The 72,089-nt window shown below is 49.3% G+C and overlaps 2 long non-coding RNA genes across 4 annotated transcripts; both read right to left on the reverse strand.

The window, feature by feature from the left end:
* Window positions 1-13,144: 13,144 nt before the first annotated feature.
* LOC144122207 (uncharacterized) lies at window positions 13,145-32,719 on the reverse strand. Of its 3 annotated transcripts, none has more exons than XR_013312854.1 (7): window positions 32,397-32,719; window positions 31,249-31,372; window positions 29,816-29,934; window positions 26,530-26,689; window positions 19,138-19,228; window positions 17,722-17,880; window positions 13,145-13,340 (listed from the first exon to the last, which is right to left on the reverse strand). It is a non-coding gene; the product is annotated as an uncharacterized LOC144122207 (long non-coding RNA). The 3 variants fall into 3 exon arrangements; XR_013312853.1 differs by having other exon boundaries at window positions 19,138-19,295; XR_013312855.1 differs by having other exon boundaries at window positions 26,519-26,689.
* A 17,065-nt stretch (window positions 32,720-49,784) lies between these two features.
* LOC144119488 (uncharacterized) lies at window positions 49,785-51,257 on the reverse strand. Its single transcript, XR_013312388.1, has 3 exons — window positions 51,017-51,257; window positions 50,621-50,852; window positions 49,785-50,299 (listed from the first exon to the last, which is right to left on the reverse strand). It is a non-coding gene; the product is annotated as an uncharacterized LOC144119488 (long non-coding RNA).
* Between the last annotated feature and the right edge of the window lie 20,832 nt (window positions 51,258-72,089).

Below are 72,089 nucleotides of genomic sequence, written 5' to 3' on the forward strand. Positions count from 1 at the left end.
TTCGACCCCGCTCCGTCTCAGTTGCCGTACGGTGTTTCTACACCATTCGGAAGGTTCCGAATGGCGACAACCACTCCGTTAGAGATGGCTGATGAATGATTGCGGACCTCGTTAGCACACCGTCCGTTCTAGCTGGTGTTGCTTCGGTGTTCATGATATCATGTGCACCGTTTTACCGGTGTTCTCGCCTGGCGATGCGCTGTTTGCAAGCGGACGAACACGCATAAACCTCCCATCTCGTGTCATCGTGTTTGTGTGTGTACCCACCAGAGATAAAATGGGTACAAGCTTTCTCCTCATCTGGTGCTCGGCTTCTTTAGCGTGAAATGCTTTGGGAAATGGGTATTTGACCCCACCTTGAGAAATGGAAAATACCTTGTGCCATGGCGCTCTTTGGCCGTACATGCCCGTGCGCCATAAAAACCCATAATCATCATCAATCATCATGGTGTGATCTATATATTGTTGCCGACAAACGTAGTGCGACTCAAAATGCGCTTTTTAATCGAACGGCCAAGTAGACCAGCAGCGCGCACCTGAGCAGAAGCGTCGTCTTTCTCGCTCCCTCACAAACCAAGTCATGCGCTCGCAGAATGTAAGCAGTGTGGCATTGCCCCATCACTTCAAGAGAGCATCGCCTTGATGCTTCCGGCAAGGGGGAAAAGAGTACGGAGGCATCGAAAGTGTGAACGCGCGTGTGGCGTCGGCACTGGATAGATATAAAGAGGAGGAGAGAAAGGCAGGGATGTTAACCAGAAAGGGGTTCCGGTTGGCTACCCTGCACTGGGGAAGAGGGATTAGGGGACTAAAAGTTGAAGAGAGAAGGAAAAAAGGCATAACACACACACACGCACAACGCTGTCACAGTTTGTCGCTCAATCCAGTCGCTCTCAAGTAGGTAGAGTGTCTTGTATGCCTTGAGGGCAGTCGACTGCTGTGGCCACGGACCGAGGATCTTTTTCTCTGTTAATGGGCGAGGATCGAGGCGGTCCAGGGCACAACACAGTGTATGTCTTGCACTCGCAAATGCAGGGCACTCACAGAGAAGTTGAGCGATGGTCTCCTCACAACCACAGCTCTCACAGGCAGGGCTGTCGGCCATCCCCATCCGGAAAGCATAGTAATAGGTAAATGCAACACCGATCCATAAACGGCATAACATTGTTGCGTCGCGGCGTTCTAAGTTACGTGGAAGACGAAGGCGCAGTTCAGGGTCCAGTGCCTTGAGGCGGAGGTTGCAAAACTCTCCCGTGTTCCACGCTGAAAGTGTGAGCTCCAGCGCCAAAGGCCGAAGCCCACACGCAGCGTCAGGTCTCGATATTGGGATCCTCACTGGAAGTCCATCGTTGTGAGCAGAACGCGCAGCCGCATCGGCCTGGTGATTACCGTTAATACCACAGTGTCCTGGCAGCCATTGAAAAATGATGTCATGACCTTTGGAAACGGTGCCGTGGTACAGTAGACGGATCTCAGCAACAATTTGCTCCTGCGACCCGCGGCGTAGCGCAGCATGCAGGGCTTGAAGGGCTGCTTTAGAGTCGGTGAAAACTGTCCAGTCATGTGGAGGTTCTTGACTGATGAACTCTACCGCAGCCCGTAAGGTTGCGAGTTCCGCACCAGCTGAAGATGTTGGATAGGTCGTCTTCACTTTCATGAAGATGGATCTGGCCGGTATCACCACCGACCCGTCGCGTCGGCACTAAATGTGAACCCCAGCAGGCGCTCGATGCCTCGGTGCCTCCGGCAAAGGGGGAAAACAGTATGGAGGCATCGAAAGTGTGAACGCGCGTGTGGCGTCGGCACTGAATGTGAGCCCCGGCAGGCGCTAACAGCCGTAATACGGTTTTATGCGCGACACGCGGACGACTTGAGATTCGGGCGGTCGAGAAGAGCGCAAAATGCCTTGCGGGAACACTTCGTAGTTCATCTCGCTGAGTTGACGGAGCACCTCGTAGGGGCCGAAGTAGCAGCGCAGAAGCTTTTCAGAGCGCCCGCACAAACGTATAGGGCTCCATACCCAAACGTGCTCGCCGGGTTTGTAAAGCACCTCCCTGTAGCGGAGGCTGTAACGCCGGGCGCCAGTTGTCTGCTGGTGGCGAATCCGTCGTCTAGCAAGGTGGCTAGCGGCTTCTGCATCACGAATGAATTCGTCAGCGCCGGTGACAGACGGAGGGGCACAATCTGGAAGCAGCATGGTCAGGGCGTCACGGCCATACACCAAACGGAACGTAGTGAAGCACGTTGTTTCTTGGAGGGCGGTGTTGTACGCGAACGTGATGCAAAAGAGTATTTCGCCCCAGTTGTGATAGTCAGCGTCGACATACATAGACATCATATCTGTTCAGCCTTTGAGTCAGCCCATTCGTTTGCGGATGGTAAGCAGTCGTTTTCTATGACTGGTGCCACTGAGACGCAGAACCTCATGAGTGAGAGCCGACGTAAACGCGGTTCCCCGGTTAGTTAATGCAAACGCGGGGCCGCCGTAGCGAAGAAAAATGTGGTGAACAAAGAACTGTGCAATTTCAGCCGCGGTGCCACGTTGAAGAGTCTTAATTTCACAGTAGCGGCTGAGGTAGTCCGTGGCAACAACAATATACCGGTTACCCATGGAGGACACTGGAAATGGGCCCGGTCAGTCCATGCTAACTTGCTGAAATTGGATTTGCGGTGGATCAATTGGCTTCAGAAGGCCGGCCGGTTTTGTCGGCAGTATATTCTGTCGTTGGCACTCAAGACAGGTTCTAATGTATCGTTGGACAACCTCAGCTAGCCGAGGCCAGTAGTACTTGTGGCGGAGGCGTCCCAATGTTCCGGGAAAACCGAGGGGGCCAGGAGAAAGGTCGTCGTGGTATGCATCGAGAACTTCCTAACGAAGCGCGGTTGAGACAACGAGGAGATAAGCAATTTCGGTCAGGTCATAGTTTTTCTTGTAGAGTACTCCACCTCTTAAGCAAAGGGAAGAAAGTCCGCGCTAGAAGTGTCGGGACAGAGACGGAGCGGTTCCTCGGAGGTACTGGATTAGAGGAAGCAGTTCGCAGTCGGCCCTCTGGTGGTGGGCAAGGTCGGATGTGCTGACAGCGCCGAGGACAGCAGAATCGTCGTCGGACTCATCCGGTGGGCACGGAAGAGGAGCTCGATAGAGACAGTCAGCATCGCTATGTTTCTGACCCGAATTACACACGATGGTTACGTCTAACTCTTGCAACAGAAAGCTGCGCCGTGCAAGTCGCCCCTATGGATACTTAAGGTTCGCCATGAGCGCTCACGATATGGCCAAAAAATTTCAGCTCCCTAAATGCGAAGTGGCACTTTTCAGGCTTGAGAGACAGGCCCGCGGAACGAATTGCCTCGAAAATAGTGCGCAAACACTTTAAATGCTCATCGAACGTTTCAGAAAAAATCACGACGTCGTCGAGGTACACAAGGCAAGACTGCCACTTCAGGTAAGACAGCACGGTGTCCGTCATGCGCTGAAATGTTGCAGGGGCTGAACAGAATCCGAAAGAAAGCACTATAATGTCGTACAATCGGTCAGGAGTAACGAAGGCGGTCTTTTCTTGGCCACGTTCGTCGACCTCGATTTGCCAATAACCGCTACGCAAGTCTAGTTACTAAAGGTAGGTGGCATGGCGGAGGTGCTCTAAGGAGTCATCAATGCGCGGCAGCGGATAGACATCCTTTTTGGTAACGTTGTTGAGACGTCTTCAATCTACGCAGAACCGTAGGCTCCCGGATTTTTTGCGACGAGAACAACAGGTGAGGCCCAGGGGCTCGTCGATTGTTGTACGATATTCTCGTGGAGCATTTCGACAACTTGGCGGCGGATGGCATTACGTTCTTTCGACCAAACCCGATAAGGAGGCTGACATAGCGGTCTTTGGTCACTATCGACGATAATGCGGTGCTTGGTTACCGGCATATGGCGAACCTTGGAAGTTGCCGCGAAACAGTCGGGGAAAGAGGCAACAAGACTGTCCACGCGCCATTTCTATTTGGTCAGAAGGTCCGGGTTCCCGTCGGTCTTAATGGCTGTTGCTGTGCCCTCTCTCTTCGTTCCGGGGTATGTTGTGGATAAGGCACATTGGCCGGCATGCTCGCCAAGTTCTTCAAAATGGGCAATCACTGTTTCTTCGAAAAATGCTGGGGTTGGCAAATAAACTTGGTCACTAAGAGCTAGATGCGCCCGTGAACAAGGTCGACAAGGGCGCGAGCAACGCAAACTTGCCAGCACAGTATCAGCAATATGTTCCCTTTGGCAATGCCCCGATTACCGAAGCTGGTATCACACTTCTCCGACAGAAACTTGCTTGCTCTCGGCGGTATCGTTATGTGGTCGTCTGAGACGTATAGTACTGCTCTGCGCGGCTCGGGAGCTGAATCAACGGCTCGCTGTGTCGAAAATGATACCAACTGCTCCTGCAGGCTGATGACCGCCCCATATTCTTTAAGAAAGTCCATGCCAAGAACCAGTTCTTTGGAGAACTCTCGTAGCACGGCAAAGGAGCCAATGAAAGTGGCACCGCGGATATGTATGCGGCAGGTGCCGACGCCAATCGGCGTTACCACATGACAACCAGCAGTGCGTTGGTGCGGCCCAGACCAAGGTGTTAGGACCTTTCGAAGGGTCATGGCTAGCTGGCTGTTCATAGTAGAAAAGTCGGCTCCGGTATCCACGAGGGCTGTCACACCATAGCTGTCGGCGGAAACTAAAATTTCAGCGGAGGAAACCATTCTTTTACAACTCGTCGGTGAGGTCTTCGGTGACGTCACCGTTGAGGTCATCGTTGAGGTGTCGGTGTTGTCGATGTGCGCGTCGGTCGATGGGGAAGCCGACGAGATCGTTTTTGAGTTCAGCGGGTGAGGTCTTCGGCGTTCGGGTCGTCGCATCAAACCGTCGGATGGAGGCTGTTCACTCGCTGCGGCAGCGGCAGTCGTACCCGCGGAGGACGCAGTCTTCAGTTTTCCCGACGGGGAGATGTGCCTCTGAATTGGCCACAGGATGATGCGAGATTAGGCGACTAGGCGTCTTAGAGACGGCGACCTAGACTGGCGTCACGGCATTGTCAAGGACAGCACGTGATCGGCCAGGTACTGCTCAATGTCCCACGGTCTCTCACCATACCGCGCTCGCTGTGCCCTGGCGAAAATCCTCTTAAGCCCATCCTCGTGTATGGGCAGTTGCTAATGACATGACCTGGCTCCCCGCAGTGGTAGCATAGTGGCCGATTGTTGGGTGTGCGCCACACGTCCGCTTTTCGAACAGGGCGCGGGTCATGCAGCTCGACGGGGGGAACGTACCCCTGCGTTGGTTCGGCAGCAGTGCGGAATGCATGCGGCACTGGCGCAGGTCTCCGTAGGGCTTCCCTGCAGCTCAAGATGTACGGCTCCGGTTGTGGTGTCCGTAGGGCTTCGCTGTAGCCGATGACGTACGGCTCCGGCTGTGGGGCCAATGGTGGCTGCACCGCTCGCCGAATTTCGTCACGGACGGCATCGGCTACAGCTGCAACACTTGCAGGTGGAGCATCTAAGCAGAAGTTGCGCAGTTCTTCGCGGACCACACGGTGCACAAGCTCCCGAAGCACCTAGTTCCCGGCGACTGGCAGTGACGCACAGTAGTTAGTGGCCGCAACACTTCCCGGACGACCGTACTGCGCACTGCGTTCCTGCAAGGAACGTTCCATACCTGTGGCTTCTTCGGAGAAGCCAGGGACTGTTCTTGGAGGGTCACATATGAGGCCAGCGAAGAGGTGCTCCTTCACACCAAGTATGAAATGGCGTACCTTCGTAGCCTCGGTCATGGCAGGATCAGCCCGATTGAAGAGACGTGCCATATCTTCAATAAACGTGGCGACGCTTTCGTTCACCTGATGTGACCTAGAGCGAAGGGCGATTTAGGCGTTTTCTTTGCGTGCGCTTGTGCTGAAGGTGGCGAGCAGCTCACGGCGGAACGCTTCCCAGTTTTTAAAGGGAGCCTCATGGTTCACGACCGATGCCTTTGCCGAGTCTTCAACGCGAAATACACGTTTCGTAGCTTTCGGTCGTCGTCCCAGTGGCCGCACGGTCAAAGCTTGCCAACCAGTCATCGACATCCTCGAACCCATCGCCGTGGAAGGTTGGCGGCGAGCGAGTTGTAAGGACTACAACCAGTGGGGCAGTGCCGGAAGGCTGACATGTCTGACTGTCAGTAGCGGACGTAATGATACGCACCGACGTCGTCAGTGACACCCAGGTTTCAGGCCTCGCAGGCGGCGGCCCGCTTTGTGGATGGGTGTTGTTTCCAAACGTCGCGGATGAGCGTCAGCATTGTCCTCGGGTTGAGCGTTGAGGTCCAGCGGCTCCACCAAAATGTCGCCGACAAACGTAGCGCGACTCTAAAGGGGCTTTTTAATCGAATGGCCAAGTAGACCAGGAGCGCGCACCTGAGCAGAAGCGCCGTCTTCCTCGCTCACTCACGAGCCAAGTCATGCCTCTCGGCCGCATGGCGGCGCTCACAGAATATGAGCAGTGTGCCAATATGCTGATCGGACTATTTAGTCTCTACAACAGCCGTATGATGGGCCGCCACGTCGAATCAACGTGGCCATCGAAATCTTTGTTCTGTTAGCAGTGCGCTTTTGTGCGGGGAGTATATGCTGCCCTGGAAAAGCCGCCTTCTTGGCTCCCTTTTTTTTATTCGAGAAGAGTGCCATAAGGCATAAGTTGGAAAAAAAGGAATGGGGAAGGAATGCACGGGATAGAAAGTTAAAAGAAGGAGTGAAGACCCTTATGTAGGTTGAAGTAGCACTGTGGATTGGGCTAGCTGGTTTCTATCCATAATGCGGACAAGATTCGCAGCATTAATAAAACGCACACAGAAGACCAGGAACAGCACTGTCCTGTCTTGTTTGTTCCTGGTATTTTGTGTGCGTTTTGTTTATGCTGGGAATCTTGTCTGCATTACCTATCTAGATGCATGTTTGTCCCTCCCAGACTTTTCATATTTGGGAAAGTGGGGACGTGCGTGGGTATGGCTAGCTCGTATTAAGAAGCCTGGTGTTTTGTAGCATAAGCATACTCAGATTTTGCTTTTCGGCACTATTTACATGCATTAAAGAAAAAAAAACGCGGCAGTACCACAGCGCTCTGGAACACCGGCTAGCGAAGCCGATCGGTTCGCGCCGCCGCGGTTTCGAATTCAAGTCGCGGCAATATTTGTTTGCTTTATTTTTATTTATTGATTTCACTTGGCACACACCCAGAAACATCGCAAGTTACTTGACACAAACCGACAACGATCGCATGAACTTGCTCGGAATTTACGCACCGGAATAGTGCTTTAGAGCTAATGGATAGGTGATGGATGGAGCTTTCAGTTGCAACGTAAGACGTGATTAGCCTTTTTCCGCAGTGGAGCCCTCTGTGCAGGGCACGTTGTAAACTGTTCGATGGCACGTTCGATCATCAGAGTTTGAAATATGATGGCCCAGAAAGAATTTAGTCACGCAAATTATAAACACGCTGGTAATATTTTGCTCCACAGCCGAGATGTAGCACCTCAATCAAAATCACAAATGCATGGAAAAAGAACGGGCTTTGCCAAAGTTGATTACCTGCTTGCCCCAACTGATTATCAATAAGGTGGTAATGATGTCGGAAGGCGTCGTTACTGATGCCTACACCAACGCCGTGAGAATGGCACCAGAAAGTGGAGGTGAGTAGGGACCTCGCATGGCCCCCCTACGAGGATTGCCTCGGCCTGTGCGTAACCATTATCGCGTGTCAATAAGCGCTGATGTTTCACAGCTTTCGGTGGTAAACACGCTTCGCAATGAGCTGTTTTAAACGTGGAAAGCGGCGGACAAAGGAATAGTTGAAAAGAAGGCGTGGGGCGGACTGCTGCCGTGTGCTACTCTGCGCGGTTAGACATGGGGCAGGAACTGGGTGCAAGATGTATTGACAAATATTGGGTTAAAAAGGGTTTGACTTTCTGATGCAAGCTGCGCACTAGTAAGCAGACTTACAGCATCTAGTTAAATGCTTTGCGGCGGAAATACTGGAGCAAGGACCCGAAGGCTTACAAGGATTTATACTATCCCAGCCCTGAGTAAGAGCTTTCTAAGACCGATCGGTAAAGCGCCTGACGTTCCCGTTCATGTTAGTGTTTGAGTCGATGCCCTCTCATATATATAAATTGAACATCCAGTAATTAAACGTAAGCATGCATTTTCAGAAACTGTTTTTTTTTTATCACGGAGAAGAAGCCATCTCCTATTGATAAACAATATCCGTATTTCCACAGAGACATGGCCCACACAAACATGGTCCACACATACATGTGTGCACGCTTGGTGTTTGGGGACATGTGCAGTTCCCATTGTTTGCGATATCTTCAATATCACATTCGTACACGAAGTCACAAAATGTTACTCTCGGCTGCTGCTTAACTGGCGGGCATTGAAATCTGCTCGAGTAATGCACTCCGCCACATGTGCTGTTCATCCGCGTAGGGCTGCTTGTCTCGAACCATTCCCCACTAGCCAGTGAAGCAGCCCTGAGGATGGATGTCTCACTACCAACTGCGGAATGTGTTTCTTCATCAGTTGTAGACGTTGAAAACGGGTGGCTATCCGTTTCCCCAAACCTGCGCCGTTTAGGAGCTCTTTCTGCAGCTGCGTCGAGAAGGCCGTCTGTGAGAACAGTTTTTGCGCGTCTCATTGCTTTGGTGGCGAAGTTTCTAACGGCAATCCCTGGGCCAGCCACTCGTCCACTCTGCAGAGACTTGTCCTCGATACGTTCTGTTGCTGTGCACGTTTGGTTGGAAGTGCTCTCATTCGTGCCAGTAGAGTAACCGGTCGACTCCAGTCGAAACGTAGTTTCGCTCTCTGCCGACATGTGCTTAATTGCGTAAAATAAATCAATGCCCTCGTCTTCATAGATATTTATAAGCCGTTCCCTCCAAGGTTTGCTCAACAAGGACAAGCAGTGCTTGCTTTCTAGTCGCTTCTGCAGCTTCTTGCCGTCGGGAGTTTGCGCAGCACCCGTGGCTCTCGGTGTTGATGAGTAACATACGTTCGCGCCGTCTGTAAAAAGATCCTCATGCTGTATGCCTTGAATGCCGTTGGCTTTAGAATTTTTGTCATCACCTTCAATAGTGGTGCCGCCACGGGGCGCGAAAAAGTACTGGGACACCACCAGTGTCACAGGAAGAATTAAGGCAGAAAGTACAACTCCCACGGTGAAAGACAGGGTCATGCCAAGGTGGTTGTTCAAGAATTTATCACAGAAAACGCTCATGGCTTTCTTTAAGACATTGTACACGGCTCTGCAGTTACCTGCCGTTGCCGCTCGTAGCGTCGTCTTCGTCATAAGTGGAAGCACTCGTCCTTTTGGCGCCTCGCGTTCGCTTATTAGCGCTGGGTACGGCGGCTTGGTTCTGTTGGGAGCCCCCAGGTAAGCAATGGATGCTCGTTCCCCCGTGCACTGAGTAAATACAGCTTCTGGCGTCAATGACCTGAACAGCAGCCCGCGATTAGAGTAGGGCCACACCATCTCCGTCAGTGTGTCGAGGTGAGAGAATCTCTTTTGGTGGTAAGGTGAGCACACGTAGCAGTGTCCCAGAACTCCCATCGTCGTCGTCGTCACCAAGAGTACAGTTGCCAGTACAAGAAACAGCATGACGACCACAGCGATCGTCAAGAAGAGCACACCCGTGTACTTGTACGCTTCAGTGGCAATCCCGTGTAAATTTACGCAGTTACGTATGCCCGTGCTTATGCCGAAACCTAGCAGCCCAATTACGACGCAGAGCAGGACCATGACGATTGGGGCTGCCACCAGATCCGTGACTGCTGCACTGCGCCAAAGTGTGGTGCGACGTTCGAACTGGTAGAATTTAATCTCTACATCGTTCACACTTTGGAGCGTTCGGCTCAGCTGAAGCTGTAGGTTTTCGGCAATGATATCGCTTGTGTTGGGGACAGGGGCTCCGGGCATGGGCATCCAGGTTGAGGTATTTTTGCAGAGGGGCAGTTTGTTTGCAAGTTCAGCGAGGCAGTTGACGGACGCAATGCGAGCCACTGCCTCGTCTGTCATGACCCCGTAAACGAAGTCAAGAACACTTTTCGCTACTCCGTTGTCGTCATCGGACAGCTCGACCATGAGTTCTTCGACGGTCTGGTTCAGGTATCGCCGCAGCTCAGACATCATCGCGGCGAACGCAGGTAGCACGTTGGGCGCGGCGTCGGCGAGGGCGACGTGTGATGCCAACACCGTAGCCAGGTCACCCAGCAGCAGCACGGTGAGGAGCCCTAACAACACGCAGCAGGCGAGGCAGTGGTGCGGCGCCGTGGCTCTTCTGAGGAGCGGGACGTGACCGCCAGTGACGCACGCAGTGACTGCGACCGGAGCAGCGACTGCGAGCACGGACACACCGGCTAGCACAATGCACACAAGGGCGGAGCGCAGCCTCGGGTGCCTCTTGTACACGAGGTCGAGGACGCCGGCTGTTCCGTAGCAGTGCGGAAGGTCCAGCAGAAAAGCGCGTAACTCCTCATCAATACCAACCTCACCCAGGAATTCTGCGGCATGGCTGGCGACACTGCGCCACCTGAAGAGAAACCCATTGTGAGTGGCGAAGAGAGGCATTGCGAAGACCATTCGTCTTGGAGGCGAGTTCAAGGCTGTCGTTTCGGATGCCAACAGAATATGAACTGAACGTAAGGCGCCGATAGATTGTCAGGCTTGATGTCCTTATTGCTAAAAACAAGAAATGGCGCATACCCGCATTGCGAAGCACATAGCATGTCACACACTTCGTTTTCCTCCTTGCCTCGAAGCGCCGAGGTTGAAACTGCGGGCGCCCTCTACAGGCAACTTTTTAGGACCGGAATCTAGCTTCTTGTTGTTTTCATAAAAACGCGAACACAATCTGACTTTAAAAAAAAATTTGAACTTCCATTTACATTCGGCAGTAACGATGATCACTATTTTAAGTGCTCAGAACTTGTCTTGAGTCGTCTATTTGGCTTCAGTATGGAGCTTACAGCCCTCGTACAGAAGGGGCTGTTAGTAGACGAAGCTTGCTGAGGTGCTTAAGATTCGCGGTCAGCACCTGGCGCAAGCCTAGAGAAGCTGAGCAGCGCTTCAAGGAGTGTAACTTATTCTCTTCAATAAACGTTTACTCACTCACTCACCTCCTTCAACAATCCCGTTTTTCCCCCACCCTCCGCACTTTGTTAATTCTCTCTTGGGACAGACTGCAACTCATACTCAATGGACTGAAAGCTGTGGCGTACATATGAAGGGCGCTGCCTTTTGTGGCTAAACCGAATTCCAAAAAATAAATCCGCACTCCTTTATTCGCTTGTTATCGGTGTAAGCCGAGAGGTCCAACCGCTAGTTCGTAATTCAAAACTGATTTCTGTGAACCTTGCCTCACGGAGCACAGAACCAAACAGCGAAGACTGACCTGGCCGATCTCTTGCATGAAGAAACTTTTCAAGGAGGCGCTAATCAGTGACGACAGGACGACACATTAAAGACAGTGTTTTTTTTTTTGCCGTGTCGTCCTTTCGCCATGTGGTCTTCCTTTTAGTACTTTAAAATACTCACCAACTATAGCACATCACCGAGTTTTGCAAATCACCGGCGGCTTCCGGGAAATAAAAAACTTGAAGGTACACTTAAGCTCACCTGCCTGTGGTCCCCTTTGCGTATCATTTCGTAGGCACGGACACTGCTGTTTCTTTCACAATCAGAAAACAGTTAATCTATCCTTAATAACACAGTGTAATAGCAATAGAGATTCCCCCAGCGCAAGAAGTCATTCTCTGTCGCCTATGTTCCGCTTGCACAGGGGTATTTTATAACCTGCCCTTTCTCTTTCTCTTACTTTGTTGGCCGAAAAATGTTAGTGATCGATTAGGATTAGGGATTGTTGGTTTAATGATTACTCTGGTGAAACCAAGAATAATCGTACTTCGAGTTATTGACCAATTCGCTCTCGCCCTGCCATATGCTAGCCGTCACGGTTAGTTCAGCTGGTTGAGCGACAGCCCAAGCGAACTGCGGGTTCTGCATTAAAACCCGGGATGGGACGAATTTTTCTTGAACTACGAAGTTTCTGTGGAAGCTGTACAGCTTTTCTCTGTAGCCGTATGGCTGCGCTTGAGTGAATGCAAATGTGTAATAATTCCTCACCTTGTTGGTTTTTGAATGACAAATAGGAATAGTTGTTTGGCATTCTCCTCGTCAAATAGCCAGTAAGCCGACATCAATACATTGGCCTGACTGGCACAGAAGCCAGTAAACCAACACCAATAGATTATTGGCACTGTGTTGGAGAAACAAGAAAGTATGCCGGCTTCAATAGGATACATTGAACTGCAAAGAATCCTGACGGGTAAGGCCATGATGTTATTTGCTGTTCTTATACACTACTCATTTAGCTCCTTGCTGTGCTTTGTAGTATACTTCACTTTACTTTGTTTTTTACTGAGACCGTTGCGCTTTCATGCGACTGTAAATTGCTGCAACTGCTTTCGAATTTGTTTAAACTACGTTACCTTGCATTATAGGGCCTCCCTTAACGGTTTTAATCCCTGAGATCTCCTACCCCCAGTAGCACAAATGGGGCTCTGAATTGTGGGCCCAGCACGGGCTGCCCATAGGGGCACGATGTGGGATATGTGCGGGATTTGCAACTCGGCATTAGGGGGGACCCTCAAGGGCAGCCCCACAAAGCTCTGCGCTGGATCCCTTGAGGCTGGACCATTCCGGGCCCCCGTGGGCTAGCCCGTACTGGGCCCACGTGGGCTAGCCCGTACTGGGCCCACGCAGGCTAGCCCATACTGGGCCCACGTGGGCTAGCCCGTACTGGGCCCACGTGTACTAGCCCGTACTGGGCCCACGCAGGCTAGCCCATACTGGGCCCACGTGGGCTAGCCCGTACTGGGCCCCTAACGGCTAGCCCTTTCTGGTCCCAGTGGGCTTCATAGGTGATAACTTGAGGGAAGTCAACAGACGTAACCCATATAGAACCGATAGCTGTATGCCTTTGGGCCCACTGACCCACTTAGACTTAAGGCCCACCTTGCCAACCCAGAGAGGGTTTCTTCACTTCATCAGTATTTTCTGTGTGCATGTTACAACTGAAAAACAATGCAAGTAAGAATGCTTCTTATTTATTGATTTGTTTTTGCAAGACATTTTGGGCAATCTTGCTTACAAAGACCCAATTACCGGGGTGAAGGGTCCAAACCCTTCATTCGTGCTTTCCAACCGCTATCCCAGTCTCTCGCCCCCTGCAGGAACGCAACCACTCTGTTGTTGATGCCTTCCATGGTGGCTGTTGGGATTCTGCGCTGCACAGCAGATGTAAATGTGAACAAATAAACACACATATCAAACTGATATACATTATGGTGGATAAAAATCACTTTGCACAGCATTACAGTCACATCTTCCAGGAAAGGCTTCATAACTGTATGCAATGCTACAATGTGCAATGCTTGAAATATCAGCAAATTTCTTTTGCTATTAATATCCGTAACCATAATAACCATAAATATCCATAATAAGAATAACCAAAAGGTGCATGAGCCATTAAAGGACTATAGACACCTGAATTTATTGTGCTTTTTTCTGTCAAACGATGCGTTAGATAATAAAATACATAGATTACCAGGTGGTATTTACCTTCAACCCCGCTAAATAATTTATAATTGAATTTCTTCCCTCATGCTGTCTTGGTTCCATTGACCGAACGCCGACTGCCGTCAAGTTTATGTTTTGGTCCCATGATGCGACAAGAAAAACTAATACAATCATTGATATGTAGCTTTAATTCACTACGACATTTAATCCAGACTCTTCCAAGACCTGGAATGACAAAAAATGACCTGTCAGCAATAATATAACCAATTTTTTATTCCTCATGTGATATTAGCATCAACTACACGTCACAGTCGTTCGACTGATGGAGCCGAAACAGTGTCAAGAAGAAATTAAATTGTAGAAAAGCTGCAGATTGCACTAGTTGGTTTGATGCATAGTGGTGGTTAAAAAAGCGCAAACATACACGGACCATGTAAGAGACGAGACACACAAACCAGCGCTGAACTTACAACAGATTTTTTATTAGGAAGAAGCACGTCATATACACACACGAAAAAACAGCGTACATGGGGAGTGTCAACAAGACTCCTAGTGCTAGTAGAAGGAAAAAACAGCTTTAAAAGCACGTGTTTATGTGCAGAACCACTACCCACTATGTAAAATAGTGATTTCTCGAAGCGATAATGTAACAGATGGCGTACTCACGCACCCATTACTTTTCAGATATATGAAACGCCTCAGCTACTTCTTTTGTGCGCTGGTCAGAACGAGTGAACAAGACATCAGTATCGTCAAAGAACGGCGTACAATTGCACGTGAAAGAATGCTTAGCTAGGTTAGTTTCTTTAATTAGCATGCTCCATGAGCTGCACGTTAACACGGCGGCCAGTCTGGCTTATGTAGGTAAGGCCACAGGACAGGGATTTGATACACTATGCCAGTCTTGCAGGGAACATATCTATTTTCATGATTTATGTTGCAAGCATTTCTTCTGCGCCCTTCATGCCTTCTTTGAACCGCCGCCCCCCCTCTTTCTAGCTTGTTAGGTGCAGAGAACAGAACCTTTATTCCATGCTTGCTTCCCAGTGTTTTAATCCAGTGCGACAGTGTGTGGACATATGGCATAACCAGTACCTTTCTTCTCCCTTCCTCCGAATCCTTTTCCAGCCCCGAGGTACTTGCAGACGATTTCAGCTCACGGAGGACTTTGTCTGCACTCGAAACGAGAACTAAGTCCGGGAAACCAGCTTCCCTACATCTGTCTGCCTGGGCTAAGAGACTAGGCATCATTTTATAAGATTTCTTTACTGCTATGCCTAAGCATCCTGTAATGATGCCACATTTTACAAGCTTTGAATGAAAAGACCTGTAATTCAAAAGAGGCTTTTCACTCCTAGTGGAATACTGCCAACAGACATGGTTGGGTTCGAAAGACAATTTTAAATCATGAAATTGCAAGACTGTTTCTTGAGGGACTTCATGTGTGAACCTCAGCCCTGACCCATTACGTGCAAAATCATCAAGAACATTTGACACAAATTCGGGATTCACGGACCTAGCCAGTACCAGGTAATCGTCCACATAACGGAAAATGCGTATCCAATAACCAGATAGATCACGCTCAACTTTAATATCAACCCGTCTTAGATAAATGTTACTGAGAGTGGGAGCTACCTTGGCACCTATGCACACATCCGATTTTTGCATATAAAGTCGACAATCCTTCTCAACAAGCGTGTTACTCGGGTAGTAAGATAACCAACCGTTCCAGAAAGGAACCTGTTGTGATTCCACACTCATTAATTGTTGTCCTCCGTAATACATTGCTGAACATACTGGATTAGTTCAAAGTGTGGAAGAGAATAAAACAAATCAACCACATCTGCGTTTAAACCGTCACATAGTGCCCGGCTCTCATTTCGGAGGAAATCAGCTACTGCCTCAGAATTAGGTACGAGAAACCGATCCTTTACGCGAAGTGACGACAAATGGTTGCGAAGATAGGTAGACACAAACAACTGGCAAGAATTGTGCTCAGAGACGCTTCTCCGGAAAGAAACGTTAGGCTTGTCCATCTTAGCAGTAAACAAAATTTCTAGTACAGTGTTCAGCTTCCTTCCCTTTCTTTGCTACACCTTCTAACTTAAAACCTCCGAAGTAGTCGCCGCCTTCTCTGAACACTCGGTGCTAGAAATTTTCTTTAGTACTAAGACACACAAGCCTAAAACATTTCTTACCGTGCAACCGTCTCTGAGCACAATTCTTGGCAGTTGGTTGTGTCTACCTATCTGTGCAAACATGTCGTCACTTCGCGTAAAAGGATCCGTTTGTCGTACCTAATTCTGAGGCAGTAGCTGATTTCCTCCGAAATGAGAGCCCGGCACTATGTGAATGTTTAAACGCAGATGTATTTGATTTGCTTTATTCTCTTCCACACTTTGAACTAATCCAGCAAGTTCAGCAATGTATTACGGAGGACAACAAGGAATGCGCGTTCCAAAATGAGTGTGGAATCACAAGAGGATTCTTTCTGGAACGGTTGGTTATCTTACTACCTGAGTAACAAGCTTGTTGAGTAGGATTGTCGACTTTATATGTAAAAACCGGATGTATACATAGGTGCCAAGGTAGCTCCCACTCTCAGTAACATTTATCTAAGCCGGGTTGATACGAAAGTTGAGACTGATCTAGCCAGTTACTTCATATGCATTTTCCGTTACGTGTACGATTACCTGGTGCTGGCTAGGTCTGTGAATCCCAAATTTGTGTCAAATGTTCTTGGTTTTTCTGCACGTAATGGGTCGAGGCTGAGGTTGACACATGAAGACCCTCAAGAAACAGTCATGCAATTCCTTGATTTAAAATTTTCTTTCGAACACAACCATGTCTCTTGGCAGTATTCCTCTAGAAACGAAAAGCCCTTTTTGAATTACAGGTCCTTTCATTCAAAGCTTGTAAAAAGTTGCATCGTTACGGGATTTAGGCATGGCAGTAAAGAAATCTTATAAAATGATGCCCAGTCTCTTAGCCCAGGCAGACAGATGTAGGGAAGCTGGTTTCCCGAACTCAGTTCTCGTTTCGAGTGCAGACAAAGTCCTCCGTGCACTGAAATCGCCTGCAAGCACCTCGGGGCTGGAAAAGGATTCGGAAAAAGGGAGAAGAAAGGTAGTGGTTATGCCATATGTCCACACACTGTCACACCGGATTAAAAGAGTGGGTAGCAAGCATGGGGAAAAGTTTCTGTTCTCTGCACCTAACAAGCTAGAAAGAGTGGGGGCGGCGGTTCAAAGAAGGCATGAAGGGCACAGAAGAAATGCTTGCAACATAAATCATGAAAATAGATATGTGTCCTGTAAGACTGGCGTACTGTATCAAATCGCTCAGTCCTGTGGCCTTAGCTACATAGGCCAGACTGGCCGCTGCGTTACCGTGCGGCTGATGGAGCACGCTAATTCTTTAATAAAGAAAGAAACTAACCTAGCTAATCATTGTTTCGCGTGCAAATGTGCACCGTTCTTTGACGATGCTGATGTCTTGTTCACTCATTCTGACCAGCGCACTAGAAAATTAGCTGAGGCGTTTCATATTATCAAGAAAGTAGTAGGTGCGTGAGTACGCCATCTGTTACATTATCGCTTCGAGAAATCAATATGCTACATAGTAGGTAGCGATTCTGCAGATACACACCTGCTTTTAAAGCGGTTTTTACCTTTTACTAGCATTAGGAGTCTTGTGGACATTGCGCTTGTGCGCTGTTTTTTGGTGTGTGTGTATATATATGACGTGCTTCTTCCTAATAAAAAATCAGCTGTAAGATCAGTGCTGGTTTGTGTGTCTCGTCTTTTACTTGGTCCGTGTGTGTTTGTGCTTTTGGACCACTGCTAGGAAATTCAATAATAAATTATTTAGTGGTCGTACAGGTAAAGAATGTCTAACGCATGGTTTGAAAGAAGAAAACACACAAGCAAAAATTTGGTACCTATAGTCCTTTAAATTTGGATGGCTACTCAGTAATTGATAAAGGAATTGCTGAAAATTACAACCGGTAGATTGAAAGTAGCTTTTTCCTGCAATTAGATGGTGTGTTCACAAAACATCTATACCCCTAGAAGATTCACGTGTACTCACCAACAATTGTGCTTTACAGCCGAACGTTCTTAAATGCTTCGTTTCGCCCCGTCCCTTTAATGTGTACCTGAGGGCCACAGGAGTTTTCACTACAGTCTTCATAATAAGTTTTGTAGCCTCATCAGCTGTCTCACCCCCAATGAGTGCAAGCTTTCTGATCTGAAATAGATAGTACAAAGTGAACTATGCCATGAAAACCATACAATGAATCTTTCATAAAACTCTGTCTTCAAGGAACCATGTGCAAGTCAACAAAAAAACAGAAGCATGCAGAACAAGGTTATACAGAGGACTCAGACCTATGATTACAGTGGCATGACTCAGCTTAACGATAACAGAATTCTCTGTTGTCTTCTAAACGCCCATCTTTGCATCATTATATTAACTTCTTTTTATTCATGACTCAATGGCATATGCTTCGCAAACAGTAAGGAAAGGGGAAAAAGTGAAGCCATTGCTTTAAGGCTACCTTGAACCATGACAAAATTGTAGTCTGAAGCTACATGAGTGATGTAAGCACATAACCGTCAGCTGCCACTATGAACAAGGCTAATGCTTGTGCTAATTTCTTGTAGTAGGCTAGATATTATCTACAGCAAATCCTCATTCAAATACACTTGTACAAAATGAAACTTCCAGGTCTACAAATCTAATCGCAACATTTGGCAATTGCGAACTGCCAACTTAATCTGAAGTGGACTCACTATATGTAGAGGGCTGAAATTAAACTACAGCTGAAAAAAAAACACTATGCATCAAAATTATATTAAAAGGAATCAATACGTTGCCTGTAGTTCATAGGCACAATTGGAAGAAATGCCATATACCCAGTCAAAAAAAAACACCAGCTCGTTTCTGGTGTTTATACCAAACTTTTTTTTTTAGACACGGGTTCGGGTGTGACCGTTTCTGTCCCGACCAGACCAGGATATTCAGACACGGGTCCTGATGTGGTGTAGTGTGGTGTGCTTTAGTGTGTTCTGGTCTGGTGTTCTGTGCTGTGACCCGCTTGTCTGATACCGGCTCTGGTGTGCTTTGGTTTAGTGTTTCCTGGTGTGATCGGTGTACCATTCGATTTGGTGTGGTTGGCGCACCGTAGAATGTCTTGATTGAGATGCTGTGAGTATGGACATACTATCGTGAGAAAAATTAAGAGATGCCTGCAAATGCAAGCCAAATGGTATAAAACGGCAAGCACTCCTGATGTCGTGACAGGTGCACTAACATCCCCCAATCTCGCTGCGCCGGCCTTGATGACAAGAACATTTCATTAGATGGCACCTGCACGCAGTTAGGCATAGTGTGGCACACATTCGCAGTGCCAATTTTTCAGGATTTTACACTGAAGCATGCACATAATGTTCTTGCCGAAGACGAAGAGCAAGCACGTATCGTAAAGAAAGAAAAATTGCTCACATTTGCTCAAAAGCATCCTTAGCTTCATTGGTAGACCAAATTGGCAGTATAGTCAAAATGGAGGCCCCTAGGATGATAGCGTGCACCTTTTCTGAAAAACGTAGAATAGGTTGCATTTCCCTGATAGCAGCTTGACACCAGCTGTGTAGCCACAACGCCTGAAGAACAACAGAACAAAATCAATAATTTGTGTGAAATACACTATAATATACACAGTGCAAAGACAACCAGCAAACACTGCTATTAAATTTAGCTCAGTAGTGCAAACATATACTACACATTCAATTTACTTGCAATGCCTTTGCAGTAAATCAATTGTCTTCTGCTTTATAGTAAATCAATGCTACTCACATAAAGCACCCCACTCGCATTAATTTGCTTGAAATCAGTGTCTGTATGAGCTAGTATTACACACTTTCATTCACACAGTGCAATGATGAACACGGACAAGGAGGAAGACACAGAAAAACACTTTGGGGTGCCTCTTCCCTTGCCCCTGTTCGTCATCATGCTGTGTGAATGAAAGTGCGCATTATTGCGTTAAATGCTTTTCTTTTGTATTCATAACTAACTGCATATATTTACAACACAGCTGGGTATGCCTGCATCATAATATGAATTCCTATCATATTTTGGTGCTGCAGCTGATATTGAGCATGACAGTCCTTCTAACACAAAGTCAGGCTTTCTGAGATAATCAACAGCACTCTAGTATCTCCGGTAATTTGATTCATGACCAGGCTCAGAGATACTAATACTTGGCAACCTAGAGAAATAAATCGATATGAAAATTCTACTGCTACAGAAAACAAAAAATAAGAGGAATTAAGGAATTAGATAAATGATTACAAGATGCCCATAAAGATGGGCACAAAAAGGAGATAAGATGTTCAACAAAAAAAAAAACATTTGATGCAAGTATATTTCAGGGTGACAAAATCCATGTATTGAGACTTTTTATGCGCACAGGGTGCAGAACTGTAAAGCACCGGCTGGCTGCATCTGTGTAGAAGACCATTCCTCTTCATTTCTTCCAAAATAGTGGCAGCAAAGCATAAAAAGCTGACTGGTGAAATTTATTTTCAGCTGAATGCCACATACAAAATGACAAGGCTGGAATGTTAATGATTCAAAAGGAAACCTTAAACAAGATACTCTGAACTCTGGCACTGGTAAAACCCCAATGGATATGCAAAAAAAGTTGGCAGATTATTTTTCGTGCTGAATGCATTGAAACCAAAGCTGCCTGAGCGCACCTCAGTTTTGTTTAGGTATAGCTTGCTATACACATCCTGAGCCTCTGGTGCAGTTCACTGCACAGTACCTGCACACTTGCACACATACAAAACCTACACTAGATTCTGCGTACTGTGCATTGTCCACTATGGTACCTTGCACGCCCCGTCTTCCAGTGAGATGCACTTCTTTTGGTGCATCCACGCGTTAGGGTTCCAGTTATAAAAAAATGTCAGAGTTGATTACGAGTTAAGTGAATAAGCTTAACCAGTTGACTGGTTCTAAGCAGGCAGATCACTTGCAAGAGCCGCTTCTCACAACAAGGCAGATAACAATAATGGCTTCAGGGTACTGTAGGATTAACACTCTTGTCTGGGCGAGTTGGTTCATTTCTAACAAATAATGCACTTGCGCAAAGAAAACAGGACACAACAAAGTAACACATACGACATACGCTCTGTTCTTGTCGTATGTGTTACTTTGTTGTGTCCTGTTTTCTTTGCGCAAGTGCATTATTTGTTAGGGTACTGTAGTGCAGGACTCCAAATTAATTTAGACCAAGTGGGTTTTTTATGCTTTGCTGACATTGTATGGCAGACTGGTGCCAAAGTAGCAATGTTTACTGCCACACATACATAACACACAAGTCGCATGGTTCCTTCCAACATGTTGCAACAAAGTATTCCAACTGCTTCGAGCCATTTTATAGGCCTCACTGGGCCATCCCAGCTAGGTGTGAAACAAAAGTGACTAAGATATGCTTTGTCATATTCAATGCTACAAACTATTTTTTACAAAGCATGCAGCAAAACTATCGAAAGAGAGCTCAAGCACACCTATGCTTGAGTAAAAAGTAGCCAAAATTTTTTTACATGTAAACTGAAGTAGCCGAAGTTAGAACGTGACTTGCAAAACTGTATGTGTAAAAGCTAGACAAGAGAGCAGAGAAGGTAAAGGTAAACAGGGGCTCATTATGGGCTACATGATAGACTCTAAGTCACTTCTATCATGGCATCTGGCAGCTAAACAATAGGCCGGCTAGCATTCAATTCAAGCTTATTTTCATGCTAAATGCTTTCAGTGATGGCTACAAGTTATAACATATAAATTTTCGTTAAGTAAAGACAACCAGAGGATTCATGTACGATGGCAAATGTGGCGGCACTCACGAATGCCTACACTGAATCAGCATCACTTAGGCCTCAGTACCTAAAATCCAAGCTTCAGGGCAAATGACTTCTAAGTACTGTCCGTCTTCTGTTTCCATGGCATGAGAAGTATTCACTAAAAGTTGTTCATTATAAGCAATTTCACTGATCATGCACTGCCGCACTGCACACAGAGCTAGGCATTTAATCTGCTTTTATCATCACACAAGCTAACTGCACCTATCAATTAACCTCCTGTAAATAAACTTTCACATAAAGTCGAGAGTGTGACGGAATCCCGTCTGGCCGGGGGGATACATTTCAAAACAAAGAGACGCCGACCAGTAAAACGAAAAAATTGTATTGACGTTTCGGCGCCCAGAACGGGGGCCTTGTTCACAATGGAAACACACCAAGAGGGTTCGTCTTTTTAAAAGCTATAGTAATCGCCGTAAAGATCGCGCGTAAATCGGGTTAAGATTGCCCTCGTTACGATTAAGCGTGTGAGCCGTTGTCTGTATCACCAGGGACTCGAGATGAAGCCGTGATGTTGTCAGTTTCTCTTTTTCGATGATTCTTGCTTTTTCCCAATCTATTCTGTGATTTGCCGTCACCGCGTGCTCTGCCAAGGCGTTATTGCGGGTATCTTCTTTCTGCACATCACGAGCATGTTGCTGTAGGCGCTTCTTGTAACTTCCGGTTTCGCCGATGTAAACACCGTTGCAATCTGCACAAGGGATGGCGTAGACAACTCCTGGGAACTTCTCTTTTGGCAACTGATCTTTGACGTTCATCAGTTGTTGTCGCATTTTCTTGACAGGGACATGGGCAACTTGCACGTCATAATCTCGTAATACACGGGCGAGGCACTCACTTGTTTTCGGCACATAAGGAATAGCCGCACGTTTCTTGGGCGGAAGAGGGGCGTCCGGATGACGAGGCCGTGACAGCCGTCGTTCTGTGGACCTGATGAAATGGCTTGGGTAACCACAGCTAGTGAGATCTTTTCGTACCCTTGACGCGTCCGCAGCGGCGTCAGTGGTGTTTGTGCATATCTTCTTGGCCCGCTGCATTAAACTGCTCACAACGGCTCTTTTTTGGGCGGCAGGATGGACGGAACTGAAATGTAGGTAGCGGCCTGTATGTGTAGCCTTTCTATACACGCTAAACGACAACTTCTGGCCTTTCCTTGAGACGAGGACGTCCAGAAAAGGCAGACTGCCGTCCACCTCTTCTTCCAACGTAAACTGAATGGCGTCTTCCTGGCTGTTCAGGTGTGTCAGAAACTGGCTCACCGCGTCCTTGTGCAGAATGCAAAAGCAGTCGTCGATGTAACGGAAGAAGACCTTGGGGGCAGGGTGAAAGGAGGTTAACGCGCGTCGCTCCAATGACTCCAAGGTGAGGTTAGCGGCCGTCACCGAAACAGAAGCACCCATGGGGGTCCCATGGACTTGCTTGTAGTAGTTTCCCCTAAAAACAAAGTAGGTATTGCTCAGGCAGAAAGCAAGCAGCCGGCGCAGGTCCCGTGCTTCTATTGGCGATCTTTCCGGTAGAGAGGCATCGCTATCGAGCGCAGCGGTGCATACGTCGACAGCAAGGTCAGTCGGTACACTCGTGAACAGGGACTTCACGTCGAAAGACACCATCAATTCACTGTCTTCGATCAGGGTGTTGCGGGTCTTCTCAACAAAGTCGTATGAGTTGCGAACGTGGCAAGTCCCATGGCCAACAAGCGGGGAAAGAACACGGTGCAAGAATTTGGAGAGGCTGTGCAGAGGGGAGCGGGTAAAATCCACGATAGGTCGCATTGGAACTCCTGGTTTATGTATCTTTGGCAAGCCATAAAACGCTGGCGCGGAACCATTGTGGCATAGTAACTTGTAGTAGAGCGGTTTTTGGCTCGGCGGGACGAACTGAAATACGTCGGCGAGAAGCTTCTGTAGTTCCCTCTCCAACTTGAGTGTAGGGTCCTTCTTGAGGCGGACGTACGTGTCACCGTCTTCCAGGAGAGACAGTATCTTGCGGTCATAGTCAGACTTGTCCAAAAGGACTGTCGCGTTGCCTTTGTCTGCTGGCAAAATTACAATATCTTTGTTGTCACGGAGGCTCTTCATAGCGGATTGTTCCTCGCGAGACAAAGCAGAACGGGAAGGCCCGCGATGAAGGCGTTGAGAACGCCCACCACCCGTGTGCGGGCCTCTTCGCGGCGAGTGTTCTCAACTTGGCTGATCGCATTTTCCACAGCGCATACCAACTTCTTCCTATTCGGTGCAGCTCCTAGGCTGAAATTCAACCCCAAATTCAGAACAGCCTCTTCAGCTCGGTTGGGCTTATACGATGAAAGGTTATGCACAGCGGGTTTTGAAATCATCGTCTGCCCTCTCTGGTGCTCGGATAGGAGCCTGCCTAACTTATTGTCATGAGCACGCTCACCTTTCTGGCGTTGATGTTCCATCTTCTGATTTGCGTGCAACTGAATGCTGGTGAACTCATTAGGAGATTGGTGTTCTAGACGACGACGAGCAAAAAACGCTTCGTTCTCCAGTGCGCGGATTTTTCCTTTGCAGTCCAAGATTCTTGCTTGCAGGAGCTGATGTTCCGCTTTGCCAACCACACTGAGCCCAAAAGGCGTCGACACCGGTCTGTTGAGACGCAAGGAGCGGGGAACCAAGGCGCGGGCTTTGCATGTTAGAGTAAAATTCAGGTGAGCCTTGAATGAGGCAATACGGCAGTTGAGGCCAACATACTGACGAATCTTGGTGATGATTCCCGTTCTGCTTTGTCTGGTGATGATTCCCGTTCTGCTTCCCGTTCTGCTTTGTCTCGCGAGGAACAATCCGCTATGAAGAGCCTCCGTGACAACAAAGATATTGTAATTTTGCCAGCAGACAAAGGCAACGCGACAGTCCTTTTGGACAAGTCTGACTATGACCGCAAGATACTGTCTCTCCTGGAAGACGGTGACACGTACGTCCGCCTCAAGAAGGACCCTACACTCAAGTTGGAGAGGGAACTACAGAAGCTTCTCGCCGACGTATTTCAGTTCGTCCCGCCGAGCCAAAAACCGCTCTACTACAAGTTACTATGCCACAATGGTTCCGCGCCAGCGTTTTATGGCTTGCCAAAGATACATAAACCAGGAGTTCCAATGCGACCTATCGTGGATTTTACCCGCTCCCCTCTGCACAGCCTCTCCAAATTCTTGCACCGTGTTCTTTCCCCGCTTGTTGGCCATGGGACTTGCCACGTTCGCAACTCATACGACTTTGTTGAGAAGACCCGCAACACCCTGATCGAAGACAGTGAATTGATGGTGTCTTTCGACGTGAAGTCCCTGTTCACGAGTGTACCGACTGACCTTGCTGTCGACGTATGCACCGCTGCGCTCGATAGCGATGCCTCTCTACCGGAAAGATCGCCAATAGAAGCACGGGACCTGCGCCGGCTGCTTGCTTTCTGCCTGAGCAATACCTACTTTGTTTTTAGGGGAAACTACTACAAGCAAGTCCATGGGACCCCCATGGGTGCTTCTGTTTCGGTGACGGCCGCTAACCTCACCTTGGAGTCATTGGAGCGACGCGCGTTAACCTCCTTTCACCCTGCCCCCAAGGTCTTCTTCCGTTACATCGACGACTGCTTTTGCATTCTGCACAAGGACGCGGTGAGCCAGTTTCTGACACACCTGAACAGCCAGGAAGACGCCATTCAGTTTACGTTGGAAGAAGAGGTGGACGGCAGTCTGCCTTTTCTGGACGTCCTCGTCTCAAGGAAAGGCCAGAAGTTGTCGTTTAGTGTGTATAGAAAGGCTACACATACAGGCCGCTACCTACATTTCAGTTCCGTCCATCCTGCCGCCCAAAAAAGAGCCGTTGTGAGCAGTTTAATGCAGCGGGCCAAGAAGATATGCACAAACACCACTGACGCCGCTGCGGACGCGTCAAGGGTACGAAAAGATCTCACTAGCTGTGGTTACCCAAGCCATTTCATCAGGTCCACAGAACGACGGCTGTCACGGCCTCGTCATCCGGACGCCCCTCTTCCGCCCAAGAAACGTGCGGCTATTCCTTATGTGCCGAAAACAAGTGAGTGCCTCGCCCGTGTATTACGGGATTATGACGTGCAAGTTGCCCATGTCCCTGTCAAGAAAATGCGACAACAACTGATGAACGTCAAAGATCAGTTGCCAAAAGAGAAGTTCCCAGGAGTTGTCTACGCCATCCCTTGTGCAGATTGCAACGGTGTTTACATCGGCGAAACCGGAAGTTACAAGAAGCGCCTACAGCAACATGCTCGTGATGTGCAGAAAGAAGATACCCGCAATAACGCCTTGGCAGAGCACGCGGTGACGGCAAATCACAGAATAGATTGGGAAAAAGCAAGAATCATCGAAAAAGAGAAACTGACAACATCACGGCTTCATCTCGAGTCCCTGGTGATACAGACAACGGCTCACACGCTTAATCGTAACGAGGGCAATCTTAACCCGATTTACGCGCGATCTTTACGGCGATTACTATAGCTTTTAAAAAGACGAACCCTCTTGGTGTGTTTCCATTGTGAACAAGGCCCCCGTTCTGGGCGCCGAAACGTCAATACAATTTTTTCGTTTTACTGGTCGGCGTCTCTATGTTTTAAAACTTTCACATAAAGACAACATCTACAATTATTTGGTCATGTCTTGTAAGTTTGGCATTATCCTTTGTTTGGCGCTTTCATATTATAAACCGCTAACAAACCTGAGTCGTAATTCTAACATACACTGTTGAAGTGACTATATGCTTCTGAGATAAATCCAGCTAAAGCTAGCAATTACCTCTCAGTGCATTCATTTTTCACTTCAGTGAATTATGAAACATCACTCCAGCGCACAAAAACACACGAACGAAGAGGATAGACACCACGGACACCGGACATATTTTTTGTGCACTGGGATGACGTCTCATAATTCTGCCCAGAACAGACTATCCTAGCCCTCTATGCTTAGCCTTGTGGAGAACCTTTTCCTTGCCTTCCGCTGTCACCTCCTGAGCACTTGCCACTGAGACTGCATTGTACAACTGCTCCTGTTGACCAGATGGTAATGGCAGTCCTCTTTTGAAATACTGCATCCTTTGGGATTCCCTTCATGGTGTCGTACATTGCCTTCTCTAACTTGAATTCAGATACACCTACAGGAAAAAGAACACGTGTATAAAACATTCTTAGCCATATTCGCAGCCAGGAATATGATAATTGTATTTGTACGCTTCACAGCGGCAGTATGCCTTAACTCCTGTTGAAGCAAGAAAGTAAGAAATCATTTTGTTTATTACCAACACAAGACTTACACATTGAAGTTGGCGGTGCCATGCAATAGTGATGAGTTTTGATAGCAGTGTGAAGTACAAAAGGCAACTGCTTGCTTTGACTTTTAGATTATGCAACTTTAGCTGCGCAATTATTGAAAAAAAATTGACTTCATCCTTGAAATTCGCAGATTAGTATGTGTGGTAGCAAATACTGAAAATAAAAATAATAGGAGCACTGCCAGTGTTTAAATCAACACACAGTGACTAGTTCGATTTATGGTTTGGCTTATATAAATTTAACGTCCCAAAGCGACTCAGGCTATGAGAGACGGTGTAATGAAGGGCTCCAGAAATTTCGACCACCTGTGGTTCTTTAGAGTGCACTGACATCACATCGTACACGGGCCTCAAGAATTTTGCCTTCATCGAAATTCGACCGCCATGGCCGTGATCAAATCCTTGTCTTTCGGGCCAGCAGCCGAGTGCCGTAACCACTCAGCCAGCGCGGCAGCTTCGCAGTGACTGCTAAGAGCACTTTTCTAATTACAGTTCTTGCCCATGCCCTTGTTGAGCAAGGCACTGATGCCGATTGACCTGCCGTAAATCTAATGTGTCCTCAACTTGCTGCCTGGTTAGCAATTTTTCTTGTAGTCAAAATTGAACAAAATACTACTTAATTTTTTGAGCTAGAAGCGCATGAGCTATTGATATAGTTAAAGGCACACAACTTAGTGCCTTAGAATAGTGTTCAACGAGGGACCCACATGCAGAGACACTGGGCTTGCCACAGTTTCCTTATACAAAGTAATACAGGAGTGCATGGCATGTGGTGTTCATGCTAAGAAATACAAAACATAAATAGAAAAAAAGCTGAATTGCAAAGAAAAACTAGAGACAAGTTCTGTCATTACACCTTATGTGACACTAGAGAGTACATGCTCATAAAGTAGTAAAATGGTCATTTTGAAATTTTGCACAATCATCAAATTGTCATGAGCATAGTCAATATGCCTTTTCTTCACACAAAAGGTTTCCAGTGGCTCCGGTGCACTTCACCTTCTTTTTAGTACAGTGCCTTTAAAAGACAGAAATTGGTCAAGGGCCACAAAATGGTAATAACTGTGCATCATCATTTTCATTTCCATGCTTCATTACTTTTGAACACAACCTTCCATATGACCCATATGATTTGCTGCAGGAGCAGGATTCTGGTGTGAACCATTCACATTCAACGAAGGACCTGGCTGCCTTTTCTAAGTGTACTAATTTTCACAATGAAAGTGCCATTGAGCGAGTTTGACAGCAAGCTAAAACATGATTTGAACCCAGTAGCTTAAGGAAATCTTAAAGTGTGTCCGTAACAATATGCTTGTAAAAAGACAACTTCAGGTGCCAATACTCATCAAAGTTGCCATCAGATCTCAGCTTTGGTGTGCTCATAAAGGGAGGATGGGGTGCTTAGTTATAATGGCCAGTTGTCACGGCTGGTACATTGTGCTACCTACCTCAATGATGAAGGCTGTGACAAACTATCCTCCAAAATCTGACATTTAGCAAAAAGGCTGAAAAGCAAAAGCAAATGAAGGACCACAGAGACCTGAAATTATTTCCTACTTGCACAGTTATGCACACCATAAAGAAAGCTGACAAATGGTACGAAGTTATACTGGTATTTTGGCCCCACATGCTCCCTCATTTGAGCCTCAATATCCTAACTAAAGCAATAAAAAAGACATGACTGTCAAAAAAGGCATAATAAGCTCCTGTAAAGCTCATCAGCAGTGAGAAAAACAAATTCTAACCCGCATAATAATACAAAAGTCAGCCAATGAGGCCCCTGTGTCAGTCAGTCATCAACTAAGAGACCATGTACAAATTATACACTGTAAATGCACAAACTCTACATGAGAGCAAAGCATGCCCTGCACTTGTGAAACAACTTTGTGTCAATGTAAGATTCTTGGCAACAGTAGGCATCACCATTAATGGCATGTGCTAAACAGAAAGAAGGCACCATGATGATGCTGTACAATTTAGAATTCAGCCTTTCAGTGAATTATATTTTGTCTAGTACCATGAGAACCATCAGAGGAGAAGGCAAAAATGAAAGGAAAGCTGCTGGCTGTCATGAAGCGTGCCACAAAAAAAACACTGAACAGAAGTGATGCACAAAAATAAGAAGGGATGCACTATGCGATTACACAACACACAACACAGGGCCCAACCAATGAATGAAAAGAGAACAAAAAGAAAGTAAGCAGTACTAAACACTGCTACCTCGGCAAGTTGAGAACAGTGAAATATACAACACCTAAAAAGTTAGTTTCAAGGACTATAAACACGTAATTTTGGTCGGATATTTTTTAAATGCAGCATTAGACATTAGAATACATGAATCCCCAAGTGGTATTTGCCTACCGTTAAATAAATTATAATTTCAATTCCTTCCCTGATGTTGTCTAGGCTTGATCAGCCAAATGATGACTGTGATGCCTAGTTGGCCTTTAGGCATGCTGAGGCATGGAAAAGGCTGCAATATAAATGTGGGTATACAATTTTAATTCACTACAACACCCGAAACCGCCTGTTTCTAAAGCTGGAATGACAACAAATGCTATACCAGTAGTTATATTACCATTATTATTATTATTATTATTGCTTTTGACATGACCTCAAAACCAACTACGCGTCGCAGTAATCGTTCGGTTGATAATACTGAAACAACAATTATAAATTATTTACCAGTCGTAGAGGAAATATCACGGGGTGGTCTACGTACATTAATGTCTAAGACATTAGAAAGAAGACGGAAGCAAACATCTGGTGTCCATAGTATATGCAGTTTCTTTGAAGCTTTGAAGATATCAGTTAGCATGCCGAAAGGCTGAGTCAAACAGGTAACTACAAGCTCCTAATTTCCTGTAAGTGTATTAGAGCAAGTATATTCACTGAACTCGCACAGTGTCATCACCAAGCAAGTGAAATGGCAAAAAAACCAAAACTCACCAAGATGATCACTGTGGTAACAATTTGTGATGAACATTCACATTTCTTCATTTAGCACTTTTAACGTTTTTGTACACTGAAGTAGTTTGCAGTAGACGGTGCTTACTTTCCACTCAGATCTAGAGGCAGTAAAAATATTGCAAATACAGTGAATAAGTTCATTTAACAGTACCTCTTGCTGGAGTTGCTGTAACGTTGTGTAACAAAAATAAAAACAGTGCTAATTTTTGCACAAACAGCACAAAAAGGACAGACAGGACGGGTGCTGTCCTGTCTGTTTTTTCTGTGTGGTTTGTGCAAAAATTAGCACTGTTTTTACTTTTGTTATACAGTGAGTAGCCACAGAAGAGAAGCTTACAAGAGAAGCTATCAAGTCCAATTATTGTTTCATCTTTGAGGAGCATTCACAGCTGCACTATATAACATTACTCGTATTCTTTTCACGAAGTGAATTAAGGCGTCTTTCCTGGACCAGTCTCTGAGGAGTGCCATGTGACACCGGCATTACTGCAGTACCTTGACATGGTTATCCTTCTACTATGATTGTCTATGAGGGATGCCACCACGTGAGATGGGTACTAGAGGAAAAAAGGATAAAAGCATTGTTCTCATGCTGTAATATCACCTTAGAATGCTTCCCTGTAGCTCATTACTTCATAATGTTTTTTTTTAAGCCTGACTGCATTTAAAGGGGTCTCTAGTGACTCGAGAACAGGTGGGGAGGGAACCAGAGAGGGAGAGAGAGAAAGTGGCTGAGCTGAGGCTATGCCAGTGTGCTCGTTCTTGCTGTGTAGCCTTGGAGCTGAGCAGCCAGCTCTGGACTCAATCGTGGTATGAGGGTGCGGGTTTCCCTTTTTCTTCTACCCTGTGTGTTTTCCTGTCAACTTTGCATTTTTTTCGTATCGGCTATAAGAAAACGTGCCAATGATTCTTGCTAAAATTCACCACGAAATTTTAGAAATGATAGGAGAAATGGTCCAAGTAACACTTGTTGCTGGGCTAGTTGTTGCATAGTTCTATGTACAAATGTTTGTGCAAAATAAGGGACAATCACAGGAAATGTGGACAAGATGTTTGTACATAACGTTTGTACATAAAAATGCTCCAACCACCACTAACAAGAAAAAGAAAATTGGTTGCTTGCTTCGGATTCATACACTCCCTACATTCTAGTACGGGGAGTGTCAGATTCCTCATTAGTTTGTAAGGGTTCTGAGGCCAGCCGAGACTCCCCTGTATTTAAGCACTGCTTGTTTCTGAGCATGAAACTGGCACTATCTGATGATGACCTATTAAGAAGAGACACACACGTTATTTTGAATAAGGGAATGCCAATACACTCCATCAACGTTCTGGTCTAAAGCAGATATTGCAACACACTGATCTCAACACAGAGGTGAAAAAAAACAGATCTTAGAAAACTTGATACATACTTGTGCTCTGCAATGTACGCTGAATGGGCAGAGACAAGAACAGCCCCAAATATGGACAGTGGAGACATCCTCTCCGATGAATCTCTTTTCTGACCTCTTCACTACTTAGGAGAAGGCACTTTACCTGCATAATATCATAATTTCCAGCTGTGTATTTTGCACGCACTTCTGGCACTTCCTGATGACTATTTGCATTGCTGGCCTTTCACACAACCACAAGAAAATGTTCAAACAGCCAAACTTCAAATACATGACACCACTTGCGCACACTAGATTTTATGATAAGCTCTGTACTACTTAGGTTATTCAAAGCCCCATAATTTGAAAGGGCTACAAAGCGCTCTTTTTCTAGGGCTACTTCTTCGTCAACACTTAGCAATGATTTCTATTGACGGCCGCCTGCAACTAAAAGAACTTTACCGCTGCAGGCAACGTTATCAATGTTACAAAAGTGATCGAGCAGGCAGCTCCCTGTTTGTTGGGGTATCGCAGTGACGCGTCGCTCAGTTCACTCAATCGCTTGCATGCCTTGACGCGTCACACCCCTCCCACTCTGAGCTTGACAACTGGTGTAATCGGCTCGTAGAGATGTGTTCTAACCTTAAGACGCCACATCAGATCACTATAAAGACGCACATACGCGTAGCGAATAACACAACGCTAAACAGACCAAGCGGCCCACGCTACAGGCAGTCTGCAACAGGCCGATACTGGCTTCAAAAACACGCGTGCAGGCAGTGCACGATCACGTCCCACGTCGAATAATGAACAGGAAGTCGGGCAACTACCTTAACGAAAGCCAAAAACATAGTCACGCGCCTTTCTGCGCGGTATACAATTGCCACATTTAGATTTATGACTCCTACGCGGGCCTGCCACTCAGCAAACGCATCTATGCATACACCTCGGCGCTAGCGTCGCAACGCATACACTGTGAACACTGACAGACAAGCAGGTTGATGGTTCGATGTAGAATGCAATTTGCTGCCGCGGAAACAACCAGTTACTCACGCGCAATGACGAAGGGAAACGAACAGGACAGAGCTGACAAAGCCTCGTCCCTTCCGCTCCTTCTCACCTTAGCGCTCGCTCGTTTATTTTAGCGGTCGCAAATTGCACGCACTCTTGCGCTACACTATGGGTCTCACATGAAAATGAAGACTCGACGCATTGCAGCACGGCCGGCTTCCGGTCGTGTATTGCAGTAACCGCTTTCTTCTCCTGCCCCGCGGCTGCTATGGTTGAAGTCGAACGCGTTGTCAATATGAAACGGCTCCATGCTTCTCGGCGTGGTCACTTTTTCACGAAGTACGCGAACGGCTGCATTGCTGACACGCCGCTCAAGCTACGATAAGCAGGAAACCCAAACGGAAGTTTGAAGGAACGATAATGAAATCACACAAACAGCACACGAACAGCAGCAGCACGGACCACGGCACGGCGCGGCGTAAGGCCTAGCCGGATATCACTCCGGAATGCACCGAGGAAGAGGAGGAGAGGAGGGTTTGCTGCGTCCTGCCACGTGCCCTGGCAGCAGCGCGCTGGATTTGAACGTCGTTGGGAAGCACGCTTCGCGCTGGCGCGGGGCTATTAGCGTGGCTATTAACGTCATGGTAAATAATTATGCAAACTGTTACAAAATTGCAGTTAGACTAAGGCGCTCCGCGCCTCCGTGTATCCTTGCCGAGCAGTTTTTGTCAAAAGCAGGCGACAATGTTTCTGCTCCTTGCAGAACAACTTGACAAGTTGTTTTCTTAGCTTTTCTTTTTTCTTTCCGGTCTTTTGCAGACCGGATTAACGAGCTTTCACTGCATATTTTTTAGCACAGCACCAAGTTTCTCCTAAACCGTATTTCTGCTTATGCTACAAATATATGATCTGCAGAACAAGTCTGCTTTGCTCAACTTGGTTTGGTTTATGGGGGTTTAGAGAGAGAGAATGAAAAGGAAACGCAGGGAGGTTAAATGGGGGTTTAAACGTCCCAAAGCGACTCAGGCTATGAGAGACGCCGTAGTGAAGGGCTCGGGAAATTTCGACCACCTGGGCACTGACATCGCACAGTACACGGGCCTCTAGAATTTCACCTCCATCGAAATTCGACCGTCGCGGCCGGGATCGAACCCGCGTCTTTCGGGCTGGCAGCCGAGCGCCGTAACCACTCAGCCACCGCGGAGGCTCTTACTCATCTTCAATAAAAAGTTAATCTCAAAGGTTCTATTGTAGCTTTCAACAAAATGTGTATTACTGCAAAAACTCAATAAATTGAACATCAAGGGACAATAAAAAAATTATAATTATCGAATGACCCGCAACAAAACAGACACGAACCACTTGTACAAGAGTATAGGTCGGAAGAGGGGACCGTCTCAGTTATTGCTGGCAGCCGGAATTCGTGTACCAATATGCTTTTTGAAGCGCATATAACTTAAATTACATGCTTAATTGCATATTCTATGCAGGATATATTTAGCTTGAACGCAGGAATGCAAGCTATTTGCCCACATCCGTCTGGCTTCATCAACGTGCTGAGTGGGCAGCCCATATACTGAGCGCATATATATATATATATATATATATATATATATATATATATATATATATATATATATATATATATATATATATATATATATATATATATATATATATACCCACACTTCACCCACGCGCCCATGCTTCATCGCTGTGGCACCCATGCAACCTTTTTGCATGTGATGTAGGATATGCAGCCAGACTAATGTAAGTGGGACTACATGTCCATAGGTGTCGCCGAGCAACGATCGCTAACATTACGCGTGATGTTTCTGCACTGCAAACTCCAGAATAATCGACGCAGGACTTACGAAGGCTACAGGCTGATATATACTCCTGTTTCCACACACAGTGTCGTCAGAGTGATGCACGGCTAGCCCCCATCGGGGTTGCCCGCAATTCACCGTCGCACAGCCCGGGTTCATGCACACACACTTTGCCACTGCATAGCCCACACTTAGTTCTTTTTGTATCAGATATGTAGGCAGGGAAGATGTGGGAATGGCTGATATGTGCCCATGCTCTGCCCACGTATTTTCTACTCCAATACACTGTGTAGCGCAGCAAAAGACGAGGACACAAGAGACGAGAGACGAACACCACGAGCGCTATAGCGCTCGTGGTGTTCGTCTCTCGTCTCTTGTGTCCTCGTCTTTTGCTGCGCTACACAGTGTATTGGAACTATGTACCAACAAGCCCAAAAAGCCACGCTACTGAACTGTATTTTCTACGCAGTGCCTTTGTAGGCTGTAGGCGGGAATATTGTATGTTTGCCCACACGCAGCTAGCCTCCTTGGATCCTTGAGGGTGCTGCAGGGGCCGCCCCTCTTGGGTTTGCCCGCACTTCACCATCATGTAACCCCATATTTTATGCACACGAACTGCATGCAGCCCATGCTTAGCCCTTTCATACCCTGTTTCGGATACAGGTGGGGAAGATGCGGGAACGACAAATGTGCTCACGCCTAGCCCATGCGGGACCAACGTAGGTGTTGCTCAGACAGCCCGAACTGCATGCCTACAACACTTCGCCACTGTGAAGCCCATGGTATAGCCCCTGTATTTTCCACACAGGACCCATGTAGGCCGAAGGCGGGAGTACTATCTCTTTGCCCACTCAAAACCACCGTGGCTCCCTCAAGGTGCTGTACGGGCAGCCCCAAGAGGGGCTGCCCACACTTCGCCATGATAGAGCCCGCACTGTTGCCCGCATGTTTCTGTGGTGGGACCCAGGCGGGCTGCCCGCTCTTTTTAAGCCCATGCGTAGCTGACGAGGGGCCCACTCAGGCATAAAATGGGCAGCCCAAACCTTTCTTGCCAGCACTGCCCCCACGAGGGACCCATGTAGGTTTATTGCGGGCTGCCACCAGCCCTCCTTGCCCATGTCGGACCCGCATGGTCCCGCCACCTTGTTCTACTGGGGACAATGCTAATTCTCTTTACTTATTTTGCTTGTATTCATAATGTCCAGTAAACTTGGACTAGTATGTGGCTTGAATCTAGAACAAGAATTTTACTTTTACGGTTGGAGGAACACGCCACGTAGTAAACACGCGTAATACCCAAAGAAGTGCCGTGGATGAGCAGCAAAATATTCAGAATACACGCCGTGAAGACAGCCTATGGGCTCCGTGCGCTGGTATGGTGGCGCCAGCAGCGACCACATCGCCAGCGCCGCCTCGTGGCATTCGCCGCGTTAACCGGACGCTCAGTCACGGCCGGTCTCTCGAAGGGAGAGCGCGGGCCTCCTCGAGACTGGCCGTAGTGGCCCTGCGCCTTCCTCCATGCCCGATGCGTTCGCGCCAGCCCGGCCGCATAGCAGACGAGCACTGACCGCGATGCCATTCTAAGTCAACGCCTTCTTTGCGGATTTCAACGCAATGAAAGCTATGACGCCACCACTGCTGCATTTCGTTTCAATTGCTTTCAGGTTGGGCTGACCACCGATTCCGAGCAACCATGATTGTGTTGCAGTCCCGACGGCACTGCAATATCTGGCAACGCAGTTGAGCTTATTGAGATTAATTAAGTACCTTTACAGTTTGAGAAGCAAGGCTCTGACCCAAATAATGAAATCAGCTATGTAATTTACATCCACTGTGACATCGACTATGTGAATGGTCGGCTAGAATTGCGAAAAACGCAAACTTACTACACAGATATATCAGATGATAGTGCTCTACATCCTGCAGGATCGACACTTCTTTGTGTATTCCTCTCAGAGAAGCATAGCTCTAAGCATACAAAAAGACGATGGGTTTCTTGCTAAGTATCTTCCACGGGACTTTCATTTCAGGAATTTCATGAAAACACCAATTACATGAATTATTTTGGTCGTATTGCTCTTTTGGTAAATACTTCACTATAGAAAGGCCGCCGCGGTGGCTCAGTGGTTATGGTGCTCAGCTGCTGACCCAAATGACTTGTGTTCGATCCTGGTTGCGGCGGTCGCATTTCGGTGAAGGCAAAATTCTAGAGGCCCGCGTAGTGCGCGATGTCAGTGCACGTTAAAGAACTCCAGGTGGTTGCAATTATCTGGAACCTCCTACTATGGCGCCCCTTATAGTCTTCGTTGCATTGGGACGATAAACCGAATTAAAATCAAAAGATTAATTCCCGAAATTAAGGGTTTAGTGATGTTGTGAAATCCAAGAAATATATATATATATAGAGAGAGAAATTTGAACCACTCTCTATTTTTCTTTTTATTCGTCTAGAACAGGATTTGAGATCTCATAAATGCAACAAATAAAGATACAAAATTTTAAACCACTGAAGGAAATAAAATGATGCAAATAAATACACAAAAGCTTAGGTGAAACAATGTGAAAAACGACATAAGCACTCTCAGAAGTACGACGTCGCTCCCACTGCATACACACACGCACGAAAGAAAAACTAGAAGCAAAATTGACACGCTGAACCACAGATGAGCATAACAAACGAAGACTTAAACTTAAGATGCTAGCTCCAAGAACTTCACCGTAAACCATTTCCTGTGACTGACTGAACGCATTCCTTCGCTCAACATAAAGACAAAGCAGCTCCTACCAATGATGTCACGTTCGAAACACCCCAGTCAATGTAAACCCTTTCCCAGTTCACTCTCATGAATTTAATTCCACAGTGCACTCATTTCCAGCATACCCCCTGTGCATGAGCTAGCATGCACGATGTCCAAGAAAAACGTTTAAATATATTCGGTACCCTGACTGCAGTGTTTTTATAGCTGTTATGACATTGGGTAAACACAGCAGTAGGTAGAGCACCCATAATTATCCAAGTTTGTTTTCGCCTTCGGACGAAGCACCTCACCGCTCGCCTCGCTCACTGCAAACTGAACCAGAGAGCTGCGTTGGCTGCGTCCGCCTTTCGCCACCGCTCTTAACCAGGTGGCACCACTCGCGCGCGTCAAACTGCAGCGCACGGAGCCCATATGCTTATTCAGCAAGCAATGCTCCACAAGGTCTCCTTTCGTGCCGTGGTATCCTCTCCTCGTCCCCCGCGCCAGCGGCGACCGTGACTTACACGTGCGCGCTGGCCACCAGGAATGTGGAGAGAAGGCACCCCTGCGACTCTGCTCATTTCCGCCCCAGCACTCACGTGACGTCACGGCAGCGCGCTGCCTTCTGCGGAGAAGGTAGCATGCCTATGCTTGACGGCAACGATATGCTGCGAGGGAGGCAATGACCGAGGGGATAAAGGGGGGAACGCGCGGCGCGAAGGGACTCTCGCTGCCGGACCTGACCGAAGTGCCCCACGGACCCATTCCGCTGCCCGCCGGCCCCCAAACACCAACGCCAGTCGACGTGAACGACCTGGTGAGCTGCTGAACATCTATTTTACGGATAGAACATTCTTCCGTAGTGTGCTTTACCTCGCGTTAGGATAATAAACTATTTCCTAGCGTGACCTGCCGTTGCCTATTTCGTCCGGACCTGCCGTGGCTGCGACTCTGCGCCACGGTTTGGGAAAACGTGTTGCGTACTTGAATAACGCCTGCGTGTAGCTTGCACGGAAGCTCGCCTTCCCGGCCAGCTGGACGCAGAGTGACCCTATATCTTGGCGCCCGAACGTGGGGCGAACTAGGCAATCGAGCAGTGACCTTTGTTGGAGCGAACGACTACCGTAGCCCTAACAAAGGATGGCAGCCGACAGGAGTGACTTGCAGTCTTTGTTTATGCTGTCAGAGCCAGCGGCACATAACCAGGGCTCCCTACTTGACGCGCCGTTGGAAGGGTTTGAATTTGTGAATCTTGAGCTTTCCACGCAGAATAGCCGAGGAACATCCCCTGACGCGTTGGTAGGACTTAGGCCTGGTATGGGGGGCTCCACATCGGGCGCCTCGCCGCTCCGCGGCGCGAACAATGAGGCACCTAGGCCTCATCATTCGACGCCATCAGCGGCTGCGCTCAACTCCGGGGGCGTTAGTCCGCAATCATCCGAGGTGCTCTTGCAGAACGCAATTCAGGTTATGCAGAGTCTAGCGGGTATTTTGCAAAACAATTTGCAAGCCCCGGCCCAGTCACCACGTGTTAGGATTGACTTGCCTACCTGCATGGGGTACCACAACACTACGGGAGCAAACGAGTACCTCGACCGTCTGCTGCATTATCAGCAAGTGACAGGAATCGCAGACGCCGCAATGCTCGCGCGTGTTGTGACTGTTTCTTTGACGGAGCAAGCGGCCCGCTGGTACCGCCTAGCCGGTGTTGCAAATGGGTTGCAAGCCCCAAGGGTAGCGTTGGCCTGGCGGCCTGGGGCACAGCTGAAAACATCCGAAGGTCCCGGCAAAGGATGAGTCGACTGGCAACAGAACAACTTGTTTATTCTGACATCGCAAAAGAGCAGCCGGTCAGGGCGACCACGTTACTCGAAGGAAGAAATCGAAGTCTCTCTTTGGCGTCCGGCGCAGCTGTCTTTTTATACCCTCGGAGTCGAGGGCAAGAAGGAACGGCTTGGGATGAGTCGCACAAGACGGCGACGCACGGACATGTACAGACGTGACGGGCGCGTCCGCCGGGCCGGCGCCGGTCAGGCCTCCTCGCCTCCCAGTTGGGGAGCTCCTCTCCCCGGCTGCCGCGCTTTGACAAGCGTGGGCACCAACATGCACACACACACACACGCACACACGACGACACGTGGCATTGAAACCTGCCTGGACGCGTTTGGCGGGAGGCGTTGCGGCAGCGATGAACGGGCCCAAAATGACCGCCACTTTGAACGAAGCCCCGGCGTCCGTTGCATCCGCGCCGGCTATACCGCGCGTTGTAGGCGAAACGTAACAGACCGCCCCGCCGGGAGAAGGAGATCCCGATGGTCAGGGGACTGCATCCGCTGTCCGGAGGGATGTCGCTCGATGATGCTCGTAAACGAAACCGGTCGTCCCTCGACGTTGCTTGAGCGTAGCGCACAGAGAAGGCCTCGTTCTCAAGTTCAGGATCACACAGGACACTGCAAAGTGACTTCGGGAGAGTTGCCATTTTTGGTGCTCGTTCCCCGCAAGCGTTAGAACTACGCCGAAACGCAACCGCTCAGTCAGCAAGCACGAGACAACCCTCACTAAGCTCTGCCAGGCTCTTTCCCCTTTTATACTACTGCCTATTTCCTTACAGTAGTCAAGCAGCACTCAGAACGCGTCCACAAATTGGAAAATTGCACTAGAAAGCACATAATCACTTAGAAACACTAAACAAAAGCAATATGTTAAAAATCCTGCCTCAGGAAGAAAACATCAGTAACAAACAACTTTGAGGCGGATTCCTACGTTAGGGGCTTCGACTTAAGCCATCGGCGTTACCGTTGAGACTCCCCTTTTTGTAACGCACCTCAAAGGAATATTGTTGCAAAGCGAGGCTCCAGCGCAGGAGGCGGCCATTTTTGGGAGAGATGGTCTGCAGCCATTTGAGAGGGCAGTGATCCGTCTCAATGATAAACCTCGAGCCGGCTAGGTAGCATGACAATTTCTGAACGGCCCACACGAGACACGCACACTCTTTCTCGGTGGCGCTGTACGCCTGCTCACGACAGGTCAGCTTACGACTAGCATACAGGACGGGGTGTTCCACTTCTCCATTGTCCCTTTGGCACAGTACAACGCCCATGTCTCGCTCACTAGCATCGCACTGAACAACGAACCCTTTTGTGTAGTCTGGCGATCGTAGCACAGGCTGGCTTGTTAGGGCGCTCTTTAGGGCGCTAAAAGCTCTTTCCTTTGTCTCGCCCCAGACGACTGTTTGGGGCTCTGTTTTTCTTAGAGCATCCGTCAGGGGAGCCGCGATATCGGAGTACCTGGGGATGTACCTCTGATAGTAGCCGGCGACACCTAAGAACGACCGAATATCGGTCTTCGTACGTGGTTGCGGGAAGTCTCGCACAGCGGCCACCTTTATTTCAGAGGGCCGGCGATGACCCTGTCCAATCACGTGACCGAGGTAGACAACCTCGGCCTGTGCTAATTGGCACTTGGGAGCCTTGACTGTCAAGCCCGCTTCGCGCAGGCGGGTTAGCACTGCCCGCAAGTGTGCCATATGCTCAGACCAGGATGCGGAGAATATCGCTACGTCGTCTAAATACGGTAAAGCGAATTCTTCCTGTCCCCGCAACACTTTGTCCATGAGGCTTGAAAAGCAGTATGGCGCGTTCTTCAAACCAAAACTCAAAACTTTAGGAGGGAATGTTCCCATTGGTGAAATGAACGCCGCATACCTACTAGCCTCTTCTGTAAGTGGAACCTGCCAATAACCCCTGACAAGATCTAGGGTGGAAATAAACTGAGCGCTACTAACTTTCTCAAGGCGCTCCTCGATGTTAGGGATCGGATAAATTTGATCCTTAGTGATGGAATTAAGCCTGCGGTAGTCGACGCAAGGACGAGGTTCCTTGCCCGGTACCTCAACTAAAATCAAAGGGGAGGTATAATCACTCTCACCCGCCTCAATAACACCGAGCTGTAGCATTTTCTTTACCTCAGCCTCCATAATATCGCGCTGGCGGGGTGACACCCGGTACGCCTTGGATCGTACTGGCTCTGGCGAGGTAAGTTCTATATCATGAGTAAGGACAGAAGTCCTACCAGGCCTCTCAGAGAACTGACCTTGAAACTTTTGTAAGAGTTGGTGTAGTTCGGTTTTCTGCTCAGCCGACAGCGGTGCTTTAATGATTAAGTCACTAATGACCTGATCAGTGTCTTCCCTGTTCGTCACTGAGCCTAGTCCCGGAAGCTGTTCTAACTTTCCCGTGTCGGGCATTTCCTCTCCAGTACCTGGTGCCTTCAACGCTACAGGCTCAATTTTATTCAGTTCGGACGTGCTCTGAGTATCAGCTTGCTGCGCCTCCGACCCTTTCTCATTGTTCGACAACGTCGGCCCCGCAACTACCGCCTTTGCAGCGAGCTCCCGAACTCTCGATCTGGTTAAGGCCTGAACGCTAGCCTCACCAAACAAAAGCCCCTTCTCGCGCAGGAGGTGATCGGACCTGTTCGAAAATAGGTACGGGTACTGGGGGGGGGGGGCAGCATAGATGACACTACGGCCTCCGTCTCAAGTGCTCCGAAAGGTCCTTCAATAAGCACTTTTGCTACGGGCAGACACACGCTATGAGCTTCCACGGCTTGCTTGATCCATGCGCACTCGCCCGTGAACATATCGGGTTCTACGTAAGAGGGGTGAACTACATCCATTGTAGCTGCGGAATCACGAAGCACTCGGCACTCTTTCCCGTTCACGAGGAAGTCTCGCATGTAAGGCTCGAGAAGCTTCATGTTCTCGTCAGTGCTACATAATGACAAACACACGACTTCTCTTTTTGTTTCTGGACACTGCGCCGAAAAGTGACCCGGCTTCTGGCACGTATAACACACGCGCGCTTGCCTCCTCTCGAACCGCTTTCTGCGTTCGGCTTCGGCTGCCGCCGTCTCCTTACGTTCGGTCGGACTGCTTTCACTCGCATCCGCACTACGTGTGTCCCCCCTTGCTCTCATGGGTGTGAACTTCGGCCTCTCAGACTTGGAGCCAAATTCACCCTTTTGACCGTCCTTAGCTCCGCGAGCCCGACGCGTCACAAACTCCTCGGCTAGCTCGGCGGCTTTAGCCACTGTACTAACGTCTGGCCTATCCAAGACCCAGTACCGCACGTTCTCAGGTAACCGACTATAAAACTGTTCCAGCCCGAAACACTGCAGAATTTTCTTGTGGTCACCAAACGCTTTCTCTTCTTTGAGCCACTCCTGCATGTTTGACATAAGCCTGTAGGCAAACTCTGTATATGACTCACTTCTGCCTTTTTCATTTTCCCGAAACTTCCGACGGAACGCCTCCGCTGACAGCCTGTACTTTTTTAGCAGACTCGATTTCACTTGGTCGAAATCCTCTGCCTCCTCTCTCTTCAAGCGAGCGACTACGTCGGCCGCCTCGGCGGGTAACGAAGTGAGCAAGCGCTGTGGCCACGTTTCCCGAGAGAACCCCTGCTTCTCGCACGTTCGCTCAAAGTTAACCAGGAACAAACCAATGTCCTCTCCAAGCTTAAACGGCCGCATCAGGTCAGTCATTTTGAACGATACCCGTTCTCCTGCACCGTGTGCCTGACTTCCATTACGAGCGCGTTCCATCTCTACCTCGAGACGCTTCATTTCCAAAGCGCGCTCTTCTTTCTCTTTATCTTTTTGTTCTTTACGTTCGCGCTCGTCTTTCTCTTTTTGCTCCCTCTCCTCAATGGTCTCAAGGCATTCCGACAGCTCGTCATCCTCAGCCTCCAACTCAAGAATAGCCCTTAGCAGTTCTGGTTTTCTGAGTTTGTCTGAGACATCCAGACCCAACTCTCTTGCAAGCTCCAGCAATTTCGGTTTGCGCAACGACTTCAAATCCATGGCTGCTCCGAATGCTGCTTTCTCTACTGCCTACTATTGTCTTGCCGCAAACTAACCCGGCAGCAACGACAACACAATTACCAGCTCTGTTTCTGACACTAACAAAACCCTGGGAAAACTCAGAAGAAGAAAGTCCCGCACTCACCAAACCTCGCAGCCAAGAATTCAGCGCAGTCGTTCCGCTGGAGGCAACCAGTCAACACACAGGGCTCGTTGCACTGCTCCCGGATGGTCGTTGTGCTGCTCAGCATAGAGTTGACCGCATATCTTCGCTGCTGGCCTCCGTTGTCGGGATCCCACCGCTGGCTACCAGTTGTTGCAAATGGGTTGCAAGCCCCAAGGGTAGCGTTGGCCTGGCGGCCTGGGGCAAAGCTGGAAACATCCGAAGGTCCCCGGCAAAGGATGAGTCGACTGGCAACGGAACAACTTGTTTATTCTGGCATCGCAAAAGAGCAGCCGGTCAGGGCGACCACGTTACTCGACGGAAGAAATCGAAGTCTCTCTGGCGTCCGGCGTCATCATCATCATCATCATCATCATCAGCCTTACTACACCCACTGCAGGGCAAAGGCCTCTCCCATGTCTCTCCAATTAACCCTATCCTTTGCCAGCTGCATCCACCCTTTGCCTGCAAACTTCTGAATCTCATCCGCCCACCTAACCTTCTGCCGCCCCCTGCTACGCTTACTTTCTCTTGGAACCCACTCCGTTACCCTTAAAGACCAGCGGTTATCTTGCCTTCGCATTATATGCCCTGCCCAAGCCCATTTCTTTCTCTTGATTTCGACCAGGATGTCATTAACCCGTGTTTGTTCCCTCACCCACTCTGCCCGCTTCCGATCTCTTAACGTTACACCTATCATTTTTCTTTCCATGGCTCGCTGCGTTGTCCTTAACTTAAGCTGAACTCTTTTCGTTAGCCTCCACGTTTCTGCCCCGTAGGTGAGTACCGGTAAGATTATGCTGTTGTACACTTTCCTCTTGAGGGAAATTGGTAAACTGCCACTCATGATCTGCGAGAATTTGCCATATGCGCTCCACCCCATTCTTATCCTTCTAGTTATCTCCCTCTCATGATCCGGATCAGCTGTCACTACCTGCCCTAAGTAGACGTATTCCGGCACAATTTCTAGGCTCTCGCTGCCAATTGTGAACTGTTGTTCCCTTGCTAGGGTGTTGAACATTACCTTGGTTTTCTGCATGTTAATTTTTAGACCCATCGATCTGCTCTGCCTGTCTAACTCGTTGATCATGATTTGCAGTTCACCTCCGGAGTGACTCAGCAAGGCAATGTCATCAGCAAATCGCAGATTATTTAGGTATTCTCCATTTATTCTTATTCCCAACTGTTCCCAACTCAGGCCTCGAAAAACCTCCTGCAAACATGCGGTGAACAGCATTGGCGAGATCGTGTCTCCTTGCCTGACGCCCTTTCTTATTGGAATTTTATTGCTGACTTTATGGAGGACTATAGTAGCTGTGCAGTTGCTATATATATCTTCCAGTATTTTGACATAAGGCTCTTCTACCCCCTGATTACGCAATGCCTGTATGACTGCTGAGGTTTCCACTGAGTCGAATGCTTTCTCGTAATCAATGAAAGCTATATAGAGAGGTTGGTTATATTCTGCGCATTTCTCTATCACCTGATTGATAGTGTGAATATGATCTATTGTGGAATATCCTTTACGAAAGCCTGCCTGATTTTTTGGTTGATTAAAGTCTAACGTTGCCCTGACTCTATTAGCGATTACCTTAGTAAATACTTTGTAGGCAACGGATAGTAAGCTGATCGGCCTGTAATTTTTCAAGTCCTTGGCGTCTCCCTTCTTATGAATTAAGATAATGTTTGCATTCTTCCAAGCTTCTGGTACAGTCGAGGTCATAAGGCATTGCGTATACAGGGTGGCTAGTTTTTCTAGCACGATGTCCCCTCCATCCTTCAGCAGATCTGCTGTTACCTGATCCTCCCCAGCTGCTTTTCCCCTTTTCATTGCTTCAAAGGCTTTCTTTACTTCATCTTTCGTTACTGGCGGGATGACGCATTGCTGTGCACTGCTGTCTTTCTCATTAGCGCTCTGATTACATCTAGCGTCCGGCGTAGCTGTCTTTTTATACCCTCGGTGTCGAGGGCAAGAAGGAACGGCTTGGGATGAGTCGCACAAGACGGCGACGCACGGACATGTACAGACGTGACGGGCGCGTCCGCCGGGCCGGCGCCGGTCAGACCTCCTCGCCTCCCAGTTGGGGAGCTCCTCTCCCCGGCTGCCGCGCTTTGACAAGCGTGGGCACCAACATGCACACACACACACACGCACACACGACGACACGTGGCATTGAAACCTGCCTGGATGCGTTTGGCGGGAGGCGTTGCGGCAGCGATGAACGGGCCCAAAATAACCGCCACTTTGAACGAAGCCCCGGCGTCCGTTGCATCCGCGCCGGCTATAGGCCTCTTGCGCTGGTATGGTGGCGCCACTGCTCCGGTACAATGAGCGCCACCGACGGGCGGATCAGGCGTTACTCGTTAGTCCAGCTCTCCGAGCCAGATACGCGATGGCTGCGAAAGGCGAGGCGCGAGTTTTATACTGCGGGTTTAAAAAAATTGAAAACGTAGACGCATACTTCAAAACAAGCAGTTTGGTGCGTGGTCGCCACCTTTATGACAGCAATCACGTATATGCTGTGAGGGAGGAGATCGTGGCCTCAGCGGCGCCATCCGAGGTAATCGCGAAATGCGCGGCGCAAATGAAGACTGCGGAGTACGAAGTCCGGCTGCAGGTAAATTTAATTTTTGTGTACAGCTGTTATTTTCATTAATATGCAAGTTTGTTCTTCAGTTGTCCGCAAACCCCAGATGTATAGTGGATGCCAGCTGCAGTTGCAAGGCTGGTTGCCGGGGCTGGTGTAAGCACGGAGCCGCGTTAGCTGTGTTCGTCAACAACTACAAGCACGTGTCGTGCACAGACCTGCCTTGTACTTGGCGGAAGCCTACCACTCGCCCTACGCTAGACACAAAAAAAATCTGTGCGGGAGCTATTCACAAGTAAGATTACTTTCAGGCACGACTGCTTGCTTTCGTGAGGCGGTATGTTTTTATTTTCATTATTCCTGTAGGTCGTCCCCTGCCGGTTCCAGTTCTTGGGGCTTTGTGCCCAAATACCACACTCGCGAAATATCCCCAAGTGAACTGTACTCTTGTGCCTGCCCTGGAAGAAAGAGTGGCGCGCTCAGAGGAAGAGAAGTGTGCTGTTGCGCTCCCTTCTGAGCGTACAGCTGTTGAAGCTGAGCTCATCAGAGAATGTTTGGGCAGTGGCTTGGCCCGTAAAAGGAAGCTTTTTACTGCTATGGAAGTCGTTGCTGTGTGGCCGCTGAGGCTGAAAAGATGCGAGATGCACCTTTCCAAAAAGGATAAAGTTTTACGTTTTTTTGTTTTTGTCAATGATCGATTCACATTTCGCCACAGGTGGCATCAAGAACGACGCGTTCGGGTGACAAGTACTAGCGCGCACAGAATTAAAACCCGCACATCGAACTTTGAAAGCCTGGCGAAATCTCTGGCAAGACCAAGGTTCTTCTCAACTGCGGCCACCTCATACGGTAGAATGCTTTGCACTGGGTGCTAACCAGCATGAGCTGCATACAAGAAAATTGTGCATGCATGATGTCCTCTCCCAGTTTGTGTTAAACTATATTTTGTGCTGTTTAAATTGTAATGCTGGAATGATTTCATAAAGCAAATCGTTAGTTTTATTCTAATATATTGCATGGTTTTGTTGTATTCAAGGCAAAATGACAGAAGCTGAAGCTAGAAGAGAATTGTCAATGGCTCTTGGAAGTCCGATCTATGAGGTAATGTATAGGTGTTTTTCATGTAACATTTTTAGGCAATATATATATATATATATATATATATATATATATATATATATATATATATAATCTTTTACAGGTTGGGCTTATAATACATCCGGAGCAACCATGGCTATGTTGCAGCCCTGATGGAATCCACGTAGCCAATGGAAACAAATGCCTTGTTGAAATCAAGTGCCCTTTCTCGCTGAAAGAAAACCACCGTTTGATTGACTATGAGCATGAGCTCAGCTTTGTCCCATATATTGAGTACAGCAATGGGCATTTGATGCTTAAGAAAGGACATGCCTACTACACGCAAGTGATGGTGATGCTGTACATTTTGAATCTAGATCATGCCCTTTTTTTGTTTACTCATCACAGCACAGCATAACAGTCACTGTGAAGAGAGATGATGGCTTCCTAGCCGAGTACATACCGAAGCTGGAAGGCTTTTATTTCAAGCACCTTTTGAGGTTTCTCACGCATTGATTGAAAGACCTCCTGACACTGACAAATAACTGAGTCATTTTATAGCCTCATATTGTTGGCTATGGATTGTTCAAATAAATGGCTGCAAGTGGAATGAGTGATGTGTAACATTTAGTCTCCCCATGCACAACTACAAAACATAATGATAGTATGCTTTGCAATATGTCTTCACTAAGACCCACAGTGCAGTCTCATAGTGTGGCTGCAGTTTCTGTCGGGGGGGAAAAACCCCAGGTGGAGTCAAGCTTGCAGCCTTCACTCAAGGTGTTATTCCCTTTTGCATGTTTACAGGTGCAGCTTACTAGTAGCTGAGGTGCAACCTCCTTATTTCAGTAAAACGTGATCAAGAACCCTGGCACACTGCACACTCATCATTTGAACGCAGAAGCATGCTCGAGTCATTTTTCTTAAAATGCTCCATATTTTTATACATGTCTCTTGTAAAAAAAAGCATTTCATAAACATCATGCAATTATGTTCCAACTCTTCTGGCAGCACTAACAGCAGGCATCCCTTGTATTTGCAGGAATAAAAAGTGAACACAAGATGGAGTGGTTATTGATGGTGGCAGATTCATCACTTGAACATATGATTGAAGTTTACTTTAAAAAAGAAATCGGTAAAGTTTCAATATTGCTTTTTTGGTTCTGCTTGTGACCTTCCTAAACAGCCATGAACTCCCTGAATTTTAAGCCACCTGAAATACCACTAAAAAATGATGTGTGCATCAATTTGTTTCAATGTAAGCTAAACATATTCAAGCATACAAGTTTGATTTGCAAGTATGTATTTCATTGGAATAAACTTATGTTTGTGCCAGTGAAATGGAGTGGCTTTGACATATTTTGGTCAAAGATGACAAAACATGAAAGGAGAGGTTGGTGCTTAAAGGTGGCTACAGCTACTGCTTTCCACTTTAGAGAGATAACTACTATAACTGGCAGCGCAACAAAACTGAAGTGCCCACACGCAGCAAAAACACGATGGCAGCAGAAAACTAACCTTAACAACAAATGCATTATAGATATTAAGAGAACCTGAGCAATCAATGAGCACAAATCAACAATTCAGTCGGCAGGGACATAAGAACTTGAGAATTAGCAAAAACATAAGATGGGAACATATGAACACAAGGTTGCAGGCACAGACACATGAAAGCATTACTCAAACTGTCACGAAGACAACAAGCAAAGACTGTCAGATTTTGAATAGACACAGAAAGGTGCAACCCAAAACTGTAACAAGGGCAAAAATGAATGTCGGAAATAACTCGGATGTGCAAGACAGGAGCCCATTCTCGACCTATCGTTGCAGACAAGTACCGCACTGGTCATGCTAGGTCAGCAAAGCCTCTCCAACAAACCCGCTCCTGTGTGGTTTTGACATCAACATAGCTCAAAATTAGCCTACAGCCCTCTTATACCTGTGTCTCTCAATACATATGCACACATCTGCAGCACAACACTCCGTATACCATACGATACTGGTCTTTCACACTGTACTCGAGAGCACCTGCAAAAGAAATAAGTGTATGCTAAAGAACCACTGCGGCATCCCTCATAGCTCGAGGCCGCGTTGGCGCTCCGTGTTGGGAAATTTTGGAAAGGTCTAATCCTTTCCAACATCCAGATCTTCTGGACGCCAGGGCACCTCTCAACGACGGGCAATGAGGCGGCCAACACAGCTGCTCGAGCTCTCCTCCTCCGAGCATCTGGCACGCAGCCTCTCTCTGACATAGTTGACAACCCGTCACCCTTACTAAGCTACGCAGAAATTACGGAGTACTATAAGATCACAAGAAGGGAATATCCTCTTCCTCACAAAACCCTAAGTAAATATTAAGAGCACATAATCAGGCGACTACAAACTAATACTCTGCCCAATCCTTACCTAATGAGTAAATGGTACCCAGAAACCTACAATTCGTCCTGGCCCTTCTGTGGAGCAGTTGGCACACTCTTTCACGCGGTTTGGGAATGTCAAGAAAACCCAGACTTGGACAGAAATCCCGATCCGACTCATGAGCGCTGGGAGGCAACCCTTCATAGCCACAGCCCACTCGACCAGAAATTGCGGGTTGAGAGGGGCCGGATTATGATGACGACCAATGGGTTCTCGTACTGAACCCACCCAGTTTTTGTGCTCTGAATAAATGTTTTTCCTCCTCCTCCTCCTCTGTGGGATGTAAACACAGTAAAACCAAACCAGCAAAAGAAATGTGATGCAGTCAGGCTTTCAGTCCCCATTTTTGTTAACCTGAGGCCATTTCGTGTTGATAACTGGGTTTTGAAGATTAACCAGAATGCAGCACATGCGCATTATTGAACTCATATGAGGAATCATGTCCACGGCGACTCTTGTGTTCAAGACATTAAACAGCTTCAAACGCTGGATCACCCTTTCAACGTGTATCCGTACCTGCGTAACATGGTAGGTTTCCTGCAGTTCCTCACAGGTGAACTGGACATTCCCTTTCGAAAATGGGGGTAGAACAACAATTCCTTCTTTCCCTTCAGCTGGTGCCTTAATTCCGGGAAATCCCTTATCAGCAAGTACTACATCCCCTGGCTCTATTCGGTCCAGAAATCCTGACTCCAGCGTGATGTGGGTGTCCGACATTCGACCCCCATAGGCATCCGAGACAAATGTAATGCAACCATTTGGCAAAATTCCCACCAGGAACTTTAAGGTGTAGCCACCCTTGTAGTGGGAAAATAGAGCACGTCTCTGTTCTAGTGTTGGTGGTTCTTCTGTTCTAACCTCATTGCAGTCTATAATAAAACGGCAACGTGGGTAGTGGCGCATGAAGCAAGCAGGCATTAATGCATCAACAGTCGCACGTGAAGGGTTTGGAATGAAATTCTGCAGTGCAGCCAACATATTGCTCAGAACAAAGTAGAATATTCTGCTTACAGCTGTACGGTGGAGGCCAAAAAGAACGGCAATGCTGGAAAATGAAGTTCCCAGTTTCAACCTCATCAAAAAAATTGCCAGCTTTTGAGCTACGGGCACATCGATTTGCCGGACAGGTATAGGAGAAATGACAGATAAAAGGAGCGCAAATACATTTGCACTGACGCCACAGAGTTCCCGGAATGCTTCCTCTTTGTGACACATGGACTCATACCCCAAGAAAACACAGCTGCGCTCTTCTGGACCAGCGAACGTTGACTCTGTAGCCACCTGGGCTTGAACACTGGTGTCTACAGTGTCATTGTGGCAGACTTGAGTCGAAGCGCAGCCTTGAGAGGCCACAGACAAAAAGAGGGTACATTGTCCTTGATGTAGACTCCCTTCAGTCTGCGTAGCCTGGAAAATGGTAAAAGTTTCCATTACTTTTTGTCATCTGTATTTTGAATAGAGAGTGCAAGCGGCCCTCTTTTTAGCTTTCTTTGGTTGCAAAAGCTTTGTGTTCCTGGTTAATTCATCTGCAGATTAGAGAACTCAACAAATTTGTCTTTTCAGCACTGGTAAAGTAATTAAATAGTACAAAGTATAATTCTCAGAGGAACACTTCAATTATTAACATGTGCTTTATAACTAGCAGCATCAATTGCAAGCAGAGCATGGAACAATGAACGGGGAGTGAAAAAAGTTTTATCAGTAAAGACGATGAAGAAAACAACATACCACAGATAACATGGTAGCGACGCTGTCGGACGAACTTCGTGCACCGCCCGCACCAGAAGCTGCAGCCTTGGGGCTTGAAGCGTCTGCCGTGGTCTCTGGCTCGTCGGGTGCCGTCGCTTCAGCGGACAAGCCGTCCGCACCAGAAACTGCAGACTGGGAGCCCACAGCCTCGGCTGCAGTTCGTAGCTTTCCGGAAGTAGACGCTTCGGTAGTCAAGCCTCTGCGCTGAGCTCTTGAAAAGATATGCCCAAGGTTAAATTCTGATGTATAGCTCTACACTGGACTTCAATATCAGAAATATTACTAACATCGGAATATCTGCTCCGGACCACAGATGAGCCGCGCCGACAGTATTTGCAAACCAGCAAAATCTTTCCCGTGAACAGCGCTGCTTACCGCTCGTATCTCCCAATCTTCGTCTCGCTGCAGACGCCGTCGCATCTCCCATAGCTCGCCGGAAACAGCGTAGGAATGTATGCAGGGTGTCCGGCAATCGTGCTTTTCTCGTTCCCCACAAAATGTGCACTGCAGATGCGGGTCGAGCAGCGGTTCGGTTGCCATGGGCTTCCGTCCGGGCTAATGGAAACAATTAAATACAATAAGCCGTTGACAACGCTGACGAGGCGTGTATGCTTACCTTGCACGGCGTACCACTCTGACCCAGCGCTGCCTTCCCTCTTCATACGGCCTCCAGGGAAAGCTGTAAATTTTAATCTTCGGCAACTTTCCGGCGGTGTTCTTATAACTGTTGTGGCAGCCGTACACACAACAGTAAATAGAACTCCTGCTTTTAGATCGCGTACACTCTGCGCTGCCGCTTGCCGCCATGGTATTAACTGCGGCGACTGCGGCGGCTGCACGTTTGACTTACACATAACGCACGTCGTGAACGGGAGGTGGCGCCACATGTACGGTCAAAGCTGCAGCGCACCAGGCCTATACCGCGCGTTGTAGGCGAAACGTAACACCGGCAACCGAGCGAGGACAATGGAGGAGTTTTGCGCTAGCTTCCGCGACGAATTCCTTCCCGCAAACTATGAGTAGCGTTTGAGGAGGGAGCTGGAGCTCCAAACCCAGCACCCCGACGAGTCTGTTACAGTACGACGTCCGAGCGATGGACGAACTTTATCGCCTCGCTGACCCTCGCACAACGAACACGGAGAAAGTTGAGCACGAGACAAGCGCACCTTTTCACAGCCTACCTGAGAGGAGTCAGGTTCAGAGATTTGGATGAGCTGGCAGCTGAGGCGAAGCGCATTCAGGGAGACATCCTCTCTGCGCGAGCGTATCGGCCGCCCCACCCGCTTCGCTGTCACTTGAGCCGCGCTGCGCGTGGAATGGCAGCTCAGCGCGCAGCCCATCCAGAGCTGAAGCGTCAGCACGGTTTGCTGACGAGCATGTCCCAAGGGGTTGGGAGTTGTCTGACCGCGCTTTGGACCCGTTCAACTACGCGTTGCGAACAGCACACGCTGCCGGAGAGCGGAACGAACCGAGGCGAGATCGCGAGGCCGACACGCGGCCGCACGAGCGGCCCCCACCGTCCGCGCCGCGAGTTGGAGATGACCGACCGGAACGTGGCTACCAGCACCTAGCCCGTCGGGGCCCGGGCAGCCGTTGCTACCGGTGCGACCAGCCGGGGCACTTCGCCCGCGAGTGTGGCCGTCCTCACGCCCGTGACCAAACACAGTCGGGAAACGGCCAAAGCCTCCGGTGATCGACCTTCGATCCCGCGCGGCGTACACAGAGAACCCCGGTTTGCTAGCACCCTTGGCATGTCGCGTAGTAAGTTCTGTCGACCTGTCAGCGCCGTTCATTGAGCTAACGATAGCTCGAAAGAAATTCACCGCGTTACAAGATACAGGAGCAAGCGCTTCTTTTTTCGGTGACGAGGTGTTAAACCATCTCCGCTAGAACAAAATCCGGCTGAGAGAGTGCGATACCACTTTTCGCCTCGCGAGCGGCACAGCGCAATCAAGCGGTGCAGCTAGGAAAGTGGTTCGCTGGGAAAGGCGCGTGCGGCGACAACGCCTCGTTCATCTTCCCTGTTTATCCATTCCTGTAATTCTTGAGACTTCCTAGCCAAGACAGGTATTGTGATAGACATCAGCAGCGGAGGCTACAGGGAGGGCACGTCAGGCGCCTTGAAGCCTTTCGCGAAAGCGCCCGCGGCGTCGCAGACCATTCAGACTCCGAACGCGGCGCGAGCATGGGGAGACCGTGACAAATCCACCCCGCCAGCCCGAGATACAGTGTACTAGAAACGGGCAATGGGCTTACTCCCCACCCGCCGCGGTGGCTCAGTGGTTAGGGCGCTCGACTACTGATCCGGAGTTCCCGGGTTCGAACCCGACCGCGGCGGCTGCGTTTTTATGGAGGAAAAACGCTAAGGCGCCCGTGTGCTGTGCGATGTCAGTGCACGTTAAAGATCCCCAGGTGGTCGAAATTATTCCGGAGCCCTCCACTACGGACCTATTTGTTCCTCTCTTCTTTCACTCCCTCCTTTATCCCTTCCCTTACGGCGCGGTTCAGGTGTCCAAGGATATATGAGACAGATACTGCGCCATTTCCTTTCCACCAAAAACCAATTATTATTATTATTACTCCCCCGCTCCTCTGACGCAGTCCGCGTCGCATCCGAGAGGTGGCGCCACAGGCAACTTCAATGTAAACTTTGCCTGGAGCTTTCATTTCCTGGCGGTTCTGTTTATTTCATTTCGACGCCGTCGACAGACTTATTGGCTTTAATTTTAAAACACTTGAGAGTCTTTACATTTCTTTAGCAATCGGCGTGTTTTTTTAGGCCACATGATATTTCCCACCATAGTACATTGAGTAAAAGGCGAGGGCAACTCCAGCAACTTGCTACTTATCCTAACCGCGAGGCATTTTAACCAAATAAGTCGTTGACAACGGATTTTGCCTATGCAGAAAGGGCTTAAAATGTTCCAAATTATCAAGCAACCGTTAAAAGATATATATAGTAAAAAATCTTGAATTACAGTGTCGGGGACCAAATATACCGTTTCATATGGTGTTGCACTAACCCAAAATGATTTTTATGAAGATTGTCTGGTAATCCCCGCGTGAATTAGAAAACAGTGTGCCCATACCTCCTAGCCAAGCTAAAAAAAAAGCAGGCATGCTTTGAGGTTTCTGCAATTGCTTTGCCAAAATGAAATTGCATATATGGCTTAAATATTTTCTTTTTTCACCTAGGTTGGTTGTTTCACGTGTGACAGTAGAATGTTACCCACCATGCAGTAACAATCGTGCCATGCTTGTCTACAGCAATATAAGAGTAAATAAAATAAAGATAAGGCTGTTTGTTGCTTACACAAAGCTTTTATTTCAAATAAGTAAAGTTCAACACCCAGCCAATGAGTCACGCAGCATCTTATGTGCAACGGCTCAACTTGAGCTGTTTGGCCCTCTGCCGCTTTCCTGCCTTGTCGCTGTTAATGCCTTTCACATAGAAATGCAGACGTGTGACAACATAAAAACTAATTATTTTTGCTGTGAGGGAAGGAGCATGTGCACTGCAACCGACTTCGAGCGAAAGTCTGTTCTGAACAACTGCCAGCATATCCATTATGCTATCAGAATGTAGCTCGCTCTGACTGAAACATTCGGTGAAGAGATCCTCCAGCTTCTTCACAAACCCGTACAAATGACTGGAGGGATGGAGGAGACCTCCTCGGTCACAGTAGTTCGTCAGTCGGGCAAGTTGGAAACTTTCGCCTGGTGGAGTCATAGTGAGCAGCTTGATACATTCTTGGCATTTTGTACTTGCATTGACAGCACACTGCCGCGCAACATAGCCCGCAATGTGGTAAGTAAGCCTTGAGTCGCTTCTGGCCACGTGCTGGTTGTGGTCGTTTGAAAGCTGCAGGTCCGTGCCATGCTGCGGCACTGCGTTTGTGGTCTCTGTGGCTGTAGTGCTAGCTACACTTTGGCTGCACTCATTTCTGTCGCCTGATGCTTCAAGAGAATCAGCTTCCAGTAAGGAGGCCAGTGTACCTTCCTCGCAGTTTACTTCACTGACTGACCTAACTAGACCGTAAAAAGAAAGGCAATTTACAGTGATCAGGAACTGTGTTGGAGTTGGGTGGTCATTGTTGCCCGAAGCCTGCCTCACAATTCCAAAGAAATTCTCGAGCGGGTCCTGGCTGGTCCTTGACGTCATCATAAACCTGTACCCAACTTTAGTTGTTAAATACGCAAGCAATTCAAGAGTACTTGAAATAGTGACACGCAGGCCAACTGCTGTGGAGTGTGACATTCCTTGTGTGCTACGAGGTACATTCCTTGTGTGTGCTACGAGGTACATTCCTTGTGTGTGCTACGAGGTACATTCCTTGTGTGTGCTACGAGGTTCCATGTTCGACGGCGCGGCGTAGACGGAGACCCAGATGACAGGCATCATCAATTACCCAGCCATGCTCGTTGAGAGTGACAACCAGAACGAAGGGGTTTAAGCCCAACCGGACCCAACCGGACCCGCCGCCGCCGCCGCGGGGAAACAGGCTTTATCCTCCCCAATTGGCGTGGCGGTTTCAGGGGCGGCCCTCCCGGGCACATTCCAGGACAAGGGAACTGTCAGCGATCCAGAGCGCGCCGTACCACAGCCGACGCTATGCGCTACCGCGAAGACAACATTCTTTCCCTCGGACTCAACACGTGAGGGGGGCGAGACAATAAGTGCGGTGGTATGTTTGTGCGCCCAAGTGAAAGCCCTAGCCCCCTCCTTTCCCTCCGGCGTGGGCGTCCTCACCCTAGGGAGTGTGGAGAAGAGGATATAAAAATCGAGGAGCAGTACGGAAGGGAGACGCTCAGGACGACATCGTTCGCCAAGAGGGCCTTCAGCGCCGAAGCCCGACGGCGTGCAGCTTCTGCCAGCAACCGCTCGAGCCCAACTCCGGAGCCACTCCATCGCCCCCATGAAGTCGTCGGCACGTAAGCTCGGACGCCCCAGCCTCTGATGTATAATCTTAATCATGTGTAATTATTGAATATACCTGTTTGTTTAAACTGAGCCATACGGTGTCTCTTTGCCTCTCCGTCCCGTGTGGACCTGCGCATTATGGGGGTCATCACACTGGTGTCAGAAGTGGGGTCTCAAAAGCAAATGTCCTCTGAATGCTGCGACATTCATGACTTCAAAATTGTAATCAAAAGGGAATCAGGGGACTGATTGTGGGACTTTTACCCCCATTTGAGAGGCTTGAGGCACCGGAGGGCTTGAAAAAAAAATGTCTTTATCTGAGGGAGCTCCCACTCCACAGCCTTTGCTCGGAGCAAGCATGCTGGCATTAGGAAGCGTCATTCCGACGTTTACGGGAGATAAGACAGGGGTTCCAATCTGCGATTTCTTTTCCATGCTAGAAGAGATTGGGAAAATGGGGGGATGGTCCGATGCTCAAATGCTGGGAATGGCGAGGTGTAAGATGGCAGGAGCTGCTCATGATTTTGCATGGCGAGACGAAAAAGTAAAATTCACAAAATCATTTGCGGAATTTAAGAAGCTCGCGTTTGAGCATTTCGACACTGAACCACGTCACGTGCGGGTACAGAGGTTCCGTGACGCCGGACAGATGGTAGGGGAGGACGTGCGAACATTTGCGTCGCGGCTTCAGCGCCTAGCGCACGATACGTTAAGCAGGGAGGAGGAAGGAGACCAGCTTAAGAAGAAATACGCGGAGGATATACTTAAAGAGGAAATGACCGCTTTGTTCGTGGCTGGTCTGCAAGACCCCGTGCGCCGGTTCGTGCTCTCGCGCAAGCCGAGCAATTTCGACCAAGCCGTGGAGGCCGCATTGGATGAGGAACAAAATGAGGCGTTAACGACAGCCGCAGCGAGAGTACGCGTCATAGAGAGAGCGGTGCTCAACCCTGAGGTTGCTCTCTTGACAGAGCGGTTAGATCGCTTAGAACAGCTGCTATCTCAGCAGGTAGAACGCCAGGTTGAAGCGCGCGCTCAACAGCGCCCATTCGCGGGAAACCGGAGACCGCCACAAAGCTACAGGCGCGGTATGCGAGATTTTAAAGAAATCGTATGCTTCGCTTGCCAGGGTCGCGGACACATCGCCAGGTTCTGCCAAAACGTGCGCCGTGGGGAGCCACAAAGAGAAGCAGGCGAGACACGCCCTAAGCAAGCCTACAGCGGGGCTCCAGATACCGAGTCAAAAAACTAGTTAGTCCTCCCCAGCCTGAGGAGCGTGGGGAGGGAGCAGTGGATGATGAGGAGGTGGTAGTTTGTGTGGCCGACGAGGCATGCCCTGTTGTGCGTTGCAAGTTAAATGGTTGTTGCATGGAATTGTTGATAGATACGGGGTCAAAGGTGACATTGCTTAAGGAGAGCAGTTTTAACACGCTTCGAAGGAAGGGGGACCGCGAGGTGTTGGAAGCGTCTGGTGGCATGGCAACCAAATTTGTAGGCATAACGGGGGATCCTCTTGGCATAAGTGGACTCTACCGGTTACACTTCTCTCTCGGCGGAATTGCATTGGAGCACCCCTGCTACGTATGCCCGGACACGGTGTCTCTGCCAAACGGAGTGTCAGGTATATTAGGGCAGGATTTTTTGAGAAAAGGGAAGGTAGTAGTCTCATTCTCTGAGGAAGAGGTTAATGCGGGCGGCTCAAAAGTTCCGTTTTTGAACAGGAGAGGGGCTGAGATTCGCATTACCGATATTGACACCCGTCAAACAGTGGGACCATTGGAGAAGGTATATTCGCGGGTTGCCGTCCGGCTGGTCGAGGAGGCGGTCGTCCTTCCTTGGTCGCAGCACATTTTGTACGCGTTTGTGCCTTCAGATGTAGAGAGCGGCGCCGTGGGAGTGCTTGAGCCGGTCGACTCTCTCAGCAATGGCCTGAAGGCAGCCGCGTGCCTCGTGACAGTTAATGACGCCCACAGAGTGCCCCACGGGTGGTTAACTGTAGCCAGCAGCCACTGAGCCTTCCCAAGAACAAAACATTGGCTTTCTTCACCTCTGCGATAGAGAAACATGAGCCCACCGATACGGTACTCGCAACTGTAGAGCATGCTAGTCCTTCGGCTGCTCCAAAGGTGTCGTTCGATCTTTCTCACGTAAAATCCAGGGAGAGGGAGGCTCTGGCTGGTTTGCTGAACGACTACTCGGAAGTATTCGCCGCGTCCAACCTGGATTTGGGCTGCTGTGGCGTTATAAAGCACAGGATAGAAACCGGCACTTCATCGCCCGTTTACCAGCGTGCGTACAGGATTCCTTACTCCCAACGTGAGGAGATAGAGCGACAGGTGCAGGACCTGATTGATCGCGGCATTGTCGAACACTCAAAGTCACCCTGGGGAGCACCAGCACTATTGGTGGAAAAGCCAGATGGCTCGTATCGATTGGTAGTGGACTACCGCAAACTAAATGCCGTAACTCGCATCGATCCATACCCCATCCCAAATATACAGGAGACGCTTTATCAGCTGAGCTCTGCTAGGTACTTCACGGTAGTGGTCATGGCGGCGGGATTCTGGCAGATAGCAATGGATCCGGCAGATGCCGAGAAAACGGCATTCAACACGCCCTCAGGGCACTATGAATGGAAAAGAATGCCGATGGGTCTGGCCAACAGCCCTGCTGTCTGGCAGAGAACCGCTGATGTTATCCTGGCAGGTCTTCTGGGGAGGCTGTGCTTCGTGTATATGGATGACATTATCATATACAGTGACAGTTTTGATAACCATTTGCGCGATATTGAGCAGGTTTTGGTGCGACTAAGAGCAGCGGGTCTCAAGCTGAAGCCCTCTAAGTGCCAATTCCTCAAAAACGAGGTGAAGTACATCGGGCACGTTGTTTCAGCTGACGGCGTGCGACCGGACCCTGAGAAACCAAGGTGTGTCTCGGATTTTCCATCCCCGACTAGTGTCCGCCAGGTCCGGCAGTTTCTCGGCCTGATCGGTTACTACCGAAGGCACATAGAGGAGTTCGCCAAGCTTGCTAAGCCGCTCACCGCCTTAACAGCCAAAAATGTCGCCTTTCGCTGGGACGAAAACGCGGAGAATGCTTTTGGGGCCCTGAAAAGGAAGCTAATGAGTGCACCGCTGTTGCGCCACCCGGATTTTAGTTTGCCCTTCGTTATGGCCACAGATGCGTCAAAGTTCGCAGTTGGTGCCGTGCTATCTCAGGTTATCGAGGGCAAAGAACATCCCGTTGCTTTTGCTAGCCGACAGCTGAGCCCCACAGAGCAAAAGTACGGAGCTACGGAAAGGGAGTGCCTCGCCGTTGTCTGGGCAGTAAAGCACTTCAGATGCTACCTTTACGGCCGCAAATTCAAGCTAGTCACAGACTGCCATCCTCTGAAATGGGTGATGAGTGTCAGGGACCCTAGCTCGCGACTCGCTAGATGGAATCTACACCTGCAGGAATACTGCTTTGAAGTTGAGCACAAGTCAGGAAAGACACATCTGAATGCTGATGCACTCAGCCGCACAGCTGCCGTGGCAGCTATAGATGAGTTTGTCCCCGTAGTCGACCCCGCCGAATTACGCACAGAGCAGTGCAAAGATCCTGACCTGAAACGAATAATCGAAAGCTTAGAGGGCGCACCGTCTCACCCCGAACAGCTAGGTTATTTCATTGACAAAGACGGCACCCTGTGTCGGCGCACGAGGCCAACCAGGAAAGGGAGATTAGAGAAAACCGCTTGGGAGAGAGTCGTCATACCTCGGTCGTGGACAGAAAGGGTTCTTCGCGCGTTTCACGATGTGCCATGCGCCGGTCATTTTGGCGTAGCGAAGACACGCAGGCGTGTGGAGCGTTTGTACTTTTGGAGTGGCATGCGACAGGATGTTAGAGACTACTGTGCGAAGTGTCATTCCTGTCTCGAAAGAAAAACACCCAAGGGACGAAGACCAGCTCCAATTCAGCCGTTCTCTGAGGTTTCGGCTCCCTTCGAGCGGACGGGTATGGACATAATGGGCCCATTGCCCGCGACCACTTCCGGAAACAAGTACATTTTAGTATTTGTCGATCACCTTTCAAAATACGCAGAAGCGGTAGCACTCCCAGATCAGAAGGCAGACACGGTTGCAAGAGCATTTGTCGAACAGATCGTGCTCCGACATGGAACCCGAGGCAACTCTTGACAGATCGGGGAACGAACTTCGTGTCGCAGCTAATGAGGAGAGTTTGCGAGCTGCTTAAGATCGCTAAGAAGCAGACAACACCGTACCATCCGGCTTGCAACGGCGCGGTGGAGCGACTGAACCAAACCGTGGCCGGGTTCCTGTCGCATTTTGTTTCGCGCGACCAGCGGGACTGGGACTTGTGGCTCCCGTATGCAATGTTTGCCTACAATTCCGCAGCACACGAGAGCACGGGCGTATCGCCATTCTTTCTTCTCTACGGCCGAGACCCGGACCAGCCTAGTGAAGTGCCAGAGGGCCCCCGTCGTGTCCCATACGCTTCACTGGACGACTATAAGGTGGAGCTAGAATCGCGCTTGCAAGTGGCGAGGGACATCGCAAAGGAGGCCTTAAAGAAAGCGGCGAAGCGCAGGAAGGAGGTGCACGATCGCAGTGCTAGAGACGCGCCGTTTAATGTGGGGGACAGCGTGTACATTGAAAACTGCCAAAGGCAGATTGGGCTAGCTCGTAAGTTCCAGACGAAGTGGAGAGGACCGTGCGAGGTTGTCGAGAAGCTTTCTCCGGTAAACTTCAGAGTCCGAGACGTGAACCGGCGCTTGATAAGGATACACGCAAATCGCCTCAAGTCGGCACCGGTTCAGTATTCACGAAATGAGGAAAGGGAAAGCGCGGATTTTGATGGGGACAGAAGTGAAGCGGAGCGCGCAGATAGTTCGCAAGAAACGCCCTCTCCTGCATTTGTTCGGCAGGCGCCAGAGGTGACGGCCAGAATGCAACCGGATTTACTTCATGCATTGCTAGAAGAAGAAGCGCGCGAGGTTGCCGCGCAGATAACGCCAGGAGAGGCTCCTGCCACGAGCCCTCGCGAGTCCCAAAGCAGACAAAGGGTCACAGACTTACTTAGTATGACTCATGAAGGCCGATATCCGCTGCGAAATCGGAAAGCTAAGTCGGACTAATGCTGTAAACAGAGCGGAGTTGTGAACTGGTCAGAATTGTGTAATGCCGCAGCTCAGAACATTGCTATATGCGTATGTGTTAAGTTATCGGAGTTAGTAGTTAAACCTTTCTGTCTTTAAGTAACACCTTCACAGGAGAGCATGCGGAGCACATGCAGAACCTGCCCTACTTCCTTTCGTTATCTATATTTTTGTCTGTGCCGTGATCGTGCTAGAAGTGGGAGCTCCTTTGTAACTGTGGTAAATTTATTTCGTCCAGTTTGGACTAGAAAGGAGAGGCTTGGGTGCTGAGTTTCATGTTTATCTGTAAAAGAAGATCAGTGCTGCCCCTGGAGACGCCAGTTATGACAGCGGAGGCATATGGTGTTGTGCAGTGGTGTTGAGTGCAGCGAAAAGTGTTTTGTCGGACGCACTGTGCGAGTCGATTCAGAAAGACAAGGGGAGCTGCAGGGACTCAAATGTTCGGAGAACATTCTTCTGGAGGGTGAGCGAGTGTGACATTCCTTGTGTGCTACGAGGTACATTCCTTGTGTGTGCTACGAGGTACATTCCTTGTGTGTGCTACGAGGTACATTCCTTGTGTGTGCTACGAGGTTCCACGTTCGACGGCGCGGCGTAGACGGAGACCCAGATGACAGGCATCATCAATTACCCAGCCATGCTCGTTGAGAGTGACAACCAGAACGAAGGGGTTTAAGCCCAACCGGACCCAACCGGACCCGCCGCCGCCGCCGCTGGGAAACAGGCTTTATCCTCCCCAATTGGCGTGGCGGTTTCAGGGGCGGCCCTCCCGGGCACATTCCAGGACAAGGGAACTGTCAGCGATCCAGAGCGCGCCGTACCACAGCCGACGCTATGCGCTACCGCGAAGACAACATTCTTTCCCTCGGACTCAACACGTGAGGGGGGCGAGACAATAAGTGCGGTGGTATGTTTGTGCGCCCAAGTGAAAGCCCTAGCCCCCCCTCCTTCCCCTCCGGCGTGGGCGTCCTCACCCTAGGGAGTGTGGAGAAGAGGATATAAAAATCGAGGAGCAGTACGGAAGGGAGACGCTCAGGACGACATCGTTCGCCAAGAGGGCCTTCAGCGCCGAAGCCCGACGGCGTGCAGCTTCTGCCAGCAACCGCTCGAGCCCAACTCCGGAGCCACTCCATCGCCCCCATGAAGTCGTCGGCACGTAAGCTCGGACGCCCCAGCCTCTGATGTATAATCTTAATCATGTGTAATTATTGAATATACCTGTTTGTTTAAACTGAGCCATACGGTGTCTCTTTGCCTCTCCGTCCCGTGTGGACCTGCGCATTATGGGGGTCATCACAGGAGTCACTTGAAAACCCTCCTGTTCCTTTGACGTGTTTTTCCCACTGGTCATGGTAAGATAGGAATTCCTTGAGAGTTCTTGTCTTCAGGGAGTCTGGCCGAAGAGCTTCAGCAGCATACCGTGACGTCATGACTGATATCAGCTGGCTGATCTTGCTGAAAAAAAAGAGCATAAAACAATATTGCTTTAAGTATTGTTGACATGGCCTTTCAAATTGCAGCCAAAGCTATGTAGCTAGGAAAAAACTTCAAAATGCTAAAATTAATAAATCCTCGCTTTAAGGAATGCCTACTGAAAAACTTGTGGTAGTATGGTTACCTGAAGAATTCCCAAGTGGCGCTTATGGTTCCAAATATCGTGTCCAGCTCGTTCCTGTAGAGGTGGAAAGCTCGGAGGACTTTCGGGCCAAACAGTTGAAAAGCGTAGCTCACTCGCATTTTTTCAAAGCCATTTGGTTTCAGATGACACTCTGCGATTCCAGGCATGGCTTTGAGTGTCACATTATTAGCATCAATTTTGTGGGCTTCCCTTACCGGCCGCATGGTGACCTGCAGAATAATTCCAAGACAAAACTGGTCATTTAGAGCAGTGCATGCTGGTTGTAGCAAGGATGGAAATCATTCAGCTAAGTCAGATGCCGTCCAGTTAAATGTTCTCCAACTAAATCAAGTCCTATGTTCCACGTAAACCCTAAGATGATAGACCAACAGCAGAAAAGCAGCTGCCCTTTAGACAAATTTAGTCCTATAGTCCCTCATGCATGACATATTCGAAAGAGTTGAATAAAACATACTGTGCTGCACAGTAAAATTAAGAGTTCAACAATAAGAAACTAGGTGTAATGTGCTGCAATTTGAGAATAGAAAGTACATAGTACACATAGGGGGCAACTTACATGGCCAGCTGGGTTGTTGAAACCATTCTTCAACAGGCAGTTTCGAAGGCATTTAATAAGATGCGGGAAATCTGAAATGAAGAACAAGTTTCGCGTTGGGTCAGAGGGGTGCTGGACCTTGCAGTTAACTGAAGTGGCCGTTGCACGTATTCCCATCATCCTCCACATTTTCCGGTTCCAGCTTGCACCGTCAGTTGTAATAAAATCGACAAAGAGTCCACTTTTTTCTGCCAGTATTGTGGCTTCTATTATGACTTTGGCGAGGATGTCTGCTTTCATGTTGCCGTTCGTCGCGAAGCAGCCAATGACTTGACTCCATTTTCCTTGAAATGGTACAAAAAGGACTACCATGCCATGATCTGATGGTGTGCTCTTGTCCTTTTGTGTGGTAAACGGCCCCAAGTCTACGAAGCCTTCAATTGCACCAGTGCTCCTCACGGACAAATTCTCAGAAAGTTTGAGCTCATCAATGAGCAATCCTCCATGCCTCTTGCTGATGTCGAGCTCCGCTGTCTTAGATTTCAGTTTCTTCAGGATTTTCTCATTGAAGCCAAAAAGTGTACGGTAAATGGATACATAACGTTTCAGTGTTGATTTGCTTGGCAGGGCAAGGATTTTGTTTTTTCTCAAGTGCTCATATAAGCGGGGACTCTTCATCTTCATTATGATGCAGTCAAGTAGCCAGCTTTTGCTGTACCGAAGGCCATTTGGTTTGACTTTAGCTGCTGCAAAGCAGTGTTTACCAGCTTCTTGCTGCCGGGGTGTAAGGCTCTCAATTTGCTCTTGAAGAACATCTTTTTTTGCTGCAACTTGCTCTTGTATTTTCACAAGGCTTTCTCTTGTATCAGTAAGACGAGTGGAAAGTCTCTTGTTCTTTCTTACTGCAGTTTTCAGTTTATGAGCAACGCTGTGGCGTGCCTTAGTGGTCTTACGCTGGACTCGGGATCGCCGTGTGAGCAAAGCTCGCTTCAGGTACCGGCAGGAGACACATGAGATACCTGGAAAAGCATGAAAGCATGGTAAGGCACAAACACATCTATAATGGCTGCATTATGTGCCATTATTCATGAATAAAGAAATGATAAGTACCTTGTTTAGGCACCTGCCCTAGGCAATTGCTGCTGTAGTACAGTCCTTGGCGCGTCAGCACGTGGTCCTTTAGCTTGGTTGTGAAGAGAGCTTCATCATAGTCTTCATGTTTCATTGCGCCCACACACAGCTGCATCGAGTCAGCCTTTCTCAACACGTCCTCTGCCTCCGTTTTGCCCTGTACTGGGCCTTCCTTTATCAAAACGCCTCTAGCAAGCACTTTGCAGCATGTGGCAGACTGAGACTCAAAAAACATCACTACCTTCTCGGAGAGCACTTCAGCATTGGAGGCCAACACGGCCGTGCAGTATACGACACCGGCGTGGCCGGGAAAGCTGTGTTTGCTCCAGTATACCGATGGCACTTCCAAATTTAACCAGAACTGATCATCGCAAGCGGAAGATGTAGTACACGCTGATGGGCACTTTTGAGGGCTTGTTCGCGACAGGAATTGGTGCTCGATGCTGTTCTCCTGCGTATCAACTGCATCCTCGGTAGGAGAAGACGGCACGGCCACAGCATTATCGAACGGGCAGAAAGCGGGCTTTGGTTGTCCGTCGGACGTTTCTGACCTTTTCCTCTTTCGAGCGGTCCTCTCTTGTGTCGGCTTCTTAGGTAGGTCGGCAAATTGGGTAGTATGGTTGGCACGGCATCGGCGCGGAGAATCGGCTTCCCACGAGCTATCCTCACCTCTTTGCCTTGTATTACGTGCACATAATCCCTGAGCACATAACGCGGCTCGAAATGGAGCTCGCACACTGCGCTCGTGTCGTCCAAGGGCTTGTCATCTCTGTGGAGGTTCTTTTCCCATTCTTTCCGCCTGTTTTCGTCCTTCGGGACGCCAAACAGAGACAACTTCTGTCCACCCTTCACATACACGTAGCCCGTTTGGCACCCGGGCGCGTAACAGTGGTTTTGCCGATGTCGCGGCATATCTCAGTCCCAGTAAAAGCACACTTATGTCTTCATGCTGTGCGTGACAAAAACACTGCACGAAAAAACACACGCGACGACGTCCACAGCAAACAAACGCAGCTCCGCTGAGAGGCAAATGCGCGCGCGGGCCGCTGCTGCTACATTGAAGCCGACACTAGCGCCGCCGCTCGGCCTCTCGGAGAAGCACATATCGTCGACGTTCGCGGAGCCACCGCTTCGCATAGCACCTGCCGGCGAGTAAGCCCACTGCCCCCTTCTAGTACACTGTACCCGAGATCCAGGAGGCGAGCGGACCATCGCCGCTGAGAGGGCAGAGAGAAGGTTGCCGCGGTAGAAAATTTCTCTGCCGCGCAGGGAGGGTCAGTGCGCCCCTTGTTGTCGGAAGTGAACAGCGTGACGGAGAGGGAGAAGGCACGTTTGTCATCGCTCCTCTACGAGTTCAACGCGACATGCACTGACCGCCCGAGCCTCACTACCCTAGTCAGGCACCGAATAGACACGGGTGACACACTGCCCTGGAAGGGCAATCCTAGACCAATTAGCTTGGCCAAGAGAAAAGCACTTAACAGCGCCTTAGACGAACTTATCGACACTGGCGTTGTTGAGAAGTCTAGCAGCCCTTGGTGCTTCCCGGTAGTCTTGGTTCCGAAGAAAGACGATACGTATCGACTTTGCGTGGACTACCGCGAACTGAATGAGGTTACGAGAAAAGATGCGTTCCCTCTGCCAACCATTTCTTCCCTAGTGTCCAACCAAGGTGGGGTGAAGTACTTCACAACGCTCGATGCTAGCCACGGATACTTTCAGGTTGAAATGAACGAGCGGGACAAGGAGAAAACTGCTTTCACTTGTCACAGAGGCCTTTTCCAATTCAAGAGAATGTCTTTTGGCTTGGTAGGAGCACCCGCTACTTATCAGCGCCTAATGGACCGCGTTCTGGGAGATGCAAAATGGCAACATGCGCTCGCGTACCTAGACGACGTCGTGGTGTACTCGAAAACATTCGAGGAACACCTGCGCCACTTGAGGGACGTCCTAAAGAGGCTGAGGTCCGCGGGAATCACTTTGAACCCGAAGAAGGCGCAGATCGCCGCGACCCGAATAACACTGTTGGGGTTCACGATCGACAGAGGCCGCATTCTGCCGTGCAACATGGCGAACTTTTATCGCCAGTTCATCCCAGATTGCGCAGCGCTGCAGGCGCCTTTGACAAAGCTTTTGAAGAAAGGCGAGCGCTGGAGTTGGGGTCACGAGCAAGAGGATGCACTGCGCAACCTCACCAAAGTGCTCGCTGACACGGCTGAGTTGCAGCTACCCGACCTAAACAGGGAGTTTGTGATTCAAACCGACGCAAGCGACCTGGGCTTAGGAGCAGTGTTGCTTCAGGAGCATGAAGGCGTTCTCCGTCCGGTAGCTTTCGCGGGCCGTTCGTTGACGCCGGCAGAGGAAAACTACTCGGTGACAGAGAAGGAGTGTCTCGCGATAGTTTTTGCTCTGCGTAAGTTCTACTGCTACGTCGATGGGGTGGAATTTGTGATCGAGACGGATCACATGGCGCTCACCTGGCTGAGAAGACTCAGCGAGCTGAGCGGCCGCCTGGCGCGTTGGTCCCTGTTGCTGCAGCGCTAGGACTTTACCGTGCGCTACCGCAAAGGGAAACACAACGCTGTGGCTGACGCACTCTCGCGAGCGCCTGTCCAGTGCGAGGAAGGTCACGCGACCGACCGCCCGACAGCTGGAGAGAGTGAGGGTTAGACCCGAGCCGTAGCCCATGTAAGGAACGCGGACCAACCGTTGACTCAGGGCGAGAGCGTAAACCACGTGGACTACACGAGTTCCGTGGGAATCGTGTTCAGCAGAAAGGAGCCGCTCGAAGCTCAGCAAAAGGATCCGTTTTGTCGAAAGTTGTTCGACGGGCTCCGGCAGCCGGGCGGCAGGGCCGCCGCGCACACGGAAACAGCTGGTTTTGCTGTCGGTGCGGAGCGCTTGGAAACAGCTGGTAGTGCTGTGAGCGCGATGTATTCTTATCTGCTGGATTCCGACGGCGTCCTGCTGAAATATATCCCCTCCGAGAACGACACAAACGAGGCGTTCAAGGTGGTGATACCGCGAGTATTGAGAGCAGCACTGTTACGCTACTTTCACGACTCGTGCATCGCTGGGCATGCAAGCGGCCCCAAGACTTACACTAAGTTGTGTCGCTCTGCTACCTGGCTAGGCATGAAAAGGGACGTAATACGCTACGCCCGCTCGTGCCAAAGTGTGAAGCCCCGAGGCGGACGACCACCCGGCCGCACGCACCCGATTAACAGCCAGACTCCCTGGCAAATCGCGGCGTGTGACATCATAGGACCGTATCCTATGACACCGAGTAGGAACAAGTTCTTGCTGGTGGTCACGGATCACTTCAGCAAGGGGGTTGAACTTTTCCCCCTTAGAAAGCTGACGGCACGAGTGATCATGGAGAAGCTGATGGACGTATTCACCAGGTTCGGTTTGCCAGAGCAGCTGATAACGGATAACGCGTCCTACTTCACTGGGAAGGTGTTCGTTGATTCGTGCGCTGCACTCGGCATTAAGCACAAGAAAATTACCACCTATCATGCTCAGTCGAACCCCACGGAACGAGTCAATCGCAATGTTAAACACATGCTTGTCGCGTACTCTGAGAGGCACAAAGAATGGGACTCCTATCTGCCGGAGATCGCGTTTGCTTTGCGTTAGACCGTTAACCGCTCGACTCCGTCTTCTCTCAACCTGGGTAGAGAGCTGCTAAATCCGATGGACCGGATTCTATCGGACAGCAGGAAGACGCCAGTAGCTTCGTCAGCACGAGCTGAATACGCGACGCAGCTGCGCGCTAAGATAACGGAGGCCTTACGCAAGGCTCGCCGCAAACTGGGCACCGCTAGGGCGCAGCAGAAAGCACAGTACGAACGCTCGCACCGGGGTGTTCACTACGAAGTGGGCGATCTGGTGCTTCGACGCCAGCACGTTCTCAGTGTTGCAAATGGGTTGCAAGCCCCAAGGGTAGCGTTGGCCTGGCGGCCTGGGGCACAGCTGGAAACATCCGAAGGTCCTGGCAAAGGATGAGTCGACTGGCAACAGAACTTGTTTATTCTGGCATCGCAAAAGAGCAGCCGGTCAGGGCGACCACGTTACTCGAAGGAAGAAATCGAAGTCTCTCTTTGGCGTCCGGGGCAGCTGCTTTTATACCCACGGAGTCGAGGGCAAGAAGGAACGGCTCGGGATGAGTCGCACTAGACGGCGACGCACGGACATGTTGAGACGTGAAGTGACGCGTCCGCCGGGCCGGCGCCGGTCAGACCTCCTCGCCTCCCAGTTGGGGAGCTCCTCTCCCCGGCTGCCGCGCTTTGACAAGCGTGGGCACCAACATGCACACACACACGCACACACGACGACACGTGGCATTGAAACCTGCCTGGACGCGCTTGGCGGGAGGCGTTACGGCAGCACTGAACGGGCCCAAAATGACCGCCACTTTGAACGAAGCCCCGGCGTCCGTTGCATCCGCGCCGGCTATACCGCGCGTTGTAGGCGAAACGTAACAGACCGCCCCGCCGGGAGAAGGAGATCCCGATGGTCAGGGGACTGCATCCGCTGTCCGGAGGGATGTCGCTCGATGATGCTCGTAATCGAAACCGGTCGTCCCTCGACGTTGCTTGAGCGCAGCGCACAGAGAAGGCCTCGTTCTCAGGTTCAGGTTCACACAGGACACTGAAAAGTGACTTCAGGAGAGTTGTTACTTTTGTTCTCGTTCCCAGCAACCATTAGAACTACGCCGAAACGCAACCGCTCAGTCAGCAAGCACGAGACAACCCTCACTAAGCTCTGCCAGGCTCTTTCCCCTTTTATACTACTGCCTAGTTCCTTGCAGTAGTCAAGCAGCACTCAGAACGCGTCCACAAATGCGAAAATTGCACTAGAAAGCACGTCATCACTTTGAAACACTAAACAAAAGCAATATGTTAAAAATCCTGCCTCAGGAAAAAAACATCAGTAACAAACAACTTTGAGGCGGATTCCTACGTTAGGGGCCTCGACTTAAGCCATCGGCGTTACCGTTGAGACTCCCCTTTTTGTAACGCACCTCAAAGGAATATTGTTGCAAAGCGAGGCTCCAGCGCAGGAGGCGGCCATTTTTGGGAGAGATGGTCTGCAGCCATTGGAGAGGGCAGTGATCCGTCTCAATGACAAACCTCGAGCCGGCTAGGTAGCATGACAATTTCTGAACGGCCCACACGAGACACGCACACTCTTTCTCGGTGGCGCTGTACGCCTGCTCACGACAGGTCAGCTTACGACTAGCATACAGGACGGGGTGTTCCACTTTTCCATTGTCCCTTTGGCACAGTACAACGCCCATGCCTCGCTCACTAGCATCGCACTGAACAACGAACCCTTTTGTGTAGTCTGGCGATCGTAGCAAAGGCTGGCTTTTTAGGGCGCTAAAAGCTCTTTCCTTTGTCTCGCCCCAGACGACTGTTTGGGGCTGTTTTTCTTAGAGCATCCGTCAGGGGAGCCGCGATATCGGAGTACCTGGGGATGTACCTCTGATAGTAGCCGGCGACACCTAAGAACGACCGAATATCGGTCTTCGTGCGCGGTTGCGGGAAGTCTCGCACAGCGGCCACCTTTATTTCAGAGGGGCGGCGACGACCCTGTCCAATCACGTGACCGAGGTAGACAACCTCGGCCTGTGCTAATTGGCACTTGGGAGCCTTGACTGTCAAGCCCGCTTCGCGCAGGCGGGTTAGCACTGCCCGCAAGTGTGCCATATGCTCAGACCAGGATGCGGAGAATATCGCTACGTCGTCTAAATACGGTAAAGCGAATTCTTCCTGTCCCCGCAACACTTTGTCCATGAGGCTTGAAAAGCAGTATGGCGCGTTCTTCAAACCAAAACTCAAAACTTTAGGAGGGAATGTTCCCATTGGTGAAATGAACGCCGCATACCTACTAGCCTCTTCTGTAAGTGGAACCTGCCAATAACCCCTGACAAGATCTAGGGTGGAAATAAACTGAGCGCTACTAACTTTCTCAAGGCGCTCCTCGATGTTAGGGATCGGATAAATTTGATCCTTAGTGATGGAATTAAGCCTGCGGTAGTCGACGCAAGGACGAGGTTCCTTGCCCGGTACCTCAACTAAAATCAAAGGGGAGGTATAATCACTCTCACCCGCCTCAATAACACCGAGCTGTAGCATTTTCTTTACCTCAGCCTCCATAATATCGCGCTGGCGGGGTGACACCCGGTACGCTTTGGATCGTACTGGCTCTGGGGAGGTAAGTTCTATATCATGAGTAAGGACAGAAGTCCTACCAGGCCTCTCAGAGAACTGACCTTGAAACTCTTGTAAGAGTTGGTGTAGTTCGGTTTTCTGCTCAGGCGACAGCGGTGCTTTACTGAGTAAGTCACTAATGACCTGATCGGTGTCTTCCCTGTTCGTCACTGAGCTTAGTCCCGGAAGCTCGACCGGAAGCTCTTCTAACTTTCCCGTGTCGGGCATTTCCTCTCCAGTACCTGGTGCCTTCAACGCTACAGGCTCAATTTTATTCAGTTCGGACGTGCTCCGAATATCAGCTTGCTGCGCCTCCGACCCTCTCTCATTTTTCGACAACGTCGGCCCCGCAACTACCGCCTTTGCAGCGAGCTCCCGAACTCTCGATCTGGTTAAGGCCTGAACGCTAGCCTCACCAAACAAAAGCCCCTTCTCGCGCAGGAGGTGATCGGACCTGTTCGAAAATAGGTACGGGTACTGGGGGGGCAGCATAGATGACACTGCGGCCTCCGTCTCAATTGCTCCGAAAGGTCCTTCAATAAGCACTTTTGCTACGGGCAGACACACGCTATGAGCTTCCACGGCTTGTTTGATCCATGCGCACTCGCCCGTGAACATATCGGGTTCTACGTAAGAGGGGTGAACTACATCTATTGTAGCTGCGGAATCACGAAGCACTCGGCACTCTTTCCCGTTCACGAGGAAGTCTCGCATGTAAGGCTCGAGAAGCTTCATGTTCTCGTCAGTGCTACATAATGACAAACACACGACTTTTCTTTTTGTTTCTGGACACTGCGCCGAAAAGTGACCCGGCTTCTGGCACGTATAACACACGCGCGCTTGCCTCCTCTCGAACCGCTTTCTGCGTTCGGCTTCGGCTGCCGCCGTCTCCTTACGTTCGGTCGGACTGCTTTCACTCGCATCCGCACTACGTGTGTCCCCCCTTGCTCTCATGGGTGTGAACTTCGGCCTCTCAGACTTGGAGCCAAATTCACCCTTTTGACCGTCCTTAGCTCCGCGAGCCCGACGCGTCACAAACTCCTCGGCTAGCTCGGCGGCTTTAGCCACTGTACTAACGTCTGACCTATCCAAGACCCAGTACCGCACGTTCTCAGGTAACCGGCTATAAAACTGTTCCAGCCCGAAACACTGCAGAATTTTCTTGTGGTCACCAAACGCTTTCTCTTCTTTGAGCCACTCCTGCATGTTTGACATAAGCCTGTAGGCAAACTCTGTATATGACTCACTTCTGCCTTTTTCATTTTCCCGAAACTTCCGACGGAACGCCTCCGCTGACAGCCTGTACTTTTTTAGCAGACTCGATTTCACTTGGTCGAAATCCTCTGCCTCCTCTCTCTTCAAGCGAGCGACTACGTCGGCCGCCTCGCCGGGTAACAAAGTGAGCAAGCGCTGTGGCCACGTTTCCCGAGAGAACCCCTGCTTCTCGCACGTTCGCTCAAAGTTAACCAGGAACAAACCAATGTTCTCTCCAAGCTTAAACGGCCGCATCAGGTCAGTCATTTTGAACGATACCCGTTCTCCTGCACCGTGTGCCTGACTTCCATTACGAGCGCGTTCCATCTCTACCTCGAGACGCTTCATTTCCAAAGCGTGTTGACGGTCGCGCTCTTCTTTCTCTTTTTCTTTTTGTTCTTTACGTTCGCGCTCGTCTTTGTCTTTTTTCTCTTTACGTTCGCGCTCCTCTTTTTGCTCTTTACGTTCGCGCTCGTCTTTCTCTTTTTGTTCTTTACGTTCGCGCTCGTCTTTCCCTTTTTGCTCCCTCTCCTCAATGGTCTCAAGGCATTCCGACAGCTCGTCATCCTCAGCCTCCAACTCAAGAATAGCCCTT

Source organism: Amblyomma americanum, chromosome 2 (genome assembly GCF_052857255.1).
Source record: "Amblyomma americanum isolate KBUSLIRL-KWMA chromosome 2, ASM5285725v1, whole genome shotgun sequence".
Classification (NCBI taxonomy): Eukaryota; Metazoa; Arthropoda; class Arachnida; order Ixodida; family Ixodidae; genus Amblyomma; species Amblyomma americanum.